At 35.8% G+C, this 72,089-nt stretch overlaps 1 protein-coding gene across 1 annotated transcript; it reads right to left on the minus strand.

Moving 5' to 3' along the window:
• Nucleotides 1-18,750: 18,750 nt before the first annotated feature.
• On the minus strand, nucleotides 18,751-51,603 carry LOC101256011 (pre-mRNA-processing protein 40A). Its single transcript, XM_010325127.4, has 29 exons — nucleotides 51,473-51,603; nucleotides 51,158-51,210; nucleotides 50,318-50,380; nucleotides 49,912-50,229; nucleotides 49,646-49,789; nucleotides 46,093-46,157; nucleotides 45,826-45,895; nucleotides 41,841-41,893; nucleotides 41,687-41,744; nucleotides 41,260-41,603; nucleotides 41,095-41,164; nucleotides 40,546-40,644; nucleotides 40,396-40,464; nucleotides 40,249-40,326; nucleotides 40,016-40,102; nucleotides 39,442-39,476; nucleotides 39,241-39,346; nucleotides 38,864-38,944; nucleotides 38,634-38,726; nucleotides 37,807-37,860; nucleotides 37,542-37,658; nucleotides 37,077-37,175; nucleotides 36,633-36,680; nucleotides 36,457-36,549; nucleotides 27,870-27,977; nucleotides 27,709-27,773; nucleotides 27,498-27,600; nucleotides 19,155-19,553; nucleotides 18,751-19,061 (listed from the first exon to the last, which is right to left on the minus strand). The coding sequence occupies exons 2-29, from the start codon at nucleotides 51,188-51,190 to the stop codon at nucleotides 18,930-18,932; spliced, it is 3,084 nt and encodes a 1,027-aa protein (XP_010323429.1). The 5' UTR covers nucleotides 51,191-51,210; nucleotides 51,473-51,603; the 3' UTR covers nucleotides 18,751-18,929.
• Nucleotides 51,604-72,089: the final 20,486 nt, after the last annotated feature.

The following is a 72,089-nucleotide window of genomic DNA, read 5'->3' on the forward strand; positions in this document are numbered from 1 at the left end:
GCAAACTACCTTCCCTTAATCTTGTCAAGAAAATAAGATCTTGCCTCCACATAGGCCAAAAATCCTCCCTTCTCTAGTACTTCTAGCCTCATAAAGTCATTAGCCGGAATCTGAACCTCTCTAGCCAATGGGCATCTAGAAACTTGTAAGTGGGCTAGACTTCCCATGCTCCCTGTTTTTCTACTTAAAGCATCTGCCACAACATTAGCTTTTCCTGGGTGATACAAGATAGTAATATCATATTCCTTCAATAGTTCCATCCACCTCCTCTGCCTTAAATTCAAATCTTTCTTAGTAAAGACATACTGTAAACTACGATGATCTGTATAGACTTCACACTTCACCCCATATAGATAATGTCTCCATTGCTTTAATGCAAACACAACTGCAACCAACTCCAAATCATGGGTCGGATAGTTACGTTCATGCACCTTTAATTGCCTCGAAGCATAAGCAATTACATTCTTCTCCTGCATTAGCACTGCACCCAAACCAGAATAAGATGCATCACAATAAACAATGAAATTCTTACCTTCCACTGGCAAGGTAAGAATTGGTGCAGTAGTCAACAAGTTCTTGCGGTTCTGGAAGCTTTCTTCACATTCGTCCGACCATACAAATGGAACACTCTGCTTAGTTAAATTTGTCAGTTGGGAAGCAACCGAAGAAAATTCCTTGACAAATTGACGGTAGTAGCTAGCTAAACCAACAAAGCTCCTTACCTCTGTAACATTAGTAGGTCTTACCCAACTCTTCACTGCTTCAATCTTAGAAGGATCCACCATCACTCTATCCTTAGAAACCACGTGCCCTAAGAAGGACACTGAATCTAGCCAAAACTCACACTTGGAGAATTTGGCATAAAGCCTTTTCTCCCTCAACACTTCCAATACAATTCTGAAATGCTCCTCATGTTCTTTCCTGCTCTTTGAGTATATAAGTATATCATCAATGAACACAATGACAAAGAGATCCAGATATGGCTTAAAAATCCCATTCATCAGGCTCATGAAAGCAGCAGGGGCATTCGTAAACCCAAAAGACATTACTAAGAATTCATAATGCCAATACCTGGTTCAAAAAGCAGTCTTTGGCACATCCGTTGCCCGTATTTTCAATTGATGATAACCAGATCTCAAATCGATTTTTGAAAAGGTACAAGCACCTTGTAACTGATCGAACAAACCGTCAATACGAGGAAGAGGATACTTGTTCTTAATAGTTACCTTATTCAGTTGCCTGTAGTCTATGCACATCCGAAAACTTCCATCCTTCTTCTTCACAAATAAAACAGGAGCACCACAAGGGGATGCACTTGGTCTAATAAAGCCTTTACCTAACAACTCTTGAAGTTGGGCCTTTAACACCCTTAACTCAGCTGGAGCCATTCTATAAGGGGGTATGGAAATGGGGCGAGTACCCGGCTCCAGATCAATACAAAAATCAATATCCCTATCCGGTGGCATACCAGGAAGGTCTGCAGGAAACACATCCAGAAACTCACGGACTATCGAGACAGACTCAATCGAAGGTACTTGGGAAGTATCATCCCTGAGATGTGCCAAGAAAGCTAAATAACCCTTACTAACCATTGTCTTAGCACGATGAAAGGAGATGATATGAACTGGAGTGGAAGTATAGTCACCCACCCACACTAGCGGATCTGTCCCAGGCTTGGCCAATGTCATAGTTTTAGCATTACAATCTAAGATTGCAAAATTTGGAGAAAGCCAAGTCATTCCCAGGATTACATTGAAATCCACCATCTCTAGAATAATCAAATCTACATAAGTATTGCTCCCCACAAAAGTCACAAGACAAGACATATACACTATCTCAACTATCACAGATTCACCCACAGGAGTAGAGACACGAATAGGCATGTCAAGCAAATCACAATGTAAATCAAGACCAGTAGCAAATGAGGAAGAAACATATGAAAATGTGGATCCAGGATCAAACAATACAGAAGTCATGCAATCACAAACCAAAAGATTACCTGTGATAACAGCATCAGATGTCTCTGCTTCAGACCTCCCGGGGAAAGCATAACAATGGGCCCTATCACATGTCTTCCCGTTGCCCCTACCATGTTGCGCTGCAGTAGCTCCAGCTTGCCCGCCACCCTGGCTATTTGGTGACCACCATTACCTTGGCCACCACGTCCTTCAGAATGGCGGCCTCTCCCATGACCACCCCTACCTCTAACTATTGGGGGTCTGTAACTCTGTTTTCGACAATACCTCCTAATATGTCCAGTCTCTCCACATCCATAACAGTCTCTGGAGTCAAGCATAGGTCTCTGTGAGAATGACGAAGTCTGAGGATAACCTCCAAACTCAGAGAAATGTTGACTGGTCTGCGATGGACCCCCAGCTACAGCCTGCAGTGAAGACTGAATAGGTCGGGCTGGGTAACCTCATGCACTCTACCTTCTGGAGTAAGAACCACTAAAATCACCTCCTTACGGAACTTCTTAGATGTAGACGCCATGGTGAAGTCGTCTGGCTTCACCCCCTCCACCTCTATCACAAAATCAACCACTTCCTGAAAGGATTTTGCTGCAGCAGCTACCTGTAAGGCTGGGATCTGCAAATCTGACCTCAATCCTTTCACAAAACGGCGAATTCGCTCTTGTGGACTGAAGCAAAGGTGGGTGGCATACCTGGATAGTGCACGAAATTTGGCCTCATAAGCAATTTCAGACATCCTTCCTTGCTCTAGGCTCAGGAACTCATCTCTTTTCCTATCCCTCAAAGTCCGGGGTATATACTTCTCCATAAATAAGCTAGAGAATGATGCCCAAGTCATAGGTGGTGTCTGTGCTGGTTGACACTCAACATACGACCGCCACCACATTTTGGAATTTCCCTGAAACTGATAGGTCACAAACTCAACACTGAATGGTTCTACTATGTCCATCTTGTGTAGCAGCTCATGACAATCAACTAGAAAATCATAGGCATCCTCAGATTCAGCACCCTTGAAGACTGGAGGTTTCAACTTCAAGAATTTAGTGAAAAGTTCATGCTGATCACTCGTCATTATAGGCCCTATAGTCAATCGAGGAAACATGCCTACTTCCAATGAGGCATCCATGCGGGGAGCCACAACAGCAACATGTTGTACTCCCGGAACCTGAGGTGCTGGTGCAGAAAACACTGGAGGTGTCTGGACCTGTTCAGATAACCCGCTAAGATAAGTAAGAACCTGGTTAATCATCTCTGGGGTAGGTTGGGGTGGTAATTCCTCATCTTGCACCTGCTCATTTTCCCCTTCCTCACCCTCTCTTACTACCTCATCAGTCGGTGGAGGAGTCACCGCCCTATTACTAGCTGGACCAGGTGTTTGTCCTCTACCTCTAGAGGACGTCCTCCCACGACCTCTACCACGGCCTCTTGCCACTGCTCCTCCTTGAGCTACAGCCCCAATGGTTGGATCAGACGCACCCTGTCTTGCCGGTGTTGGTGTTGGCACAGTTGTTGCTCTAGTTCTAACCATCTGTGAAATAGAGTGAGGATGTCAGATACCAATTCGTATCACCTAGATACCAATTGGATCCAAGTAATAGCACGAAAGAAAGAAAGAATGGAATTTTCCTAAAGTCATATAGCCTCTCAAAGAAAAGTAAGGGTGTCCCCCTACCGTTCCTCAATACTCTACTAGACTCGTTCTTGTGTGATGAGACCAACGAACCTAATGCTCTAATGCCAAGTTTTTCACGACCCAAAACGAGCCGCGAGTGGCACCCACACTTATCCTACTCTGTGAGCGAACCAAAAAATCTAAACCCCAACATTTACCAATATTTCAACCATAATGAACAAAATATAATGCGGAAGACCTAAAACTCATTAATATAACCAATAAATAAGCTTCTAAAATTTATCAATTATTATCCCCAAAATCTGGAAGTCATCACACCAAGAAGATCTATCCTCAAATTTTCTAAATCTAAGAGTATTTAAGAAGCTAAAATAAGTAAACAGATGGTCCATGTCCGAACTTCAAGGACATCAAGACCTGAATGAGAGAATCCAGTCCGAGCTAGGAACAATAGCTCACCCTGAAATCTGATATGCTGGAGACTGGCTAGAGTTGAGGACGAGTCGAAGTCGATGGCACGTTTGCTGCACTCCACAAATATCAAAGAGAAAAATACAAGTAGGGGTCAGTACAAGGAACACGTACTGAGTTGGTATCATCGGTCAACTCAAAATAGAAAGCAATATATACTGAATAATAATATAAAATCAACCAAAATACTTAACAAGTGACAACAAGAAGTACAAGAACCATTGGCAACAACACCAAGCACACCTATGAGGACTCAAGCCTCCATACCATACTCATTTGGGAAATAGGTTCTTCGAATTTGAGTATATTAACATAATTCAAGATTACTTCTTTTTATTATTATTGTGTCGGAACGTGAAACTCCGATCCTTTAATACTATCATGTCGGAACGTGACACTCCGATCCATTATTACTACCGTGTCAGAACGTGACACTCCCATCCCCTAATACTACGTGTCGGAATGTGACACTCCGATCCCCTAATGCTACGTGTCGGAACGTGACACTCCGATCCCCTAATACTACGTGTCGGAACGTGACACTCCGATCCATTTGTCTCATTGCTTTATTTCATCAAGTCTTCTTTATGACAAAGCGTCATCTTAATAGAGAGAATTTAAGATTTAAGATTCAACAATCTCATCATTCGGATCACCACAATTACACCATCACAACATACAAACACACAATCAAGCATATAAAATACTTTACAATACCACCCAAGACATATCGATCACTATTTAGAGTTTATCTATCACATAGAAATAAACCATAACCTACCTCCACCGAAGAATCGTGATCAAGCAAGCTACTTCCCAATGCCTTTGCTTTCCTCTTCGTTCTCTCTCTCTCGCTCGTTCTCCCCTCTTCCTGTTCTTTTTATTTTTCTTCTGCAGATTCTTTTTCTTTTACCCTAATTATCATATAATCAATTATAAAATATGATAAAAGTAACCCACTATTTATTTCCTTATTATCTTCTTTAACCCCCAACTAAATAAATTATTAAACTTACTCCACTAATTTCATAATTATAATCATGAATAGTCCAAAACACCCCTTTAAAACTTTTAGCAGAAATCCGACCCAGTTGGGGTTACGCAACTCATGACGGCCCGTCGTATTTGTGACGGTCCGTCCTGCAGGTCCGTCACAAAGTTCAAAGAGTTAAATTCAGTAAAAAGGTTTGTGACGGTCCGTCGTATCTACGACGTTCCGTGCTGCAGTTCCATCGTGAAGTTCAGAGAGTCGATCTCAGTACCCAGATTTCAGAGTTGAAGTGTTTTGGCACGAAGACGCTCGACGGACCGTCGTGCCTATGACGGTTCATCCTACCTGTCGTCGAGGGTAATGAGGAGAGCAGCAGAAGAAATTACACAAGTATGGGACGACGGAGTCCATCACGGTCCGTCGTGGCCATGACAGTCTGTTGCGTGATCCGTCGACCCAGTCAGTTTTGATCAAAATAATTCTACTGCTCGAACCGACTAAACAGGTTGTTACAATGTATTACAAAATACAGAAGTACAAATAACTTTTATACATGTGTCATATAAGTATACGAGTTTCATACAATTTTTATGCATACTTTTATACCTATCTCATGTCAAAGTAAACATCGATTCATACTAGATTCATGAAGAAAGACTATGAAATCATACAATTTACAATCTACTCTCACCTTATTTACACGCTCAACTTTCTGTAAAACAAAAGGAACAGAACAAAAAAATATATAAAGTTCACCAAGAACTTGAACGCTCAAACTCAAAAAGCAAAATAAGCTTCAAAACGAAAAGCAAAAACCAAGTTCTCTACGAATTGTGCTTGTGATTTCGGTGGTGAGACGTTGGCTTAGTGGGGGATTTTGGAAGCACGTAAGAACACTTTGAATGACTTCATGTATGGGTTTTCTTCCCTCTTGGTCCCTTTCCCAAGAGAACCCTAGTTCAGACTATTCACAATTAAAAACTAAGGTTGTCCCTGTTGCATGCCCTTGGCATTATATCCTTTGAAAGATTCAGGTATGCGTTGGTATGACTTTTGATAGATGATTTTAGGGATGGTAGTGATTATGTGTTTGAATGTGTATTTGGAATTATGAAGAAATGAAAGATGTGTTTCCGAAAATGTGTGATAAGTTAACTTGTGGGTGCACGTGTGTACTGTGATTTTGGTATCGGCTTGAAGCATGAAATTTGACATGATAAATTGTTGTATTTTATGTGTATGAATGTGTTAAAAACGTGATGTTCATATGAGTTCAAAGTTGCTGAATTAAATGATAATTCTTGATTGAAAGTAACCTTGAGAATGCACCTAAAGATCTCCCTAAAAGCTACTCGAAATATCTTAATGTTTAACATGAAAGAGGGTGAGAAAATAGAATACAAAAAGGTGATTAAACTCCAAAAAGTACCCATGGAAACTCACTTAAAGATGCACTAGATGCTACATGAAAATTTATCATAAATCTAACACTTAAAAGTTGAGAAAATGGACTGCAAAGAGGGAGAACAAATTTCCAGCATTTTGGAAATTTGTTTGTGGCAGTTTACTGTAAAAAGATTCACGTTTAAAAATACTTTTTAAATGCATGAGGTCAGTGGGGATGGAACCCAAGGCCTCACCATAAATATGTTATAAAAAAATTAAATAATAAAATGTGGTAAGGAGGATTCGAAATGGGGTAAAGCTCAAGCTAAAAGTTAATCGAAAAATGAAAGAAAATAAAGTGAGGTGTGTGGGGTTCGAACCCACAACCTCTTGGATGGATGAAGGAGAGAGGAGAAAAATGAAATAAAGAAACAATAAAAATGAGGTATGTTGGATTCGAACCCACAACCTCTTGACAGAATGAGAAGGTAAGGAGAAAATGCAATTAAAATAAGGTGAGGCTGTGGGGGTTCGATCCCACACCCTTTTAATCTAAACGAATGAATAAAGTAAATAAAGGAAAAATAAAAAGAATGTGGGCGTGAGGGTTCGATCTTGGTTCCCCCAGGCCGAAATGTTCAAGGCAAAATCAAAAAAAAAAGTGTAGGCGTGGGGAATTAATCTCGGGTTCCCTAGCCAAGAAGTTTATGACAACAAAAATCATAAAGAAAATTAACTAATTGTTATACAAGGGATTTGAAATAGGGTTCCCTTGCCCAATTTTGTATTGACACATAAATCTTACATGATTAAATAATTAATGAATGTTGCCTATAGGAATCAAATTGAGACTTTGGCATACTTACAACATGCATAAGTTGTCTACCGCATAATCTTGGGCAATATGAATCACTTAAATGAAATATGAATGAATCCTCATGGCTTGTGTATGTGGACTCATAAGTCCAGCATACGTTTATAAAGTAAGTGAACCTAAGATGTTATGTGATGAATGATGAGACCCCAAAAGGGTGAAGTAACAGTGTAAAATACACTAAAAGGCCAAGTGCATTGGCATATGATGAAGTGAACATTCACGTAAAAAGGGGTGAGTAATTATGAAGGGCAAGTGTGCTAAGACAAATGAATGTGATGACAACATGATAAGAGGCTAATGTGAAATATGAGAGAAATCTCAAATAAGCCTAAGTAAATGTTACCAAAACGTACTCACCTATGACAGTGTAAACTTAATGAAGAGACCAGTCTCTATGAACACTCTAATGAAAGTATTAAAGTTAATGCATACTTAATACAATTGATTAGATGAGAAATCATCTATTGAGCAAAAATTTCCTCATGCTAGAAAGTCAGCTTCTATGATGTATGAGACGAATGTAATGGAACTTTATACTGAGCAACGATAGGCTAGCTATGAGTGGCGGTTCCTTCTTTCTGGAAGGCAGAGGTTGGTGTAATTCTCATGAGATAAGACTGTCTGTCCAGACGGAAATGGATCTCCTTATATCTCCTAGTCTTTGAACCTATGCAGCCAATATAGGCATCTAGCAAGGTTCAATCCCCTACATACGCTAGCATGTTTTTGGTTTCACTTTTGCCGGTGATTCCAACTCTTTTTAGTGCGGGGTAGACACAGGATTTCATGGAGCTCACATGATCTATTTCGGTTAAAGTTAAAGTTTCCAAAGAAAGAATGATTCCAGCCTCATGTAATGCACACAATGAAATGAACGATACCAAAGGTGTTTGGTTAGGATAATCAAGAGGTGAACTAGACTTATGTAATGATACTAGGTCATTCTTAGTCATTGCACAATGAACCCAATGAGAGTAATAAACTACATCCTAGGTATAGTTGTTGTTTACACTAACCTATGAATGAAATGAAATGAAGTACGTACGAATGAATGAAGCAGACTCTGTGTTTGCTAAAGAAGGCTCTCTAGTTGAGGTCCCATATCTTGAGCCCTCATTTTGGGAAATCCTAATGTTAAGTCAATGATTATAAGGTCTCATGGCATATGAACGAATGAAATGAAATATGATATGTGCTATATGAAATATGATATGTGTTATATGCAATATGTTATGTGCTATATGCAATATGTGTGCAATATGATAAGTATGATGATGCATGTTACTCTCATGGTATGACTTTCCTAATTTGATTTTGTCAACTCCACTAACTTGACTTTCCATAACTCATATCATTAGGAGAGTGCTTTTATAAATTATGCATGTCCGTGGTGTGTGCTTGCATATACCCATACTTAGTACAAGTGTGTACTAATTCCATACATTTATCTACTTTTAGGTGCAGGTGCAGCTGGACATTAGAGCTTACGAGTCGACACAGAAGTTATCTGGACGTGGAGCTTTCATACGGATTTGGTAGGTCCTCATGCTTTCGAGGATGCTTACTGATTTATTCTAGCATAGACGTAGGCATGAGCTAGAGGAGTATGTTCCACTAGTGTTTCTTTCGTATTTACTTTCAGACGTTGTACTGGTGCCATTTTGGAAACTTTATATTTATGATTATATCTTTCATTTAATTATCTTGATTTAGATGGTTGTTGTGAACGCATATGAATTTACGTAGATAGTATTATGCGAGATCAATGTTTTCCAATATAATGTTTAAGTAAACAAAGTTCAAATTTTCCGCTAAAAGTAACCTAGATGAAGTAACGATGACGTATGTAGGCTTGTCTACAACCTTTGAGAGGTCAACGATGCCGGTCTCGTCTTGGGTGTAGATTCAAGTAGTGACAAAGTTGGTATCAAAGCATTAGGTTAAATTTCAAGGGTAATAAGTTCACATTAACCACATTGAATAGTTTCTAAGTCATGGTAGTGAACTGCACCACTATCCTGAATTAGAGACTGCAACATCATTTTTTTATGAACATATTTTTATGCCTCTTATTAATTGTAATTAACTATTCCAAATTATTTACTATTGATATATCCGATTTATCTTGTTTATTTTTCATACTAGTTAATTTTATTATTCTTTTAAATCATTTTTTGTTTTACTGAAATGTTAAAACTTGAACTTGTTTATTGTTATAATTTGAAAGATAAAGAGTAATTTCATAACTCGTACTATTTATTAGTCCTATATATGTCAATTATAAAATTTTCTGAAAAAAAGAATGACTTGTCCAATTTTCTTCCTACTTGCTTTTGATCGTTCGAAAGCCAAAAGTAGCTACTGAATTATTTTTTACATATTTCCTCTCGATAAATATTTTACCCCAACCACAGTCCTTGTGCTACATAGAGACCATAGTTTAATTTTCACCATTAAAAAATCTAATTTCAAATTTTAAAGTCCCACCAGTCCAGCACTCCGTGCAGTTCACTTATCAAGTTAAAAATTAACTGCAAATAAATGTATTTTATCATTCTATTTCCATATGTATAGAACATATCTTTAGGTAAAATAATGTCTCAGTAATGATACATTTAAAGTAAATTTAAGCTAGGTTGGCTAAATTATTTCAAAATTAATAATTATTACCAAGATAATTTATCTCACCCCTTTGGTGGTATAGTAATTGCAAAATAACTTATTCCGAATAAAATAGATAAAATAACGAAGATATCCCTTTAACCTTTTTTTATACATCACTTTTCATATTCATGTATATTTACATTACTAGTCCTGCACAGGTGCTTTGCACGTGAGTCCTACAAAAATATTATATATTATAGGAGTTATATTAAAATTACATTAACTAAAAATGAATTTTTAATAAAAAAAAACTATTAAAATCACACTTTGAAGAAGTACTAAAATAATTTAATGAAAAAATATAAATGAATTAAATGAACAATCAACCTATATTCTTTATTATAAAAATAATTAGATATTTCGATAATCTGTCAAATTTGGAGAACAAACTTTAATGTGATAGATAATTTACCTTTTTATATTATTAGGTCGAAACTTACATTATATTAGTTTGTTACTTTTCTAAGAAAGATACACACACAAGACACCTTCTCAATTTGTACCAAAGTTTGAATTACCATATGTACTTGTAACAAGTATATATGTTGTCTCCGTATTACATTCAAATGACATAGTGTGTTTATTCTTCATTGTAGCATGACAAAAAATTCCAATTATTTGTTCATGGTTATTTTTCATACTTTTTATCATATTTTAATTTTTTTTATCCTTTTTTCTCTTACTTTATTATTCATATTTGACTTTTAAGTACTCCTTCATATTAAATTAAATTACATCATTTGTTAGAATATGTCTTCTTCAAAGATTTTCTCGATTTCTTCTGCTCTATGTTATTGAGGAAGAAGCATTAGCTATCCTTTTTACCTCGAAAGCTAGGAGATTGAAGAAAAATAAATTTCAATAAGTCATTATTTCAAACTAAAGTTATCAAAGAGGCTCTACTTTGTAAAATACACATGCATTAAGTTATTAAAATCTAATTAAAAATACTATAATGGTATGTATGTCACATTTATTAAAAAGTAATCATGCAAAAAAATGTAAAACTGTTGGAGAGACATATTACATACCTCATTTGTATTGGCGCAATTTCTACTAAAAGTTCTATTCAATAGTCTGCAAAAGAATCACCTCTGATTTATACATGAGAAAAAGATTACATCATAACTTCATAAAACAAAATTTTAGCAGTGTTTTTTCTTATGAGAAATCAAACATTTAGATATCAATTTAAGAACATAATTTGAATGATAGCAAAAAATGAAAAATCTAAATGTAAAGAAAGACTTGAAAAAACATAGTATGATAAGAGATTTATGCTCTCTAAAATAAATTCAAATGTACAATATTGTCATTAGAAGACAAAGTGTACGAGACTTCTTTATAGTGATTTCTTGAAGAGTTTAAAAGTCATTCAACTTTAATGGTGATTTCTTTTAAATTTAAATTTTTTTTTAAATTTAATGGTGATTTCTTGAAGATTTAAAAAATCATTCAATTTTAAGAGTTTCACACTTATAGAATAACAACTAATTATTATTTATAATAATATTATATTGATAATTAAAAAATTGTAGGGTCTTTTCTTAATCCAACTTTAGACAAAGCATATTCACACTTACAATATAAAATATAATAACAATTATATAATATGATATGATGATATAATAATAAAAAATAAAATAATAATAATATAATATATGGATAATATGAATGATGATGGATACAATATTTTTATTTATTATAACTTTTCAAATTCTTCCCTTATGAGAATTATGATTAAGATTAAAAACAATATTAATGTACTCATTTATCAAGAAAAATAAAATTTAATTATTAAAGGGCTAAAGGACATTAATTCTGTCATTGTGTAATTAAAATTTCTGTATTTAATTAAATGATAAATTTAATTTTAATTTAGTAAAAGGACAATATTGTAATTTAACTTTTTACTTTGGTGCTGCCTACTTATAATAATTTGTGATCTTTAATAACATATATAAAAACAATCATAACTTTCACTACTCTATAATTTTACGATAATTCTTCATATTTTTTTATTAAAAAATTACACTGTTTAAATTAAGTTTTGTTTATGAATTAATTTGTTTTATTTTTTTGTTTATTTATATATTGATTCTCATAAATCCTCTTTTACTTAATAAATTTAAAGATGAAAATTTTATATTTAAGCTAAACAAGAAAAAAATGTTTAAACTACATGTAGTACCATCATGAAAATGCACACACACAAAAATTCCACTAAGAAAATATTAGAAAGTTAAATAAAAGATTTTTGTAAACAAACTTGTTCTTAAAATCAATGCAATACAAGTTATTTTGAATATAACAAATCAAACATTCGATAAAAAAAATAATCTCAGTAAAATTTATCTTATATCTTAACAAATTCCAACATAATTTATCGCATCATAGCTAATCTCGTTATAAATTATATTCCCAATCAAACAACGGTAGGGACTACTCCCTCCGTCCACTTTTATTTGTCATGTTGCATTTTACGAAAATTAATTTGACTAATTTTCAAAGTTAAATTAGATTATATTAAACTAGGGAATTTGGCCGCGCTTCGCGCGGTCTTTAAAATATATATTAAATGATTACTTTTTTCCAATCAATTATATAGTTTTCTTTATTTTCAAACGTAATACTATCACTTTATTTTTTTTACTTATATGTTAATTATGAAATCGTTTTGAGATGACGATTGAAATGAAACTTAACAAATTTAACATCTATAATCTATTAAATGAGGGATAGTACATTATTAATTAATATGTCAAATGTCAATATATATTTTTTTAGTAATTTTATGTTTGAACATGTAGTTAATATGTCACTTTCTACATTTTTTTGGAATATCAATGAGTTTGAATCTTTATATTACAACATATACTGCGATATATATTTTTTCTTGAGTATATAAGAATTATATTATAAAGTAACTGAAAAATACTAATGAAATACATCTACATATCTTATTATTCTTTTTCGTATTGATATGATAAAACTCCTTTGAGTATTTCATTTTTCAATCGTTTTTGTTCCTTTTTCAAATATACAATTTAAATTTGTATGATTTTTGCATGAATCACATCTATTGATATTTTAGATTCTTTAGTTGCATTTATATCAAAGATAATTGTTATCATTTGTCAAATTTGCTTTTTCAGAATGTTATCCAAAATGTTACGCTATTATTAAGTTCAATATATTCAACCTCGAATGAGAATGTGTTTTATTTTTAATTATTAACCTTTTTACTATATTTTAATCTATATCTTTTATATGAAATATAAAGATAAATAGATTTATATAAACTACGTAAAAATATTTGATAGATAATAAGCGTCTTCACATATTATATGTATAGAATAATAAAATTCAAAAGTTAATTAAATTAAATATTTTGATAATATGCTTTCATTTCAAATATACTTCTTGCATTCTCAAATCAATGATTGCACCTCTTTCTATATGAAATTAATATATGAACCCCCTAAGATATATACACATTAATTAGTATATTAAAATAATTTAAAATCTTAATCATAATTAATCAATACTCATATGAAAAAAATTTTATGTACAAAATTTTGTGTTTTATTTTTATAATATATTAAAAATCAAATCAATTATTTTTATAATATATTAAAAATCAAATCAACTTATTTAATCATTTGTATTCATCTTTTATTTAAAATTTTCAAAAGATACATATTTAACATAAATAAATTAATTTATCAAATGCATAAATAATTTTTTTTGGCATATATTATTTGTACTATTTTTAAATTTCATAAAATATGTATTAAATATTTATATTCACTATTTTATTTATTTTGATCTATATTAATTATACTTCAAAAGAGTTATACAAAATATGATTTTCATAGTATATGAAATACAAGTATTTAATATTATCAATATTTGCGTGGAGCGCAATTAACGTATAAGTAAACCAAAGCAAAAAGAGAACAATTTTGACTAAAAGATTTACAAAATCTTCAATTATGGGATCAATATTTTCATTTATTAGATTCTGTTTTCAATTACTTCTTCCAATTCATATAAAATAAAACGTGAAATAAGAAAATCGATAAACTAAAGTGGGATAAAAAATAAATAAATAAAATTATAAAAACGTTGTTCATCAAATTATACTATTTTTTGTCAATTGTTATTTTTTATGTTGGCAAATAAATTAAATATCTTCTATCATAGTTCATATATATATATATATATATATATATATATTGTCACGACCCAAATCCGGGCCGCGACTGGCACCCACACTTACCTTCCTATGTGAGCGAACCAACCAATCTAAACCTTAACATTTCAATATAATATAAACAGAAAGTAATGCGGAAGACTTAAACTCATTAATAAAAATCAATTCAATAACTATCAATATTCAACATCTATTATTCCCAAAACCTGGAAGTCATCATCACAAGAACATCTACTTTAAACTACTAATTCTAAGAGTTTCTAAGAAGCTAAAAATACATAAGAAGCTAGTCCATGCCGGAAGTTCAAGGCATCAAGACACGAAGGAGAAGATCCAGTCCAAGCTAGAAGCGTTAGCTCACCCTGAAGATCCGGTGTGACGAAGACTGGCTTGAGTTACTGTTGAGTCGAAGATGACGGCACGTCTGCTGCACTCCACAAATAAACAAGAAGAAACAATAAAAGTAGGGGTCAGTACAAAACACGAGTACTGAGTAGATATCATCGGCCAACTCAAAATAGAAAACAGTATGTATTAAGCAATATCATAAAATCAACTAATATCCTTAGCATGCAGCATTTACAGTTACCATGACCCTTGGTTACCACACCAAGCACATCAATGAGGACTCACACCTCCTCATCATACTCATTTGGGAATTAGGTTCATTAGATTGAATATATTAACATCTTTCAAGATTCATTATCTTTATTCCCCTCGTGTCGGTACGTGACACTCCGCTCCTCAATATACTATCCTGGTGTCGGAACGTGACACTCCGATCCTCATTCTATCCTGGTACCGGAACGTGGCACCCGATCCATATTCTATCCTGGTACCGGAACGTGGCACCCGATCCCCTAATACTATCCTGGTACCGGAACGTGGCACCCGATCCATATTCTATCCTGGTACCGAAACGTGGCACCTGATCCCCTAATCTCACCACTTTCGTTCATCAAGCCTTCTTTTATACCAAGGCATCATCATTAACAACGTAGATTAGGGTTTCTTTTCAAGATTTGGATTCAATAGCTTCATCATGCTTATTTATTCACAATTACATAATCACATCATTCATGCAAGCATACAATTAAGCATATAGAAGGTTTATAATACTACTAACACATATCATTCGCTATTAAGAAATTACTATGAATAGCATGAAAACCATAACCTACCTCCACCGAAGAATTGAATCAAGCAAGAATTTTCCCAAAGCTTGGTGTTTTCCTCTTCTTCTCGATCGTTTCTCTCTCTCCCTTCTTGTTCTTTCTATTTCTTATTCAAACCCTCTTTCTTTTACCCTAATTAGTATATAATTAAGAATAAAAGATGGCAATAATACCCCACTAATTAACTTAGGGTTACCTCTTTTAACCCCCAAGAATTTGAGTTATTAATATAAACCCACGAACTTTATAATTAAGGCAAGAATAGTCAAAAACGTCCCTTAAAACTTAACCAGAAATCCGACCAGACTGGGATTTCGCAGTCTGTGACGGCCCGTCGCGCCTGCTACGGTCCGTCCTGCTGCCCGTCACAGAGTTCAGAGACTTGATTTTGGGTGAATGGCCTGTGACGGTCCGTCACGCCTGTGACGGTCCGTCCTGCCACTCCGTTACAAAGTTCAGAGAGTCGATTTTCAGTACCCAATTTCAAATTTTCTAAGTGTTTTGAAACGAGACCCTGCGACGGTCCGTCGTGCCCATGACGGATCGTCGTTTGGTCCATCGCCTCAGCCTATTTTTCCAGAATTGAAGTTTGTTGCTCAAAACGACTAAACAGGTCGTTACATATATATATATAACATTTTCCATATATAACATTTTCCTCATCATGAGTACATCAAATATGAATTAAAATACATTAACATTTGCCTTAAAAGATTGTCTTACAATACACATTTATATAGATATTTATTAAGAAACACAATAAATTATCATAAGTTTACACATTTAAAATTTGAGAGCTATGAGGAGTTATAAAGATAATGGAAATATAAACTTAGACCCTAAGATTCTGTGGTCAAGAATTGATCTCTTGAACATGAGTAACTAAAAAGCAAGAAAAAATCAATATGCATAATTCATAAGATTTCCCTCTATCATGAGTACATCAAATATGAATTAGAATACAATAACATTTGCTTAAAAAAGTTTTGTCTTACAATACACATTTAAAATTTGAGAGTTATGAGGAGTTATAGAGATTATAGAAATATAAGTTATAAATATAAAGAGATATATATTTCTAGTTATGAGGAGTTATAGAGATTATAGAAATATAAGTTATGAATATAAAGAGATACATATTTCTTAGTTTAAGAAGGAAAATTAATTAGATTAATTTAAGGGAATGCTGAATTCAAAGTTCTAATTATGTTTGTAAGATTAGTTTCTCCCTTATCTATTTAATAGGAGAAAATGAAAAGGAAAGAAACTGAAAATGTTATTAATAGCAAATTACAATAAAAAAAAGTTCTCTATTCGAAATTAATTTTATTAGTCACAATTTTACATATATTCTCATATGGTTTCATTAATAACTTAAAAAATGCAAACTTTATATGTTTAATTAAAACAACAACAATGTAGTATATTCTTACAAAGTGATATCGGGTGTGCTCAATTCGAATATAGCATTAAAAATATTCAATACTAAAAAACATATTTATTTATTTATTTATTTTGTGATTCATACTACTATATAATATACTTTTAGAGACAAAAATATTCAGTAGATATTAAAAAAGTGTACCATAGGTGATATACCTTTAATTCAACCATGGAAAAATCTAAGATATTATTTATTTATATATATATATATATATATATATATATATATATATATATATAAAGTGTACCATAGGTGATATACCTTTAATTCAACCATGGAAAAATCTAAGATATTATTTATTTATATATATATATATATATATATATATATATATATATATATATATATATATATATATATATATAAACAAAAACAAAAATGTGCATCTTTTCATCTTCAACAATAATAATGAATGAAATAATCATTTTTTATTCAAAATGAAGAAATAAAATAAAAGAGAACAATTATATTGAAATCAAAATAATAAAACAATGAATCTTCAAATGTTTGAAAATCAATCAAACTTTTATACTACTACAACTCTCTATGCATGAATCTCCAAGATAATTAAGTTTCTTTCTTCATTGTGTAGAACTTGTACCAAATAATGTGATGAATCTTTCAAGAATTTACCGATGATCTTCATCAAAGTGAAGATCATATCGTGACATCATCTTTTCAATGTCTTCTTTTTTTATTACTTAACTACATGATTGATGAAGAATAAGATGAAGAAAATAAAATTAAAAAATTATACTACTAAAAAGAAAGAATGAGAAAATAGAAATGAACATGCAACATCTCCATAGATAATTGGTATTTATAGATAAAATAAGTAATAAAAATAGTTAAAAGAGAATTGAAAAGACATGTTATTTAAGTAGAGAATGTCAATAGATGGGGGTTTTTTGTAACTCATTTCATATAATTACAATATTAAATATGATTGAATTTTATAATTAATAAAAAAAATATTTTATGAAAATAATAAAAAAAGAAAAAAAGAAGAAAAAGAAACAAATAGAAGCCATAAGAGGTGCCACATCAGCGATTTTGGATTCAGATTTATATATATATATATATATTGATTCGATATTTTAAACAAAAAATTATACATTCAAAAATTATATGAAAAGTACTACAAATTGCAATTTTTTGCATATTAATATGATGAAAATATATATCTTAAAATGTTAGTCAAAGTTCTTAAAATTTGACTCTAGACATAGATACCATAACAATCAATAGTAGATGGAGGTAGTATGACCTAACAAAAACTTTTCAATTGTAAGTGGCTGGAACACCTTTTCCATGTATAATGACTTGGAAATGAAACGTATCCAGCAATGAAGTATAGAAACCTTAATGGAGATTTCACTCTGAACTGTGTAGCAAAGGGTATGTGAAACCTTAATGGGGATTGCACTCTGAACTGTGTAGCAAAGGGTATGTGAAACCTTAGTGGAAATTGTACAGAAACCTTAATGGAGATTTCACTCTGAACTGTGTAGCAAAGGGTATGTGAAACCTTAATGGGGATTGCACTCTCAACTGTGTAGCAAAGGGTATGTGAAACCTTAGTGGAAATTGTACTCTGAACTGTGTAGCAAAGGGTATGTAACATTAATATGAAATATCCCAGCTCACTAGTCTTTTTTACGAGAGATTCAAATGTAAGCTAGCACTGAACTCAAACGCTGATCAAATAACTGCAAACACAACCTCAATCAATGATGGACTCTTAACAGCGCTCTACACAACTCAACACATGAAACTGTCCAGAGGCAAGTACAAGTGCACGGGAAGCTCTTCACAACTTAACACATCAACCTCAAACTAGTAACACCCTTATCTTTAAGTTCCTATTTTTTCAAGATGAAATTAGCAGCTGACAATACAAGTATAGGGGAGATTGCCAAATTTGGAGCACATCAATAGTTTCAGATTCCAATTGCAACTTCTAAGTGCTACAGCAGTTCTAATAAGTCTTTTTAGATACACAGACATTGTCGGTACAATAGTTATCAAAACACTATGAGATGTCAGAATGCAGGAGTCGGCATTCCCCTAATATATGCTAGTAAAACTGTATGAACTACTCAACTCTCTCCATCTTCACCAAGCTCACCATCTTCTAGCTCTTCATGCCCACCATTTCGACGTGATCCATCCCTATCTCTTCTGTATCTTTTATGCCGACTTTCACCATCAGATTCAGGTGAATGTGCATGCTGTCATGAAAGCAGAAAAAGAATATCAATATTTCAGACTGTCAAAGAGTACAATAACAACAGAGGACTAACTTTAAATGGAGATAATAGAACCTTCTTCGACTTTTTACGATCACTGCTATGTCGGTGGGACTTTCTTAAGTCCTCTCTCTCATCCCTGTCGGATGCCACCTCATCATTAGAGCTCTGGTGACGCTTACGGTGCTTCCTTTCTTTGTCTCTTTCAGATTCCTCTTTCTCATCCTTGTCAGAAGTCAGCTCGTCGTTGGAGCTATGGTGTCGCTTCCGATGTTTCCTTTCTCTGTCTTTTTCTCTCTTTCTCTCTTCTTTGTGCTCAAAGCTTTCTGTTACATCCATAATCACGCTATCTGGCTCATCTTTTCTTGATCGTTCTTTTCCCCTTTCTTTCTCCTTTTCACGCTCTTTTTCTTTCTCCCTTCTCTCCTTATCCTTCCTCTTCTCTTTCTCATCTTTTTCTTTCTCTTTTTTGACCTGCAAAGTAGCACAATCTAAATAAGGAACTGATATGACATAGAATCTAATAGCTGTTCCGGAGTATGTTAATTATAGAATCTAGACCAAATGCATAAATAACCCCTTAAGGTTGGCTCCAATTATCATTTTGAAACTTCCACTAAGAAAAGTTTCAATTGAACACTCAAGCCTGACAAAAATTGTGCCTATTAAACACAAAATCAGCAGTCCCAATCCAGTAGATGTGTGTGAGCACACTCTCTTCTGCCGTGACAAATCAAATCAATTATAAAAAACAAAAATATACATGTCAGTAACAGAAGTATAAAAAAGAAAAAGGAGAAAGAGACATCAACGAGACCTCCTTTGGGTGTCTCATGGTAGACGTCCTGCGATCAAACCCTTCATGCCGAAAGGACAAACATCAATCCAATGAAATTGATTATATTATTTGCCACAATATAGAACTAAAGTGGCTGCATATTGAGGGTGGTATTAGGAATTGCAGAAGAATCGGGCAAGTCCACATTTCCCTAACACTTGTTGGAGTATCACCTTCTACAATGAGCACCTCACTGGAACTCTCTTTTCCTCTAATCTTTCTTCAACGAGAAAGAGCTAAAGCTCACAGACTGATGTTGGGGAAGAATTCTGTGGGTTAACATTTCCCTAATGCTTGCCGGAGAATCACCTTCTCCAACAAGCACCTCACTGCAATTTTTCGTTTAGTCTCCTCTTTATTTAACGAAAAACTCCTAGGCTCTCCCTCCAAGGCTCTCTCAACAACTTCTCCAGTTTCTGAAATCAGTTGAAGATACCGAAACAGTGACCATTTCAGCCACAGACATTAAAAGCCCCTTAATTTCATTGTGACTTCCTAATTTGTGTTCACCCCTTATTTGTCTTCTGTTTTCTTCCAATTCACATCTCTTCTCCTTATCATTTTGGGAAATTGTTCTAAGTTGGATTCATAATTTGTTAAGGAATTCAAAGATGTTGCATTCCACTACTTCTTCATGTTCTTTGCTGAAGGAATTGCGGACATGAATATACCCGTGGCATCAGTGTGTATCCACTTTTTCTGGCGACCTCATTCTAGTGGTCCACATTAATGACCGAAATATTTGTGCAGAGGCAGAATAAATGGACAGGAAGAGAGTGGTCATGCCGTCACCAGATTTTAAGGGGGGAAGAAGAAGGTGGTGGCAACTGACTATGAAGAAAGAGGAGGGGAGATCGTGGATGATCGAATCTGAAAAAAATAGTGGAGGAGGTGGTGGTGGTTGCAGCAGATCCATAAGGAGAAAGGAGTTTAAAAAAATGAAAAGAAATTATAGTTAAGCATTGCGCTCATCTTTGGGTGAGAGTCAGCACCTTGTGCCACATCAGTCAAAAACCACCCATTTCAGCCCATTAAGAATTGGGTTGATATGTAGCCCAAATTGACTCGTGAGTCTTGACAAAATATTTTTGAAAAGGCATTTTTTTTAATTTGATATGCTATTTATAGTCATAAGAAAGAAAAATAAGTATTAAGTACTAAAAATTAATAAAAGAACAAACAAAGCAATTAAGACCTTAACAAGAATTGGGTGGGTTGGGTTATAACCCGCATTTCAGCCCAAGCAGCTTTTGGGCAGGTCAATAACTCGCTCATTTATGTACTCAGACCAATTTAATTTTAACCCGCCCAAATTTAGCCCAACCCACCCGTTTGCCACCTCTAGCCACATTAGAGCAAGGTGCTCAATAGGTAGTGCCTTAGTTAAGGTATCAAAATGAAAAACATGAACCAACTGAATTGAGCTCAACCAGCCTTTTAGAAATTTCAAGTAGCAGTCAACCTAGCTTAGCTAAAGTATAATCTCGAGCTCGAAACGATTCGATCCCGAGTCAGCTCTTTGATATTTCGTTTTGCGTATGCTTCACCATTAGAAAAAAAAATAATTTATAACTAAACTAGTTGATTAAGAAAATATAAACTTGTTTGAATTGGTAATTTCATTCAAGTGTGATTGATCTATATAACATTATTAGTCTAAATTAGAACTCAATTTAGATGACGTTAACTTAATATTGAACATTAAATAGAATTTCCAGGCAAAATAAAAAAACAAAAATAAAGCAACAATATATTCAAAAAGAACTGTACAATATTTAAATTTGTTGACTTTTGAATTCTTAAATTTACGACATTTCTTACAACCATAAAGTAGTCTTAAGTAATGATGTCAATAAAAAGTTTAATTACATTATATTGATTAAGAAGTGTAGTCATCAAAAAAGTTAAGAAGTGTAAAATTATAAATTTATTTTAACTTGTAATAATTATTGAAATCAATATTTTGTTAACTTAGTTAAAAGATAAATGATGAATTTTAGTTTCTCAGAGCTAAATCAAATATTATTTCCATTTGGGGAAACACTTAGAGAAATATGAGAAGTTGTCAAACTGGAAAATGATCATATCTCCTTGGGCGGAAGAGTGGTGCTTATCAATAGTGTGTGAAATTCTCAAACCACGTACACTATGGCTTATTCCCTTCCTGCAAAGTTGTCTAAAGAGTTGGACAAACTTCGTAAAAACTTCCTCTGGTAGGGCAACCATAAAGAGAACTTTTAACTTGGTCAAATGGGACTTGGTTATCAAATGCGGGAAACTCGAAGGGGCAGGATATGGAGGTTCAATTGTGAATACAGTTCTCTTTACCGCATCTGGAAACACATTCGGGCATGGTGAGATTTCTTCATGTTGAACTCCTCAATAAAAATGGGGAACAGAAAGGCTAGACTTTGGCATGATAGATGGTACAACAACACTCCTATCAAAGATATCTACCCAGGCCTTATCAGCATTACCTCCAGTAAAAGATGCTCTCATTTCTGAGTTCTGATTTCAAGCAAGATCACAACAGGCTTATCACCTTCAGAAGTAACTAAAATGATTGGAAATTAGAAAGGTACCTAAGTCTATTGAAACTTCTCAGTGGCTCCCCTTCTACTGCATCTTCTACCCTAGAGAGCCTTATTTGGGAAAACCAAAAGCCAGAAGAATGGTGGTCGTGCACAATAATTCCATTGTTTAAGAACAAGGGTGAAATTCAGAACTACAACCACTACAGGGTATCAAGTTATTAAGCCATACTATTGAAGTTTGGAGAGGGTGATAGAGTTGAGAATGAGGAAGGATATGTCTGTCTCCAAGAACCAATTGGATTCATGCCAGGGCGATACGGAGATTGTTGGAGTTGTATAGGGACAAGAAGAGATACTTACACCTGGTGTTCATTGATCTAGAAAAAGCAGATGATAGTCCATAGGGTGGTCCTTTGTTGATGTTTGAAATCTAGAGGTATACCAGTGGCATATATTAGGGCAAATAAGGGCATGTATGATGGAGTTAAAATTCATATTAGAACAATGGGATGTTACGCAGAACACAGTCCTATCGTGATGAAGTTGCACAAAAGGTGTTGCCTTAAGCCTTAATGGTCGACTTATTGACATGACATATTCAAAGAGAGTTGTCGTGGTAAGTAATTCCCAGATGACATACTAACGATTGATGAGATGCATGGTGTAGTTAACGATAAGCTGAAAGTTTAGAGACAGACGCTAGTGTCCAATGATTTTAGGATAAGCAGAATTAAAGAAGTACGTAAAATGCAAGTTCAGTGACTCATGAGGCGGAAAGACAAGTGAGGATCGATACACAAATATACCTAAGAGAGAGTTTCAAATGCCTTGGGTCCATAATCCAAGGAGATGGGGTTATTGATGATGATGTCCCACACTATATCAGTGCAGGGTGGATAAAATAGAGGCACGCCTCTAGGGTACTTTGTGATAAGAATGTGCCATCGAGGTAGCCAAAAAAGAATTGGGGAAAGTTATAAGACAGCCAGTGTCTGAACAATATTTTACAACCAAATAATATCCCACTAAATTAACCTTAAAAATAATTCAACTCTCATAGCATTAATGTGTTAAAATCAAATATTTGGATTAAACTATATCACACAACATGAATTTTCCATCTAAAAGTTTTAGGGGAAACACAATAGACTGTTAATATCCTTCAATAATAGCATTTAGAGGATAGATGTAGTCAACTTGATCCTTATTCCAAAAACGAAATAGTCAGTTTATAAACAAGTTGACATTATTCTATTTTTTTTGGTAAATACAGTTTATGAACATGTTGACATGCTGCCTTAATAGTCTAATTAGTTCACTTCTTATGAGTATTATCTAATTTTGATGTATGGTTCTTTTCTCCAAATTTGTTATGTTATTCCACAAACTAATAAAGGTAGAACTAACTTTCAACTTCTTTCGTACTCATAAATTGCACCATGGAATAGGCCAAGAAAATATGCACAGCTCTATACTAATTAAACTTTTTTAAATAACTACTCCACTTAATTGATACCAGTGTTGTAAAAAGCCCAGAAAAGCGCGCTTCAAGGTGAGGCAATGCTCCTATGCTTCTAGCTTCTGAGGTGAGGCGATTCGGAAAAGGCGCCCGCTTCTAATGTAAAAGCGAGAAGCACCAGAAAGGCAAAAACGCAATAAAGTGCGCTTTTTATAAAAAAGAAAAAAAGTTTTTTTTATTAATTTTGGAAAGATACGACTACACTCATCTTTCACAACTGCGTCTCTTCTTCACGACCAAGAAGTGCGACTGCGTCTCTTCTTCAAACTCTTCTACGTTTTTTTTTCTATTTTTGGTTGGTTGTTGCCAAGCTGCTGCTAGTTTTTTCTTTTTCTCTTCTCTACGAAGCTTCTGTAATCTGCTACTGTTTTTTTTCTCAATTACTGACCTATTCTTTTTGTTTATATTACTGCCTACTCTGTTTTTTTCAATTCTTTTGTTGCTCTTTTTTGTTTTTATTTCTGTACACTGACTGTGATCATACTGCTCTGTTTTTTATTTTTTGACACTTATTTTTGCTTGTAGTATGTAATTATGTTTTTGATTTTTTGCTTTATATGTCATAACTTATGAGTATTACTGACTATCTATTTTCTTTTAATCACGCTTCTCGCTTCCCAAAGCACTGATTAATACCCTGATGGAGAAATTATAGAGTTAAAGCTTAATCCATTATGGTCTTTAAAAGCTATTAAGATTTAAGGGAAGGAATATCTAATCTAAGGAGGCCAAATGCCAAAACATCTTAATACTACATTGTAAAATTACAATATTACATATATGTGGCTTACAATACATAAACAAGTAACTAAATATAAAAACAGTTTCAAATTTCCTCACCATTTAACCAAAAAAAAAAAAGCTTGAAATAGATCTTGTTACGAGCAGTTTTTGTTCAAGGTACTCACTCAAATGCAAATTGAACACCATAGTTGGACTTTGTTAGATAATTAAGGGCGAAGTTACAAACTTAAACGATTTAATATCCTTCAGAGCACACAGTGTCATATGCTAAAATTTCTGTTTCCGAACAATATATTAAGAAAAAAAAAGCCTTCGATAAAATTAGTAAAAGTATGCCTTTATTATTGTTGCCTGAGTTGCAAAATATGTGCTAATACTTTTAGTAAAAGTGAATATTGCTTTGACGCAAACGGAAAAGGAATGGATATTGTACTTAGGATGTATAAGTTTCCAAATCATGCTGTGAATCAAGAGTCTTTCTAAATGTTATTTGGTATTATGAGTTAAAGGGTTTTACAAGGAGACTTTGGGCACATTACACTCTAATATTTGTTATCTTCCCTTTCCTTTTTGTGGGGGATAAGTGAAATGATTTACTAACCATATTGGGAAGTGTACAACACCCAAAAAAGAAATCTCATGCCCAAAGAAGAAAACCCTCCAAAGTATGAAGTCCTACGCCCTCGAGATATTTTCTTGGAAGTCATATTTATTACAATGTACATTGTTCTTCATCATGGATTTTGCTTTATACTTGACACCTTCTGTATCAAGCTCCCACTTTATTGTCTGTTTCTCCTACCAACTAGATTTGCACTCACAATTGATTCAAACAGTTATCCTGCTACTCATGATCTCCAACTTCCTCCTTATTTAATTCTATAGAATGGATTACTCTCTCCAAGGTGACAGTTGCAACACCAATTTCTTCTATTCCACATGCACTCCTAGATTGCAATTTTCCCATGTATATTCACTAATGATGCAGAGAGATTTTAGTTATTTGTATTTCTTCCATCCCGCTGGATGCTCTGTTTCTAATACAACTCTTACTTCATCAAAAAAGAATAAGTTATTAGTATTCTCTTTTTGTTATAATTAATATTGTGAATATGAGCTACATAAACAACAATCATGATTGTGCCAATCTGTCAAGTCCAAAGTGCCCCTCGAGAATATGCACCAACAGTGGAGACGTAGATTGAATGCTAAAACTGACAAAAAAAAGAATATTTTATTTCATATTCATGGATGGAATTATTTTAAAAATGCTTTAATCAACAATGAGATTTGTAATTAATATTACATAATACTTAACCTATATGATACTACCAATCAAATATCTAATAAATTGATTGACGAAACTCACGACGGAGTTAACACTAAACTAGAGAATTGGAGAATGATCGTAGAGTCTAAGGAGTCATTTGATAGAGTATACAAGAAAAAATAATTGATGCATTAGCTTTGTGAATTATCAGTAACTTGTTTAGTACACTTTTTTAGCCTAAGTAAAACTTGCACTAGTTACATTCTCTGTTGTGTATTGAGGTAAGTATCACTAATACCATTGACTTTCATGTATTAGCAATACAGAGGGTTTCAACACATGCATTAGATTGATTAATGACATAATTACCCCTCAAATTCCTCTCAAAACAATTCACATTTTCCAAAGCTAAAAAGTGGAGGATATTTTTGTAAACAAACATCTTTTTATAGAAGTTATGCAACGCTTGCTATTTCTAATATATCAAACCAAACCGTGTATTAGAAATAATGTCATCATAACTAATACAAGCATTACTAATGCAAGCGCTACTACTACCAAATATCCCCCAAGGATTTTAGGTTGAGAATGACTAAGACAAAATACTTGGAGTGCAAGTTTAGTGACGTGCGTGAAGTTGATGTGGAAGTGAGGCTTGACATGGGTCATTCAAAATAGAGAAAATTTCAAGCAACTAGGGTCTATTATCCAAGGAAATGGAGAGATTGACGAGGATGTCAATCAGTGCACTAGAACAAGGTTGGATGAAATAAAGGCTCGCATTTGGAATTTTGTGTGATAAGAAGATGTCACCAAAACTTGAATGCAAGTTCTGCAAAGTGGTGGTTAGACCTACTTTGTTGTATAAAGCGGACTATTGGTCAATATAGAACTCTCACGTTTAGCAAATGAAAGTGGTGATGATGAGGATGTTGATGGTATGCGTGGGCATACTAGAAAAGACAGGATTAAAAATAACAATATCTAATACAAGGTAGGAGTGACTTTGGTGGAAAACCAGATGCAGGAAGCAAGATTGGGACGGTTTTGGCATGCAAGGAGGAGATGCACGGTTACTCAATGCAAAGGTGTGAGAGGTTAGCTATGGATGGATTTAAGGAAGGTAGAGGTAGAGATTAAAGGTGGTTAGAAGATGTGGAAGACACGGATTAGGGTAGGATTGTCTTCATTTTCTGTCCATTCTAGTAATCATAGTATTACACTTGTTTCTTGTTTCTTGGTTTCTATTATTATTTTTTGTTTTGTGTAGTTCGATTGTAGTATTATTTTGTTGTAGTATTGTTTTACTAATATTTGTTGTTTTATTACCGTTTGTTGTTTCCTAATTTCTATTACTTCTTTTTCTAGACTATTTTTATCTTGAACCGAGGGTCAATCAAAAACCACCACTCTACCTCTGAGGTAAAGGTAGGTCCCCGTACACTCTACCATCACTCTACCCTCCCCAGACCCCACCTTCTGAAACTACATTGGGTATGTTGTTGGTGCTTACTTTTTCCTCCTCACGTTTGCGTTCCTTTTCTTTTGCTTTTTCCTGCAACCATGCAACATATTCCTCAAAGACTGCCCTTGAGATTGTCTCTTCACCAATAGCTCTGAAAGTAGTGAAATTAACAGAAGGTATTATGATCCATATGCTGAAATCAAAAGTGGAGTTCCAATAGATAATAATAAAGCAACTAAAACGTGAAAAAAGAAGTCACCTGAACTCTGAACTATCCTCCACAAGTTCTTTGCTCTCCTCCCAACTAGAGGAATCAGTTATTTCCTAGAAGGTCCCAAATCACAAAGTGAGCAACAAATACACAGGTGAAGTAGGAAAATAGGACAACTCAATAAAGTTTTTCCACAATATTTAACATGCCTTAATGGAACTGAGCTTGTCGGTAAAATCTTTTGCAAGCCTTTGACGCTTTTTAGCTTCTTTCTCTTCCTTTTCCTTTGCTCTCTCAACTAGATCCTCAAAAATAAGCTACAATCAAGCAACAAAGACATTTGGCAAACAACATAACAACAGCAAAGTCCTTCACCTCGTAAACATCAGTAGACAAACGCAACAAGAAGTCTCATTTTTTAAGGAAAAATTAAATTATTCAACTGGCAGAAATTCACAGGCAAATGGGCTCCAATAAAATAGTTTGCCTCATATAGAAGTGTTATTGTTTTAAAAGTTGAAGCAATTGTACAAGTAGTTGTATATTCTGGTCCACAAATGAGATATCATACATGTATGCCAGAGCAAAACTATAGATGGGGTAGCATTCAGTTTCCCACAAGTATGTCTAAGTAGATCTACAACTTTAAGACACTAAAAGACGTTTGATAAGCATAATCCCTACATAAAATTTCTAGGAAGCTTTCTACATGTTCAGGATATCCCAAATAAGCAAACAAGGCATTAATCACATGAAATATCCTTGTTTCCCCTTATTTTTCATGTAGTATGCCATGTCACTCCCTCATTTTCCTCTCTTCCTCATTAATCTATCTCCCTTACACCATTTCTGCACGAACAAAGACGTCCAACAGGGTAATGAACTCCATCCACTCCAAGTCCCCTAGTTAAAGCCAGTGTAAAGGACTGTGGATTGCAGTCCTTCTCATTCCCTACTACAAATAATAAAGGACAGTAATATACCACCAAATACCAATTATAAATAAGTGATGCTAGTGAGGCATTGTTGGACCACTTAAACTTTTATCATATGGGCCTCCTTAATTGAACATTCCCCAGTTTACACAATTAAGTAAGGTAATAACTGGCACCTTTTAGGAATGTGAGAAGGCGCTCAGTTGAAAACATAGATGGAAGTGAAGTCGAAGACCCGGAAATGTTGCCTCACTACTACTCATGTGGTCCATGGATAGAAACAAATAGGAGACCTAATGGGACATAGATCGACTGGGTACATTTGACGAACAACCTCGTATTTCAAATTTCTTTTTTGGGCACTTATGAGGTTCCAATGTGTGTAGGAAATATGGTATCGTTCATCGAGTAGAATCAAACTCTGTTATAGCTTCTTTACTTCCTGATATATTGTTTTTATATGGGAGATTTTTTGGTTATTAATTTAACTATTCGCCTATATTAAAAAAGTAAGTAGAATTTTTTAAAATGCTTACAAAATATGATGTCAGGAAACATTATGAATAGAGTTGTGTATGTGCGGGGTGGGGTGGGGTGGGTTAGGGTGGGAAGAATATGACCTATTCCTGGCTTGTGGAAGTGCTAGGAAATTCTACTTTCATTAGATGTGAGAAAACTTGATGAAATGGAGATAAAGGAGAATTTATGTTGGCTACTCAATTAAGAAACCATGGGAACAAGGTGGTGAGGTTTAGGAGGTGCACAAGGATCAATGTAGGAGGGGTCTATCTAATCTGAGTTCTTCAGTAGAAAATGGGAAGGGCTTTGATGGAGTAGGATATCCCATGGGTGATACTTGGCCCACTTTAATATTATAAGGTTTCACGAGAAGAGGTAAGGATGTAAAACTGTGTCTAAGATCATGAAGTAGTTCACGAAGTTTCTTGATAAGCATCTACCCTATTGACCTATCTTTAACATGAGCTAAATTCACTTGCACCAAGGTAGAAGAGTAAACATTGAGATAGAGTAAACATTGAGATCAAACTTGGTAGATTTTTGTTGTCCACCAACTAGGAGATGGTTCTCGAGGTGTTATAAACTATGTTGCTTGGACTCTTCAAAAATAGTAATGGGTGCGTGTCATACTCTCCAAAAGTAGTGCATCTTTTAAGGAATCTGACAACGTTTTGGGAGAGTCTGAGCAACACTTGTTACAAATTCCCTTTTACGGGTTGTGACCTTGGGCCATTCATTAATCATGCTAGATGAAATGGGAGAAGAGACATGAGAGCCCTTAACAAGCTTGAGAATGTGTGGCTGAAAGCAACTGATTTCAAGGATAGAGTGGCAGCTAAAAAGTGACAAACAATTTGTCATTTAACTCGCAAAGAAGTTGAAGATGATTGAATGAGATATACAAGTGCAAAATAGAGAGATTTTTAAGAGGGTACAAATGAAAGTGTAACACCTCGGAACTTGGAGATAAGTGAGAAAATTAATTTTGAGTTGAGGTCTGTGTCTATGGTTCCCATCTACGATTGTAGAAGCTTCTACGGGGCATAGATAGCGATCGCAGGAAGTGAGGAAATAATTATTCTAAAATCAAGTCTCAAAAACCTTTTTACGGTACACCAGGACGTTCTGTCAACCTATGTACAAGTAGGTCTCGTAGGTCACTACTAGACTTGTTAAAATTTTATGAGGTAACACTGGTTTCTTTTCTTTTTATGAAAAGAGAAACCCACAGCCGCTACCCTTTTAGTGCGCACAGGGTAAAACCTCCGCTCCTATGCAATAGCTCGCAAATCACATAGGAGAGGTAACCTGCACTAGGTAAGCCTTGTGCAACGAGCTCGACCCAGAAGGCAAATCCCTTACTTTCGCTGGGGGTTTCAAACTTAAGACCTCCAACATGGAAGTATCAATCTCAAACCACTGAGCCACCCCAACGGTTGACATGTATGGACTTTAGGAAGACCTACGAGCCATACATGGGTTCAGTCAAAGGTTGGTCCAAATAATAATTTCCAAATCTTTCTACGATTGACCAGTACGGTCCGTAGAAATGCCTACAGATTGTAGGTCCAAACCATAGGTCGAATCTGGTAGTTATTTTGAAGGGTTTTTGGTCTTTTCCTAATTGTTTTGATTCAATACTAAGTTGTTTTGACTTCTACCCTAAGCCCTATATAAACGTTTTAAACCCCCAAATTACCCATTCACAACTCATTCTCCTAAATTCCCAAAACTTAACCAAATTCAGCCTCCCAAATTCCCTGAAGTCTAAGGAAGTTAGGTTCCATTTAAGTCTCCAAATGCTCCATTTTTCTTGGGCTTAAAGGATCAAGGTATGTGTGTACTCCCTCATAGCGTCCTTTCCTCCTGGGTCCCCAACTATTTCAATTTCTCAAATCAATTGATCAAAATAGGGTTACAATTTAATGAATGTGGGTTTCATCAAATTATGATTGATTATGCTTAATTAAGACTGCTAATGCATGAATTGATGTTAATACATGATATGACCCACGCCTAAATTATGTTTTCCAACTATGATCCTCTGCTGAACCAATAAATCCATGATTTATGAGAAAAGATGAAGATATGCATGTTTTTGTGAAATGATTATACATGATTTTGGGATGCTTTGAAAGAAAAGTATCAATGCTATTGTAAAAGGATTTCTTAATGATCATGATTGTGAAAGGTTTTCTCATCAATGTTGAATTATGTTTAAGGAGCTATTATATGCTTTGATCTTGAAATGTGTGGATTGGTATTGATGATTGTCTTTCCCTACGTTAAATTGATATTTGACTTTTATAAATTTCGTTAGAATTGACTTAGAACCGAGAGGGCATTGAGGTGGAGATTCAAATAGGGTCTCTAGTAGCAACCTCTAGTCCCAAACTATGTGCTCCCGTAGGATTGTCTTAAATGACCTAGATAGTGGATCCACTTTAGTAAATGATGGTATGTACGAAATCTACCATAACAAGTAGTTTCCCCTTCTTTTGGTATGAGGGATATACAAGATTCCATGATATAGCTCTTATGGTCTTACTGTCGGTTAAGCTAATATCCCACATAATGATTATGTTTTCTATGAAGCTTTTCTTATGTCCTTTATGTTAATGTACTTGACCGTGTTTTCCTCATTCCCATTTTATTTCTCCTTTAAAGCTTTTAAATGTTTCAATATGATCATCCCGACACGTTTTAAGTCATTTATGCTATCACGCCAATGTTTATGCATATTGCCTCATACTTAGTTTCATGTACTAACGCATACTTATACCTACATTATCCGATGAATATATGGTCCAACACTCCAACCTCCCATACTCATGGCTAATTGATTCTACGGACTTTGAAGATTGGTGTGTCCTCATGTTCCAAGGACCTAGACTCTTTTTATTGATTTATGTCATTTTCATTTCAAACTATTCAGAAAAAAACACGAAAGGTGGGACCTATTAAGAAAAAAGAGAAAACAATTGCTTCTTATATATGACCAAGGTTCTCACTTGACTTCTTTTCTTGGTCGTTGTTGTGGATTCTTTTATTTTCTCCTCTGTGTTTCATTGCTTCTGCAACTTCAACTTTATTTTCTGTCTTTTATGTTTTTAGTTTGTTAATAACTTTTATTTGTTTGTTTTTTTCCTTTTTTCCACACAAGTCAAATGGACATATCTAATATTTCAGTTTCAAAATACTTTGTTGATCTTTAATAATTTTTAAAAAAAACAATTCCGCTTATAAATGGACTAATATTGCAACATTTTTCCTTCTTTCTCAGTTTTCAGAAGTTAGCATACCGAAAGAGAAGCCCAAAATAGTTTCAACTTATTCTGCTGATCTTTTATTTAATTATAGAAATAAGCTAATAAATCTTTTGTGCAATGTTGATTTAATATTCTTTTATTTCACTTCAATGAAGCGAGGATTTCACTCTTCTCTGAAAGCAATAGTGTCCCTAGTCACTCTTTCTCGTTGCTCGTAAAAAACATTGATGAGCTCCTTCATTTGGTTGGTAGTAGCACGGGGAGTGATTTTTATTTTATTTTGTTATTTTGAGCAGTAAACATATCTATTATAAACAAAGAACTACAGCAAAGGTGTAATTATTACTAGTAGTCATCATATGACCAAAACCTACCACCTTTTTTTCTTCTTTTGAGAAGGTAAGATTTGTGTATATTCATTGAACTAGTGCATTATTGCACGAAAACCATATTTACAGCTTAACAAAGAAGTAAGAGAACTAAATCTGAATCCTAACAGGAACGAAGGATATCTATATTGAATTCTGCTTGCACCAAAAGCAAAAAAGCCTGATAAAATTCAGTTTGATCTTTTGAAGATCACAATTGCTCTCAAAACATCTCACATTTCTTTCTTTCCAAAAGATTCACCAAATACAGGCTCGGACAATCCTCCATCTATCTCTATCTCCCACCCCTACTTTTCCCCAATTGTAAAAAAGATGTGTAATTCTGAGTACTCATAGCCCAAGCAAAACCCCTGAGCCTGATGAAAATCATCCACAACTGGGATGTTATCATGTACTAAAGACACGGATGATTGACTGTCTGAACCTCTTCCCCGCATAAATAGCATCTAGAACAGATGGGGAACTTCCTTTTCTTGAGATTTTCATGCGTTAAAATGATTCTTGCCAGAAGCAACATGACACCTTGAAAGGGATTTTAGATTTTCAAGTCTACTTCCAAGGCCAAAGAGGTTGTTGTCCACCTTGATTTAGCATCTTATATGCAAAGTTTACCTTGAATTTTCCTTTGATACTTCTGCTCCTCCATAATCTATCATGTTCATCTCTTGTTCCTGTAAAAACTTTCAACCTTCAGAAAAGATCAATCACAGTCTCAGTTCCCTAAGCTGGGACAATCTTCCATTTCTCATGGGATTACAATCTCCATTCCAGCAAGCTAAAACTTCCAATGTCCCTTGGCATGATCGACCTGATTCCCTCAAAGTGATCAAAAGCTGCCAAAGTTAATCTATCACTTTACAGTGTAAGAAGAGATGATTTTATCGTCACTGCTTCAGCTTCACAAGAAAAACATCTAAACCATAGCTTGCAGAACCCTTTTCATTAGCTTATCTTGAGTTAAGATAGCTTGTTCTGCCACTAACCATATAAGGCATGCTACCTTGTATGAAATCTTGAATTTCCATATCATCTTTCAAGGCCAAAACCCTGATTGAGAATGTGTTGTGGAAGCACTTGTATGAAGATTGACAGAGAAACTTCCTTGCTTGTCTTTTAACCAGAATAGATCAGTCATCATTAGTGGAGAAGTCTTTAAATTGTTTACGAGTGTTGTAGAAATCTGTAAACCTCTCCATCTCCCAGTCATTGAGAAGTCTAAGTTATCCCGTGACTCCAGAATTGTAGCCTTTTTCTATTGGTTCAGGTAGTAGATATCAGGAAACAAACATTTCAGAGTGAGTTGGCCAACACATGCATCATCCCAAAATGAGATCTGCCCTCCATTACCTACTTTGATCTTAGAACTAATTAAGAGTTTGGCCACCCATTCCTGATGGATCTCCACAAGCCAACACCATTGGATTTTTCAGTTCCTTGGTAATCCAGTGCTCTTCCATCCCATACCTTGTCAAGATATTTTTGGTCTCACAATTTCCAGAGAAAATCCCTTCTAATTGCATCCAGTTTCCTGATAACATTCACTGGCATAGGGAATAAGGACATCATATAGAAGTTGGCATGACATCTAATACACTGTTAATTGAAGACAATCTACTCTTCCAATTAACAAGTTTCTTTTCACATTTAACCAGTACAACATTCCAAAACTTTGATTTACTCTTAGCACCAAGGGCATACCAAGATTAGTAGCCAGCTCTCCTATTCCGCCACCTTATATGTTGGACAAAATAATGATTCCTGGCACCTCATTTACTGGATAAACAAAACTCTTCCCCCAATTGATGTGAACTCCCATAATGGCTTCAAACAGAATAAAATATCTCTCAATTATTTGAATTGAGATCACTCTCTGCATCACAAAACACTAATGTATCATCTATATATGGAAGGTGAGAAATCGATAGCCCTTGATTGTCTCCAGGATTAACCTTGAATCACCTGAGCATATCATTATACTTGGATGTTCTCAACTTAACACTAAGTCCCTTCATGGCCAGAATGAAGAGAAAAGGGTATAGGGAGCTGCCTTGTCTCAATCCTCTCTTAGAAGAGAAGAAACCAGAGGGTGAGCCATCCAATTTATCATAATCGATTAGTTAACATGGGACTCAACCCATCTTTACATAAGCAATTTCTTGAACAGAAAAATAGATGCTTCATGGACTACTTTGATTTAAGAGATTTGCTTCATCATTAGCTAAAGAAGGGAGACAAGGAGGAACCATTATCAGGACAGAGAACTTTATTGTATTTGTACCAGAACAAAACTTTATCCAATTAGTCTGTCTACAATCCAACTGCAGACTATCACATGTCCTCCATAGGAATCCTCAATTTAAGTTATCATAACCCTTTTTTACATCTAACATGCATAGAATTTCACGGACATTGGAAATCTTCCTCACATCCATGCATTCATTTGCTATTAAATGGCATCCATTAGTCCTCTAGCTTTCATGAATGTCATTTGTTGGGCATCTACCAACTTAGACACAACTTTCTTAAGACTTTCAGCAAGTGGAGTGATTTAACAAAAAAACTAAGGAAGAAGAGAAATTGCATATACCAATTGGTCTTATGGAAGAGTTTGGTGAAGACATGAACCACCTCTTTTTACATTGTCAGTAGTACCTCACGCATGGGAAATCGTTAAATGGTTTATTAGTTTGATCTTCAATAGGTGATGCAACGCACCAGGAAGGCAACACTATTGAACTGAACATCTAGAGGAATGAGGAAAAGACTAAAGAAGTGGGATATTACTCCACTAGCACCCACCATGTGGAGTGCCTTTGAAGGATCAAAAAATGATATTTTACATTTTTTGAGGAAAGACTCTTTGCATGTATCTCTTATGGTGCACCCACAGGCGAAGCTAGGGCAAAGGGTACGGATGAATGCATAAATAATTTCTCTATGCATTTATAATATATGTTGACTTCCTTTTGCTTACCTGTATTTATTTCTTCAAATTTTGAACCCCCTTCACCCTTGGGTGCACAGACGAGATTCCAATTTGTATTCAAGACTGGGTGTCTTTAGTACAGAATCGTATTTATTCGTACATTCTCCACTATTTTATACCACTAGTATAAGTTTTTTCTTCCCAATTAATTACATTATTTTAATGTTATGAAAAATGGTTATACGAATTTCATGCTATGAACCACCGTAGAATGCTGGAATGCATATTCCATGTGATTTGGACACATAAAAGTTTGTGTTAGATTTGCAGATTGAGATGCAAAAATAACAAATATCTGGAAAGAAAATAAGAGACTAATTTGCAGCTATAAACAGGCAGAAATGGTTCCTACGAGTACGAGAACAAAGCTTAGAAAGCTCAGACACACCAGCAAAATATATGATGATCCCACATCATAATCTAAAACTGAAATAAAATACTAGAGAAGCAATCACATTCCAAGTCTAACACCAAGCTCAGTCATTTGAAAAATAGTACTTTCCACAATTAAAAACCTAAGTCCTAAAACCTCCATCTCCAATAAAGACAGCAAATGTACATCCAAACATAACAAGTTTTGAATGGTTAATCTAAAAAAGGGAAATTGCCTTCAGTCATCAAGATACAGAGATAAGATAACCAAAAACAATGAAAGTCCACCTCCTTTCTAGGTTTAGGGGGGGCACACTAATTAATACCTGTAGATTAACATCTTGAATGGATGGGGAACTAATTCCCTCCAAAATTGCAACTTTGAAGTCTTCAAATGTACATGTTGGTGAGATCGTGATCTGAAAATAGTGACAAAACAGACAGAAAATCATACACCAGTAGGTATTTGTGAGAAAAAGTAAATAACAGTACACAAACCTACCTTTTCTGACTTAACTACATCTTTTACATGAATCTTGTCTTCATGATACTGTTAAATAGAGAAAAAAACAAAGTTACTAAAAAAGCACAACTATCACACTTAAAATTATAGCACAAATGGAATATATCGAAGTTACCAATTCTCAAAAAAAAAATTATAGCACAAACAAATCACATATATGCAAGACCCAATTCAGATGGCACAGTGCTGAATGCCACATATGGCATAACAATTTTCTGAGCAATGTGCCATGCATCTACCCAATATCGAGTGACGCATCAAACAGCTAAAACACGTAACCACTTCCATTTTTCCATATGGACGAGGGATCTGACATCTAACGAGTCCAGCAACAAATTTTGAAAAGGTACAGTCATATTACCAGTTACAAATAAAATAGTGTTATATCACCTATCTTAAAAGAAGGCAAAAAATAGTGGGGACCTGTTTTTCCAACTCTTCAGTGACATCTTCAAACAAATCCTTTGGTGTTGAACCAGAAGTATTTGATGCAACAGCCTGATAAGCCACAGACTCCTTAACCTACAAATTCGCACAACCACAGGTAAATCTGCGAGAAAGGTGGAACAAATAAGAAATATAATGAAATGATACAATATTAGAGACTAAAATTTTCATAAAATAAAGAACTCATTATCATTTTTTAAAGGTGTTGAGGAAGACATATTAAATAAATAAATAAAACTGTGTTCCTTCTAAAAGCTTAAGCTTCTCAATAAGATATCAGACTAGATAGAGGTCCTGGCTTCGAGTCTCACCGCCATGCACTATCAAAAAGAATTTGTGTGTTGAAGACATAATTAAACAAATAAAAGTGTGTTCTTTCTCTAAATCTTTAAGCTTTTAAATATATGCCACACTTCAACAAAAGGTATAGAAGTGGAATACCATCTGCCAATAATCACGCCAATATGTTTTTGCAGTAAGCATGCCTGCAGCAATATGCTCCTCTATCATCTTTCGGAATGCATCCCGGTTTTTGCGCTCTGCACGCCGCAGTTGCTCCTTAAAATTAACAAAATAAACCTAGTGAGTTGATCACCCACAATGAGGCATAGAAAAATAGAAAGGAGGGTACCCTCTTCCAACATCCGCTCCCCCCCCCCACACACACACACAAACACACAAACGATAAGTAAGTGTCAGAAAGAACCTTTTGCAATTTTCTCTGTTCTTCGTCCTCCTTCTCCAGGTCACGAATGTATTCCTTCAGAGAAGAAAGATATCAGGGTCATCACTTATTTGTCAAGAAGAAGAAGCTACTAGAAAAGAAATGAAAACCTCAACATAAACTTTAGGGGATCAACTAGTTGTACGTGTACATTTAATTTTCACCTGTGTGAATTCTCCTTTAAGAATTTGATAAAGTTATGCCCCATTTCTCTCTGCATTCCATTCCAGTAACTTCCTGAATTTCCTCTTAGAAAAAAAATTCAGAAGTTGTGCCCTCTTTCTTACTTGAGGGTGGCAAAATGGCGGGTCGAGTCGATATGGGTGGAATGAGTCAGGTAAAAACGGATAAAATATCCGACCAACCCATATTTGATATGGATAAAAAGGGCAACGATAGTATTGATGTCCATATTATCAATTTCTTCTTATTATGTAAGGAAATAAGTACTTCGAGATTACATGTTCATTTTTATTCTTTTTCTCCTTTTAGGGTGTGTTTGATATGAAGGAAAATATTTTCATGTTATCCTAGAAAATATTTTACTGGAAAATGAGTGGTTTTGAGTCGAGATTGGGAGGTCAAAATGTAGGTCTCGAGGTGGAGTGGGAAGTCAGATCCCAGGGCTTGACTTCCTGATTTAAGGGAAGTTTTGAAGAAATTGATTCATGTTTGAACCACTTCTAAGGATGGGATAACCAACCCATTTTGAGTCGAGCAGTTAACCATAAAAATTTTACCCATTTTCTCAACCCTATCTTACTAGACTCGCATTCCATTCAGGTAACTTGCCTGCATAAAAACTTTACCTGGAAAATATCTAAGCGGTCAAGTTTTTCAAGGCGTGAACATCTTTCATCATCTTCCAAAAGATCTTGGACTTTGCGCCACTGTGTATCAACCTGTGGCTCCAAAGAAACAAAGGATGAACTTCAGAGAAAGAAAAGGAACAAAAGGTAAAAGTGATAGAAAGCCCAAACCACCAAATCCACTTCCCTTGGGGAAAGGAGGTGAAGAAAAGCTTAAAAGTAACAAAGACCTTGATAAAGCCACAAGTCTCCAAAAACTGTTTGTACTCCAATCTATTCCGTCGATACTCTTCTTGAGCCTTTGACCTCTCCTGGAATAACAAACCAAATAACGAGAAAAGATATGATTAACAACTTCGCACCATAAAAATTACCAATGTTCAAGGTACAGGATATGTAGGATGCACAGGGTATATTCACATAGAAATTAACCAAACCACGAACTGTTCAAAGAATAAAAAGGTTGCTCTTTCAATTGCTTATCTTTTATTTACATATTCTTTGAGCAAAAATACAGTGGTCACTTCAACAGATTTTATGAATGATTCATGTCTAGATCAAAAATCTGAGCAATGCATTTTCAATAGTGAGAATAGCAAAGGCACACCTTTTTCTGAAGATCCACCAAGTAGTTCCTGAAAAGATCTTCACGATCAGCCTCTCGTTCAACACCCTTGAACCGTTCATCATCCTCAAACATTGTTACTGCCTTACTGGTATCACAAAATCACGAGTCATTAAAAAGGAAAAGTTGTTTCTGTTACTACAGTTAGTAAGTATTAATAAAAGAGAAGCTTTTGTTAACTACCTCCATCTTGTAGATGAAGTGAGTTCCTTGGACTCCTGAAACAGTTAAAGTCAAACCAGGTTAACACTATAATACATAGTTTGCACACCATAAGTGATGTGTGACATGATAGATGCACAAGTGGTAAACAAGTTCTTGACACATTTTCTCTATAGGAAACTTGTCAATTAATCAAGTATCTTTAAAGCAAAGGTATTACAAGGAGTTCTCTCTTTCAAGAAATTGCTGTTAATATGCTTCAATCAATTAATCAATCAACTCTGCCTCAATCCCCCATCAGTTAGGCTTAGCTACATAAGTTCTCTATATCTTTTCATTCTGTTCAGGCCATTATAATCACAAAAGATATGTAGGATAATAAAATGGGACTCTTCTAATGCATAAGAGGAAGGATTATTTTATTGGCAGTTAGGTCAGTGGAAACTTTTTCAATTGTTTTGTGTACACTGTTACTGACAAAAAAGAGTAGAGGTAAGAGCACCAAACCAACATGAAAACTGTACCAGCCTACCAAGAACCACTAAGGAGCACATATTTTTCCTACCAAGAACCACTAAGGAGCACATATTTTTACCTCTAACATCTTTGTGAATTCCTCTTTTGCCTTTCTTTGTCTAAGGCGCCTCTCCTCAGCCTCCTGTTTCTTCCTTTGCATCAAGTACTGTTGGGGAGAAAAGGTACATCAAAACTCAGAAACCAATTGGTGATACTTTAATACTTCCACACTCTAGATTGACAGCATCATGGGAGAGGGAGGGGACGGGGAGGGTGGGGGGTCAATTTAACAATCAAAAACCCAGTGATTACCTCATTAAATGCTTGTTTCCGCTCACCAAGAGTTTTCAGAGCCCCATACCGTTTATCATTGATTATAACTCGCATTGTCTGGTATGATAGTTCACTGTCAGTCACAAGTGCATAGATTTTTAAATTAAGATAGCATGTCCAACTAACCTGCTCCCATGTCCAATCAGATTCAACAGTAGCAGACTCTAATAGAGATTTGAATGCATGTTTAGCCTCCTAAAAAAATATAAAATGAGTCATAGTGGAATATTAAGCATTAAACAAATAAATACTTAGAGGAACATTAAATCACTTTACCTGCTTGGTGGCATATAGAAAAGGTTCTTCATCTGCTGATTTCTCTTCTGCAGGTACCACATTGATCTTCCCAGCAACTGCCATGCCTTTCTTTGCCTCCTGTAAATCACGATTTTAAACAATTAACTTAACAAGACACCAATAATTCATCTCAAAAACTATTACGCACAGGAATCCACAATTTGGCAAAGAGAGGGAGCATTTCCAAGGTATGACAGGGTTCATGTAACTTGTGCTGGAGCCTGGAATTTAGCAGAGGAAATTTGAACAGATATTAGAATGTCAAACTTGGGATCTGTACTTGTGACCTAAAGCAATTCTTGAACCCCTTTTTGCCAACTCCTTGTGTCAAGGGGATTCAATATGACACAAAAGAGGATTTTCGCCTAATAAGCATAGTTCAATTTTCCGACAAAATTCGTTGGCTCTACATATCTCCGACCATACTAGCAGTGGCATGGGGGAAGAAAAGTTAGAAGATTCCTTTTGACGATGCATATGCCAGCACAATCAAATTTCAGATAGAGCTGCTGAAGGAGTTGGCCATACCTCAATATCCTGACTAGAAGCTCCACTTAAAGAACTAGCAACTTGAGGAGATAAATTTTCAATGCCACTCCTAGAGATTGTCAAGATTCATCGTGATATATTAGACTTAAAATTGTGACAGACGATCAAAGCGAAGCCACCATTAGAAAATGATAGGGTCCATACATTTGTGTCTGATAGGCATTAGCTAGAGCAGCAGATCTTGTATTCCCTGAAACAGCAGGTGAAGAGATACCGGCTGAACTTGTCACAGCAAAGCTCACAGTAGGAATGGCTGATGATCCAGATACCACCAAAGGTGGAGTATTAACATCAGAAACAGCAGGCGTAACTGGAACAGGGCTTGAAGGAACTCCAGAAACCGTTGAAGAAGGTGTGGAGCTAACCGGGGTGACAGCAGATGGTTGTTCTGTTGAGGTCACAGCTTCACTGACTTGCACACCAGAATTTGTGCTTGTTCCAGTCTGAACTACTTGACTAGCAACATTTTCAGCGAGTTCACGAGCCAACTGATGATACATACTGATGAATTAGTTCCATAACATATAGAATAAACAGAAATATCCGATAAAGGCAATAATTCTTCATGAACCTTTAGTTCATCAGGCATTGTCCACTTAGACTGCTTGGTTTCTTTGTTGTAGTAATACCTGAAAGATCCAATAACACATAAATCACTAAAACAAAATAAAAAAGCATACTGCAGTAGCCAAGAGAACCAAAATACTTTTACTGGTAAATCTTACTTCCGACCATCGGCAGTTGTGAATTCTTTCCATACAGTCGAAGCATCAGCTCTCTGTTAAAGAACAAAACAAATGCACCACTTAAATGTAAATCTCAAATTAAAAGAGCAGTAATGAACATCTGAACAGCATTGGCAGCCTCCCAAAGTTCCTGCTCCATGCAGTAATGGAGGAATAAACATAAACAAGCCCAGCAACAATGAAAATAAAATTCTATTAGCAATAGGCAAGGCAACATGTTGCATATGCATATAAATTTATACGATAATTAGTGAGGTAAATGTTTTTTATCAAGCATACTTTGTTTATTTTTCCATTTGGATTGAAAAAATAGATGATCATTAGTGAGACAAATGCTACCAGGTGTTATTATTTAAATCTGCCAGCTGCACGCATTTGTTAGATAAAAATAATGATTTGCCACAAATTTTGAGTGATTCCATCAGGAAAGAATCAAACAGACTTAATTAACATCATAAAAGACAGCTAAATATCTCTACAAGGAACACCTCTCTACTGAATATTTTTATCAAGAAAACAAATTAAAGAAACCTTTTATATCTTTTTTAGACATATTTTTACAAGTTGCAGAAAGAGGACATTTAAGCAAAGGAAGAAAAGGCACAAGTTAAAAATTAGGAGGAATTAGCACAAGAAACATACTGTCAATGCAGATTATAAATCCAAAGAAGCCAACTTTGAAACTCAATTGAAGAAAACTGCTGGTGTGCTTAAAGAATAACAGTAGAACATAATGTTAAAAAGAAACACAACATTTGGCCAAACCATATTCTTTTGCTAAAAAGGAAACATCTCAATCCAAGCTTGTCGTTCAGCTACAACTATAGCACTTTATGTTTATCGCACCTTTTTTACATGAATTTAACCATCAATTGTACTTTCCAGTTGTGGCAGTCAATTTAGTATTGATCGTAGCATGAAACTTCTTGTCAAGTCAAAAAGGAAATTTTAACATTAAAATGAATTGAGACACCTGTAAAGATAGTTAAAAGAAACACAAGGAAATTGTTGCAAAATATTCCAAGACAGAGCATGTACACTCCATGTAACATTACATGTGTAGTTGAGGATATGAGAGTAATAGTTGTACCTGTAAAACTAGATAGGTCATAAACATCAAGCAAGTCATGTTCAAGAGAAGACTTGAAATCACAAAGAAACTGAAGTAAACTGGCTTTTGATGGTAATAATCTATGTTGTTCGGACTCCTCGAAAATGTCAATGGATGTGTGTCAGATCCTCCAGAAGTATTAATACAGCATTTTTTAAGGATCCGACACAGGTGTGGCATCATTTAAGTAAAGTCCTAGCAACACGGATGATAATTAGAAATGATCAGATTTTAGATCAAGAAGTAAAGACTAATGAAGCACTTGCGCATTCATACCATTAGACCAAAAAATTCACAGGCAACCTAAACTTTTCCCAGCTTGTAGATTTGACAGACTCTACCTCAGATTCCAATTTGTTAGGTCAGGTAAAGTTTCCACAAATAAAGAGAGGAAAACACATGGAAAAATCTAACTGAACAACTAAATATCTGTCAGCATCATCTCCTCCATATTGGAAAAGACAGTATAAGAGAGAATTTAGTGTCGGATACCAAAAGAAGTTGAGGAAAGGTGACACATGGAGAGACAGCGAAGGCATCCGAAATGAGGCTCACATAGCAGCAACATCTACTTTGCTTGAGTTTGCGAGCAAGGGTGTTCACAAAAAGGCGCAAACTCCACTCATGAAGAAAATGTATGGATGAGGAGAATCAACAACAAAGGCTGACTTGAAGTAAGGGAGTACTTGAAAGAGGAGCTAATTACCTAATTTAAGTACATTAACATAAATAGAGACAACCTAAGATCTCCAAAGAGATCGGGAAAATTAGGCATGTCCAATATGTATTTCTAGATCTGATCAGGAAACTGAAGGAAGTTCATGGCAATCGTCAAAAGATTCGGGAGCCAGGAAAAATAAAAGGGCAAACAACAACCAAATTCAGATAAAGGAGGCAATATTAACTTTGAAACAGACCAACTTCTCCGAAGAGCATCTTCTTTGTGTTTTTCTGACAAAGAGTAAGTGAATCTCAATGTGTTAAGTCCTCTCATAAAATACTGAATTTGATGCAGAATGTCAATAAAACATTTTGCACAATTGATATACAAGCTACTAGACTCCAACTAACAATAAACAAGGTGGTTGCTCCATATAGACTTCTTCCTTGAGATCAACGTGGAGAAAACACTTTTAACGTCCAATTGAGTAAGAGGTCAATGGCGAATGGTAACCATAGATAAAAAAATAAAGGCAGGCATATGCTATATTAGCCATGGGAGAGAACGTATCATCGTAATCTAATCCAAATATCAGAGTACACCCTTTGGCAAAAGTGAACGTAAAACAAATAGAACACAGCTGGAAAACTTGGATCTACCAAAATAGTGTAGCGGTCACGGAGAAATGCTCAAAACTACACAAATCTTATATGAGAAAGTAGTAACAAAAAGATGCACGGTGCTACGCAAATCAATTATGAGAAAGCAGTCACCACCAGAAAGATGGCACGATACTACACAAATCAATTATGAGAAAGTAGTGGAAAGATGGCACAGTGTTATACAAATTAGATATGAGAAAATAGTCACTGAAAAGATGGCACAGTGTTACACAAACACTGACAGATACGGGTTGACACAAAATATACTTAGGGCCTGTTTGGAAAGCCCATCCTCATAATTGGATTTTGTGTAATTGATCAACGTTATTACTAGGTTGTGTAATTACTAGGCTGGTAATTACTACCCTAGTAATTACACCAATTCCAATTATATGGCTGGTTTCTAAACAGACCATAAGAAAGCCGCCAACAATTCACACACGATAACCTATCGGACTGAGTTTTCATCCACTGAATATGGGGTTCATGCATACATCAATTAAACTTCATCCTTGTTACATTAGAAGCGATACCTAAAATTCCTAAAATGTGGCCCTACTTCTGTTTACATAACCATTAGCGAAACGGGTGGCATATATATATGGTCATAGCCGCTGCCCCACCCCCACCCCCCAAAACGGAAGCTCTTTGATTCTCTGCCGGATTCATAGAAGCTTTGATACCATGTGAGAATATTACACAAGAATATTATTAAATTATGTACCTACATTATTACACTGAGATCCTATGTATAGACACTATATTACAATCTTTTTCCAAGTAAGATTGTATGTACTATTCGGCTATTCCTATTCCAAGTGGGTTTCTATATACTATTCCTTTTCCAAGTAGATTTATATATATTCTTCTTGTTCATATTCTTATTCTAACAAAGCTTATGCAATAAAATAAAGAACAATGCTCGGAAGTTCCTCATAAATCAATGAATGTCAACAGGATAAGATAAAAGTAGAATGCTACCTCATCAACAACAAAAATTTAGGATGTTGTGAATTTCCTCCAGAGTGAATACATGGAGGATGTGCAAGTAGTTCGCAACAACACTTCCTACATCTATTAATCTTTCAGTAGTATATTTATGCACTTGCTTAGGATCATGGTTTAAATTGAAATAGGTCAACTTCCAGTTTCGACGGGAAATTTGTAACTACCAACATGTATGACCAATTCCACATAATATCAAGTCACTAAATTGCAACATAAGATGGAATAACAAGTCGTTGCCTGCCTTGAGAAAGTGAAAGCGCCTTCAATTTGAGCACTAATCGCAGTTGTTTATATGTCCATGACTTGCAATGACATCTACAAACCAGTGGAAGAACATGCAAAGAAAAGTAGAATACACATAAAAAGGTTTGAACTATTTAATAACTAGTGCAGTTGTTAACATCCACAAAAAAGGAAACAATATTTGCAGATTTTTGAGGCAAAAGAGAATATGTGCACTCCACCAAACAGTAAGTGAAGACTTCAATTATTAAAACAGCAGCAATTAAGAATATAACTAACCTCTAAAGGTGTCATCAGCTCCAACGGCTTCTCCCAGCTAGATTGCTTTGTATTCTTATTGTAATAATATCTAAAGAAGCAAATTAATTGACTAATCACAGAACTACACTTTAATCCCAAACTAAATGAACAGGGAAAATAGGAAGCATAGCAGAGTTATATCTTAGCACTGCAAGCAGCATAATACGAACTGAGAGATTGTCAAGTAACATGATTTAACTGATAAACGGTAAAGTTCAAAAAAGAATTACCAAAAAAACAACTCACCGTCTCCCATCAGCAGCTTCATACTCTTGCCAGTCAGATGCAGTCTGCTGAGAAGCTGTGCTCGCCTAATTACAGTGCAAATCAGTAAGGTTTACAGATGACAGAATCAAAATCAAGTACTTAGAGAGAGAAAAGTTCAATTTCTAGTTATGGTACTGAAGATCCAGCCTCTATTTGCAATTATAATGAACATGCAGAATACTAAATTCAACATGCATTAGAAAATCTTGCAGTCTTTTTCCATGGCAACTACATTTGAAGTTTGAGACAATTAGTTGAACCGAGACATCCACAATCTCCAAATTGCTAAAATCCATAGAAATGCTCTACATATTTAGTAAGTTATAATCCAGAAAGAGAAATACTGCTTTGAGGTTATGAGGCTACACCCAATAACCTTCAAATTTCTAACATCCAAATAACAGAAATGGTCTACATGTATAGTAAGTTATGATCCAGAAAGAGGATACTGTTTTGAGGATATGAGGCTCTAGAAATATGATTCACTAAATTGATGAAAACATTATGTGAACCTAATGAAAAATGAGCATACCAAAATGATAAGACCTTTCCTACATCAGAGAAAGCAGTAAACGAGAATTCTAAAAGCCTTGCACTCAAGAGTGCGGCTTCGTGGTCAATGAAGTGGGTGGAGAACCTGTTCAAATCACAGTCAAAACAAAAACACTAGGTTTCTTTCCATCTGCTTAAGTCTTGGTTGGAAATTACTCTGTACCTTTATTAATGAGAGATGGCAAGTACCCAATGGAAGATCGACGTGCATGTTAAGTCCAGCCACCACCGTCATCAAAATGATAAGTCAGGGAGGTCATTATTAATGATACCACGTAAGATGGCATCATGAAAGATCTCCTAAAGACCACAAAAACTTCATTGGCACCAATAGAAAGTTAATAGCAGATTGTCATTCAGTTTCCAAAATAATCTTTTCACGTCCTTACTACTCCCTATGTCTCAATGTGTGATACACATCAATTGGAACTCGTGTTTAAGAAAGAACAAAAGACTTTTGAAACTTGTAGACTATAAAAATACACAGATATCTGTATGGCTATATATACTCGTATTATGGATAAAAATTGGAAAGTTTAAAAATTGAATTTATTTCTATATATAAAAAGGTATCATCCTTTTAGGGACAATATAAACGTTCATCAATCAGCTCTCATCTATTTGTATTTCTATGAATTACTTGGGGATAACATAATTTGAAAGCACAAATTCCTAGAGAACCCATTTATCTTTCATCCCCTCATCCCTTCCATCATATTATCATCCTAGGGAGTACAAGAAAGTGCACAATAGAAAATCCTCCCTTGACCATGTGGAATTTACAACAAAGGGTTACTCTTTATCTACTCCCAATAATACAAACTGCTCATCATTTTCTTCCTTAGCCATTGGCCCACCATAGACAGTAAGGCACTAAGGAGATTTGTAACATTAGTTTCTCAATCCCAACTTTCATGGTGGATCAAACTAGGGTTGAGATTAAATTCTTTGAATGAGAATATGCAAGAGAGCTTGACCTTTAATGTGGCGCCTCCTTTTCGTTGTTTCTTTGTTTTTATTAAATAAATTATTATTTACAAACTTTGTGTGGGGAAAAATAGTTTTCGTGCAGGCCACAACCATTTACAGTGTTTATAATCTTTGGTATGTGCTTCCAAAATTGGGAGGGGGGAATGAGCAACTCAGACGCTATAGAGCCTTCACCCTTGTTGCTCTTAGTTTGAGGAAGTGACCATAGATCCACATCAGAGAATGCAGACTAAGAAATTAATACTCAAGGTTCAATTTTGGAAACACATATCAAATTTCAGGCTTGCCACAAAACTCACTGATTCTGTTTAAGAAATCACTAGTAACTTGGTTTACTATTTCTTCATAGTTGTGATTTGACTTCCACGTCTTCAAATGATAATCTTATGCCCAAAATATCAGAACAAGTTGAAATAAGCATTAGTACCAAGCATGTATTATACTTTTTCAAAAATAACAGTGGTATCAAGGTCGGCTTCCAGCACCTTGAGTGGCCCACCTTGTACCAGCCCTCTCACCAGCGTAGGTATCAAGTGACAGTGCCTACCAGAGCTTACAAATGTCGGAATAAGTCATTTAGCATTTTTTTTCATTGCTGGGTGGAGCCCCATCTCCTAGGATTGAACCACTTCATTGACCACTGCCCACCAAGTCAACATGCACTAGACTTGGTAATAGATTTGCACAAAGTAATAGTTCCACTCCTTTTGGCAGGTTTTATCCTATGTTGTTTCACATGTGGTTCATTCCTATTGTTATATACAATGGTTTTCCACCAATGTCTGAGTGTACAAGTCTAATCCAATTAAAGATGAGGACAACACGCATGACGCACCACATACAAATAGATGGTTAGGAAGAAACAACCACTAATAGCATTTGCAATGCTTCATTCCAATTAATAAACATGCAACAGTGCACTAAGCCTTCTTCAAGAAAAAGTTCATTCTTATCAATACAGAGTTTTCTTTCAACATTGTGCTTATCTATCAAAAATCCCATATTATCTTAATATTTTAATTGTCATTAGTACGATACTTCACACCTCGCATACTTGCAGCACCTCTCACCTATCTGAATAACAACTTACTCTTCAAAGCTAATAAGTGTGGAAAATGGAAGAAAAGAACATGTTCTTTACCACTAAAAATGTAACATAAGAAAGACCCTTATTTGCTCATTTATTTTATTAAATATGGTTCTAACAAGATTCATCAAGTTATACGCTTAGGTCAAAATTTTCCAAAGAGTGATTTCCAGTCATAGTGGAATCTCAATTATCCAGCTGTGGTTTTAATTTTGGATGCCAATAATAGCATAGTTGCTTAGATTCCCTTCCTCTAAAGTATTAGGTCTTGGCTTTGAATAGGAAATACTTTGAAGATCTCCTATCAAGTAACAAGTGAAGAAATGCATAAAGATCTCATCTTACTCAGATTCAGCATTTAATACATCACTGAGAAATAATGCTTGATAACAATATGCATCAACATAAAAGGACTTATAAGACAATAGGCTTCCACCAGATTGCAGACAGAGACTCCACCATTGTAAGTTTAAACAAGGGAAAAACATTAGCAAATGTGTTTTTGGATGATTTGGCTACCAGTTAAAGACTGTTCCAGGAAAAAGATGATACAACTATTAATAATCCATGAATATGCTGCATAAACATTTTCCACGTAAATCTATTGATACCCACAAACTGGGAACACCTTCTACGCTGCAAATACAGAAATTGACAACTTATACCAATATGCAGATCATAAAAGAACTTGTTCTGCACAGTGTTAGCAATGGTAAAGAACAGGATAAAGATAAAACGTTCATCAGTACAAACATAGCCAGAATCTTGGGCTGACCTAAAAGAGAAGAAGAACAGATAAACAGCAAAATCTTGCACAAATATGGTAATTCAGAAGTCCACATATTAGGTCTCAATTGAGTAATGTTGAAAGAATTTTCAAATAGGTACAAGAAAGAAGCATACCGGAACTGCTGGAGCTACAGCTAACAATTGGTGACTACTCGGGGGAGTAGGGTCACCCACTGGTGTGGTTTGACTTCCAGATGACAACCAAGGCTGTCCCCCCGCAGGGAAAGTAGGACCATGCATTTGGGAAGAAGATTGAACCTGAGAAGGCAAGTTCAGTCCAGTTCATATCTGGGCAAAGGGAGGTGGTGGGTGCATACTAAAGAAAAAATAACAATAGAAAAAAGAACAAACAATTCAAGGAACCTAGTGCTATTTCTTACTGTATATGATGATGAGAATGGATTTCCAGCACCACTAACACCAGGCATGTGACTATTCAAAGGGGGATTGACTTGTTGGGGCTGTGAAATACTTGATTGGTTATATGACATTTGAATTGCCTGAGATGACGGTGTTCCATGACCTGGCTGGCCAGGTCTTGGGGGAAACTGCTGCATTGTTTGAGAAAACTGGGGTATTTGACCTTGACCAGGAGGCATTCCAGCATTTGGTGTTTGTCCAACAGGGCGATATTGTGGAGAGGCTGAAATTGGTGGAGCAAAATGCTGGCCTTGCTGTGTTGATAGAGCAGGTCGAAACTATGACAACAGACGCATGATGCACTTATGATAAGTTTTCAAAGGTAACAGATAAATAATTTTCATAAAAGCAAGATGCGTAGCTTACTTGCATAGGAAATGAACCAAAACCTTGAGGTGGTGTGGATCCAACTGAAGGAGGCCAAAGAGGCTGTAATAGGAATATCAAGATCAGAAGACTAATAAGAATGAATAACATTTTACATGTCTAGCATGCTAGTCACAAAGGTTAGGATGATGTGCAATTAGTGATATCCGACCATCTGAGAATGTTACAGTAAGCACAGGATACCAGATATTCTTAAAATGGTAATCACTTAAAATTAGCGAGCCACATTTTAGAAGGCCCCTTCGGCCTCAAGCTGACAGTTGAGGAATGCTCAAGTTCATCTGTTTTTACATTGCTCCTTCACCACACAAATCTAGCATCTCATTCAAAATATCACGGGGGTTATCGGGGGCATGCATATGAAAGATCTGGGAAAGGACACTAAAAATATGGAACCAATGTCTGCTGCTATCTGAGGGTGTATTTAGAAGGAAAGAAACTCAAGAATTTGTTTGAGCAAAATGGAATAAATAAGTACAAAGTAGAGATGACTGGTTTTCTATGTCGTTGGCAATAGCTAATGACATAGAAGCCATAATTGACTTTTTCAGTTCATTGTGTAATCTGTAATGAGACTTTTCTCTGTAAATACTTTGCAACAATTATCTGCACCTTAATACAACAACTTTACCAATCAACAAATATTCCAATTCCAATTCTTCTGATTTCTCCATTTTTCTCATTTCTTTTTAAGTGATTCGGTTTGACAGTAAAAATAAATCATAGTTCCCTTCCAGATGATAATCAGCAATCCACACTCTTTTCAACACAACAATTGTCTGTGTGTTTCAAGAAAGGCAATACAGTCAAAGAAATTACCTGTGGACCAGACGGTGGAGGATTACTGGCCATGTCTGCACAAAAACAAGTATCTGCACATTACAAATACATGATTAGCAAATGCAATATCAAATACTCACATTATTCAGAGTATACAGAAACCACATATGCATTATACAAATATTTTTATGTCAAAATAAAATTTGTGCGATGATTAACCGAAAGAAAAACAGCAGCAAACTGAATAAGCAGTAATCTTTAAAAAGGGAAACGAAATTCTAATAAATTCAGCGAATCGGGGGACTGAAAATGCGAAATAGGCTCAGCGATAGAAGATGTTGATAAAGAATTTACCTGGAGAGAAAATTCTCCTTCCGAACAGAGGGGAAAAAATGACGAGAGAACTGCAAAAACCGAATATAAACCCTAGCGAGCGGAATTGGCTCCAACTCAATGCGACAAATGCTAGTCCAACAACTACTACTTTTCTTTTAATTTAATTAACGGGGAATTCGGTCGGTCTTTAAAATAAATATTAAAGAATTATTTATTTAAAATGATTATATAGCTTTTTTTATTTTCAAACGTAATATTATCGCTTTATTTTTTATTTATATATTAATTATGAAAATCGTTTTGAGATGAGGATTGAAATAAAACTTAACAAATTTAACATCTAATATATTATATGAAGGATAGTACATTATTAATCAATACGTCAAATGTCAATATATATTTTCTTAATAATTTTTTTGTTTGGACAGGTAGTTAATATGTCACTTTCTACATTTTATTGGAATATCAATGAGTTTGAATCTTTATATTACATATACTCCGATGTACTTTTTTTCTTGAGTATATAAGAATTATATTATAAAGTAACTGAAAAATACTAATAAAATACATCTACACATCTTATTATTCTTTTTCAAATTGATATGATAAAACTCCTTTAAATATTTCGTTTTTCAATCGTTGTAGCGAAATTCCTTGTCGGGTAAGTTTCGACCCGCACGATGCGTTGAGGTGCAGCAGTTGACTGGACATCTAGGGGCAAAGCACTATTTCGGTGTCATCCTGGACTTGAACCAGAGACCTCGCCCGTGAAGTAAATCATCGCACCTACGGTCCAATCAATTGGGAGAGAATCAATAAATTCCTTTTCGGGAGCGATTCATCCTTCCCGAACACAGCATACAACTCTCTGTTTTGTTCTTTTTTCAAATATACAATTTAAATTTGTATGATTTTTGCATGAATCACATCTATTAGTATTTTAGATTCTTTAGTTGCATTTATATCAAAGATAATTGTTATCATTTGTCAAATTTGTTTTCTAAGAATGTTATCCAAAATGTTACGCTATTATTAAGTTTCAATATATTCAACCTCGAATGAGAAAATATTTTTAAAAAAAAAATTATTAACTCGTTTACTATATTTTAATCTATATATTTTATATGAAATATAAAGAGAAATAGATTCATAGAAACTATGTAAAAATATTTGACAGATAATAAACCTCTTCACATATTATGTGTATAGAATAATAAAATTCAAAAGTTAATTAAATTGAATACTCTAATAATATGTTTTCATTTCAAATATACTTTTTGCGTTCTCTAATCAATAATTGCACCTCTTTCTATATAAAATTAATACATGAACAACCTAAGATATATACTCATTACTTAGTATATTAAAATAATTTAAAACTTTAATCATAATTTTATGTTTATTTAATCATACTCATATGAAAAGTTTTGTATACAAATTTTTGTGTTTATTTTTAAAAAAATATATTAAAAATCAAGTCAACTTATTTAGTCATTTGTATTCATCTTTTATTTAAAATTTTCAAAAGATACATATTTAACAAAAATAAATTAATTTATCAAATGCATGAATAATTTTTTTAGAATATATGTTTGTCCTATTTTTAAATTATAAAATGTATATTAAATATTTATATTCACTATTTTATTTATTTTGATCTATATTTAATTATACTTCAAAAGAGTTACAAAATATGATTTTCATAGTATATAAAATACAAGTATTTAACATTACAAAATATTTGCATGGAGCGCAATTGACATATAAGTAAACCAAAACAAAAAGAGAACAATTTTGAATAAAAAATTTACAAATCTTCAATTATGGGATCAATATTTTCATTTATTAGATTTTGTTTTTCAATTACTTCTAATAAAACATGAAATAAAAAATAGATAAACTAAAGTGGGATTAAAAAACAATAAATAAAATAACAAAAACATGATTCATCAAATTATACTATTTTTTTTTCAATTGTTATTTTTTATTTTGGCAAATAAATTAAATATCTTCTCTCTCTCTATCTATCTCTCTCTCTCTCTCTCTCTCTCTCTCTCTCTCTCTCTATATATATATATATATATATATATATGCCCCGGCTAACTCCGTGCCAGCAGCCGCGGTAAGAACACAAGGAAATGCGGGCAGGGTAGAGCTCGGCAGAGGGTTCGAGAATAGGGTAGGGTCCTGTCCTTAAGATCCTTTTCTCGAATTGGTCCATTTCGAGTTGGCCCATTCCCCTTCGACCGGTTATATATATATATATCTGTAACGACCTGTTTAGTCGTTTTGAGCAGCAGATTTTATTTCTGGAAAAACAGGCTGAGACGACGGAACCCACGACGGAACGTCATGGGCACGACGGACCGTCGAGGGTGTCTCGTCCCAAAACACTTAGAAATTCTGAAATTTGGGTGCTGAAATCGACTCTCTGAACTCTGTGACGGACCTGCAGGACGGACCGTCACAGGCACGACGAACCGTCGTGATCCACCGTTTCAAAACACTTCAACTCTTGAGAATTTGGTACAGGGAACGATTCTCTGAACATCGTGACGGAAGTGCAGGACGGACCATCGTAGGTACGACGGGCCGTCACAGACTCCTTAAGAAAATCGAGTCTCTGACGAACCTGCATGACGGACCGTCGCAGGCGCGACGGGCCGTCACAGGTTGCGTAATCCCAGTCGGAGTCGGATTTCTGGTTAAGTTTTAAAGGGGCGTTTTGGACTATTCCTGCTATAATTATATATTTCGTGGGTCTATATTAATAACTCAATTTCTTCGGGGATAAAAGAGGTAACCTTGAGTTAAATTGTGGGTTATTATTGTCATCTTTTACACTTAATTACATGTTAATTAGGGTAAAAGAAGGAGGGTTTGAATAAGAAAAGAATAGAAAGAACAAGGGAAAGAGAGAGAGGATCGAACAGGGAGAAAAGAAAAACACAAGGCTTTGGGAAATTCTTGCTTGATCACTAATCTTCGGTGGAGGTAGGTTATGGTTTTCATGATATTCGTAGTAAACTCTTAATAGCGAATGATATGTGTTAGTAGTATTGTGAACCTTCTATATGCTTAATTGTATGCTTGCATGAATGATGTGATTATGTAATTATGAATAAATAGGCATGATGAAACTATTGAATCCCAAATCTTGAAAAGAAACTCTAATCTACTTTGTTAATGATGATGCCTTGGTATAAAAGAAGGCTTGATGAATGAAAGTAGTGAGATTAGGGGATCGGGTGCCACGTTCCGGTACCAGGATAGTATATGAGGATCGGAGTGTCACGTTCCGACACCAGGATAGTATATGGATGGGGTGCCACGTTGCGGTACCAGGATAGAATATGGATCGGGTGTCACGTTCCGACACCAGGATAGAATATGGATCGGGTGCCACGTTTCGGTACCAGGATAAAATATGGATCGGGTGTCACGTTCCGACACCAGGATAGAATATGGATCGGGTGCCACGTTCCGGTACCAGGATAGTATATGAGGATCGGAGTGTCACGTTCCGACACCAGGATAGTATATTGAGGAGCGGAGTGTCACGTACCGACACGAGGGGAATAAAGATAATGAATTTTGAAAGATGTTAATATATTCAATCTAATGAACCTAATTCCCAAATGAGTATGATGAGGAGGCGTGAGTCCTCATTGATGTGCTTGGTGTTGTAACCAAGGGTTATGATAACTGTAAATGCTGCATGCTAAGGATATTAGTTGATTTTATGATATTGCTTAATATATACTGTTTTCTATTTTGAGTTGGCCGATGATATCTACCCAGTACCCCTGTTTTGTACTGACCCCTACTTTTATGTTTTCTTCTTTGTTATTTGTGGAGTGCAGCAAACGTGCCGTCGTCTTCAACTCAACAGTAATTCAAGCCAGCCTTTACTACACCGGAAATTCAGGGTGAGCTAATGCTTCTAGCTTGGACTGGATCTTCTTCTTCAAGTCTTGATGCCTTGAACTTCCGGCATGGACTAGCTTTTACTTGTTTTAGCTTTTAGAATACTCTTAGTTTAGTAATTGATCATAGATGTTTTTGTGATGATGACTTCCAGATTTTGGGGAATAATAGATGTTGAATTTTAGAAGTTAATGAATTGGTTTTATTTAATGAGTTTGAGTCTTCCGCATTATTTACTGTTGATATTATATTGAAATGTTAGAGTTTAGATTGGTTGGTTCGCTCACATAGGAGGGTAAGTGTGGGTGCCAGTCACGGTCCGAATTTGGGTCGTGACAAACTTGGTATCAGAGCATTAGGTTCGTTGGTCTCATCACACAAGAACGAGTCTAGTAGAGTCTTAAGGAATGGTAGGGGGACGCCTTTACTTTTCTTTGAGAGGCTATAAAACTTTAGGAAAATTCCATTCTTTCTTTCTTCTTTCGTGCTATTACTTGGGTCCAATTGGTATCTAGGTGATACAAATTGCTATCTGACCATCTTCACTCTATTTCGCAGATGGTTAGAACTAGAGCAACGACTATGCCAACACCAACACCAGCACCAGCGGAACAGGGTGCGTCTGAGCTAGCCACTGGGGCTGTAGCTCGAGGAAGAGCAGCGGCAAGAGGCCGTGGTAGAGGTCGTGGGAGGACGTCCTCTAGGGGAAGAGGACGAGCACCTAGTCCATCTGATACTAGGGCAGTGACTCCTCCACCGACTGAGGAAGTAGTAAGAGAGGGTGAGGAAGGGGAAAATGAACAAGTGCAGAATGAGGGATTGCCACCCCAACCTACCCCAGAGATGATCAATCAGGTTCTCGCCTATCTCAGTGGGTTGTCTGATCAAGGTCAGGCACCTCCAGTGTTTTCTGCACCAACACCTCCGGTTTCAGAGGTACAACATGCAACCACTATGTCTCCTCGTATGAATGCCTCATTGGACATGGGCACGTTTCCACGTCTGACTACTGGGCCTATAATGACAAATGATCACCATGAACTTTTCAGTAAGTTCTTGAAATTGAAACCTCCAGTCTTCAAGGGTGCTGAATCTGAGGATGCTTACGATTTTCTGGTTGACTGTCATGAGCTACTACACAAGATGGGTATAGTAGAACGGTTTGGTGTTGAGTTCGTGACTTATCAGTTCCAAGGAAACGCCAAAATATGGTGGCGGTCACATGTTGAGTGTCAACCAACAGAGGCTCCACCTATGACTTGGGCATCATTCTCTAGCTTGTTTATGGAGAAGTATATCCCCCCGAATTTTGAGGGATAGGAAAAGGGATGAGTTCTTGAGCCTAGAGCAAGGTAGGATGTCGGTCAATGCATATGAGGCTAAGTTTCGTGCACTATCCAGATATGCCACCCAACTATGTTTCAGTCCACAAGAGCGGATTCACCGTTTTGTGAAGGGGTTGAGATCAGAGTTGCGGATTTCAGCTTTACAGGTAGCGGCTACAGCGAAATCTTTTCAAGAAGTGGTAGACTTCGTAATAGAGGTAGAGGGAGTGAAGCCAGATGACTTCGCCATGGCAACTACATCAAAAAGGTTTCGAAAGGGAGGTGAGTTTAATGGTTCTTACTCTAGAGGACAGGGTTCAGGATGTTACTCAGTCCGACCAATTCAGTCTTCACTACAGACTGTAGTTGGGGGTCCATCTCAGACCGGTCAACACTTCTCTGAGAGACCTATGCTTGAACCCAGAGAGTGTTATGGATGTGGGGAGATCGGACACATTAAGAGGTATTGTCCAAAACAGAGTTACAGACCTCCAAATGTTAGAGGTAGAAGTGGTTATGGAAGAGGTCGTCATTCTGGAGGACGCGGTGGTCGAAGTAATGGTGGTCACCAAAACGGTCGGGGTGATGGGCAAACTAGAGCCACTACATCACAACATGGTAGGGTCAACGGACAAACAAACGAAAGGGCCCATTGTTACGCTTTCCTTGGGCGGTCAGAAGCGGAGACATCGGATGCTGTCATCACAGGTAATCTTTCGGTTTGTGATTGCATGGCTTCTGTATTGTTTGATCCTGGATCCACATTTTCTTATGTATCTTCTTCATTTGCTAATGGTCTAAATTTACCTTGTGAATTACTTGACATACCTATTCGTGTTTCTACTCCGGTGGGTGAGTCTGTGATAGTTGAAAAAGTATATAGGTCTTGTTTGGTGAATTTTGTGGGGAGCAACACTTATGTAGATTTGGTTATCTTAGAAATGGTTGATTTTGATGTAATTCTGGGTATGACTTGGCTTTCTCCAAATTTTGCAATCTTGGATTGTAATGCTAAAACGGTGACGTTAGCCAAGCCTGGGACAGATCCGTTAGTGTGGGAGGGTGACTACACTTCCAACCCGGTGCGTATCATCTCCTTTCTTCGTGCTAAGAAAATGGTTAGTAACGGGTGTTTAGCTTCTTGGCACATCTCAAGGATGACACTACCCAAGTACCCTCGATTGAGTCGGTTTCGGTGGTCCGTGAGTTTCTGGATGTGTTCCCTGCAGATCTTCCTGGTATGCCACCAGATAGGGATATTGACTTCTGTATTGATCTTGAACCGGGTACTCGCCCCATTTCTATACCCCCTTATAGAATGGCTCCCGCGGAGTTAAGAGAGTTAAAAGCCCAACTTCAAGAGTTGTTGAGCAAAGGCTTCATTAGACCAAGTGCATCCCCTTGGGGTGCTCCAGTGTTATTTGTGAAGAAGAAGGATGGGAGTTTTCGGATGTGCATAGACTACCGACAGTTGAACAAGGTAACCATAAAGAACAAGTATCCTCTTCCTCGCATTGATGACTTGTTCGATCAGTTACAAGGTGTTTGTATCTTCTCTAAGATTGACTTGAGATCTGGTTATCATCAATTGAAAATACGGGCAACGGATGTGCCAAAGACCGCTTTTAGAACTAGGTATGGGCATTACGAATTTGTGGTGATGTCTTTTGGTCTTACGAATGCCCCTGCTGCGTTCATGAGCTTGATGAACGGGATTTTTAAGCCATATTTGGACCTCTTCGTGATTGTATTTATTGATGATATATTGGTATACTCAAAGAGCAAGAAGGAACATGAAGAGCATTTGAGAATGGTATTGGAAATGTTGAGGGAGAAAAAGCTTTATGCCAAGTTCTCTAAGTGTGAGTTTTGGCTAGATGTAGTGTCCTTCTTGGGGCACGTGGTTTCTAAGGAAGGAGTGATGGTGGATCCTTCTAAGATTGAGACAGTGAAGAATTGGGAAGACCCACTAATGTGTCAGAAATAAGGAGCTTTGTTGGGTTAGCTAGCTACTACCGCCGATTTGTCAAGGGATTCTCTTCTATTGCTTCCCAATTGACGAACTTGACTAAGCAGAATGTTCCATTTGTATGGTCAGACGAATGTGAGGAAAGCTTTCAGAAGCTCAAGACTTTGTTGACTACCGCACCTATCCTTACCTTGCCAGTAGAGGGTAAGAACTTCATTGTTTATTGTGATGCATCCTATTCTGGTTTGGGTGTAGTACTAATGCAAGAGAAGAGTGTGATTGCTTATGCTTCAAGGCAATTAAAGGTGCATGAACGTAACTATCCGACCCACGATTTGGAATTGGCTGCGGTGGTGTTTGCATTAAAGCAATGGAGACACTATTTATATGGGGTTAAGTGTGAGGTCTACACGGATCATCGTAGCCTTCAGTATGTCTTTACTCAAAAAGATTTGAACTTAAGACAGAGGAGATGGATGGAGTTACTAAAGGACTACGATATCACTATCTTGTATCATCCGGGAAAAGCGAATGTTGTGGCAGATGCTTTAAGTAGAAAAGCGGGAAGCATGGGAAGTCTAGCCCACTAGCATGTTTCTAGACGTCCATTGGCTAGAGAGGTTCAGACTCTAGCTAACGACTTCATGAGGTTAGAAGTAAATGAGAAGGGAGGATTGTTGGCTAGTGTGGAGTCAAGATCTTCTTTTCTTGACAAAATTAAGGGAAAACAGTTTGATGATGAGAAACTAAGGCGAATCCAAGATAAAGTATTGCGAGGGGAGGCTAAGGAAGCACAAATCGATGAGGAAGGTGTTTTGAGAATCAAGGGAAGGGTATGTGTACCCCGCGTCGATGATTTGATCAATACTATTCTGACAGAGGCTCATAGTTCAAGGTATTCGATACATCCGGGTGCAACCAAGATGTACTGTGACCTACAACAACACTTTTGGTGGAGTAGAATGAAGCGTGATATTGTTGACTTTATTGCCAAGTGTCCAAACTGTCAACAAGTAAAGTATGAACACCAAAGGCCCGGAGGAACACTTCAGAGAATGCCCATTCCGGAATGGAAGTGGGAAAGAATTGCAATGGACTTTGTGGTTGGTCTTCCAAGGACAATGGGTAAGTATGACTCCATTTGGGTGATTGTTGATAGGTTAACTAAATCTGCTCATTTCATTCCGGTAAAGGTGACTTACAATGCAGAGAAGTTAGCCAAGATCTATATCTCAGAAATCGTTCGATTGCATGGGGTTCCACTATCCATCATATCAGATAGAGGTACGCAGTTTACTTCTAAGTTTTGGAAAACATTGCATGCAGAATTGGGTACTAGGTTGGACCTTAGTACTGCGTTCCATCCTCAGACCGATGGTCAGTCTGAAAGAACGATTCAAGTGTTGGAGGATATGCTTCGTGCATGTGTGATAGAGTTTGGTGGTCATTGGGATAGCTTCCTACCCTTAGCGGAGTTTTCATACAATAATAGCTATCACTCAAGTATTGATATGGCCCCATTTGAAGCATTGTATGGGAGGAGATGTAGGTCTCCCATTGGTTGGTTTGATGCATTTGAGGTTAGACCTTGGGGTACTGACCTTCTGAGAGAATCGTTAGATAAAGTGAAATCTATTCAAGAAAAGCTTCTAGCGGCGCAAAGTAGACAAAAAGAATATGCAGATCGAAAGGTTAGAGACTTAGAGTTCATGGAGGGAGAACAAGTCTTGCTGAAGGTTTCGCCCATGAAAGGGGTGATGCGGTTTGGAAAAAGGGGTAAGCTAAGTCCAAGGTATATTGGACCATTTGAAGTACTCAATCGAGTAGGGGAGGTGGCTTATGAGTTAGCCTTGCCTCCAGGGCTGTCCGGGGTACATCCGATATTCCATGTGTCTATGTTGAAAAGATACCATGGGGATGGAAACTATATTATCCGTTGGGATTCAGTTTTGCTTGATGGGAATTTGTCCTATGAGGAGGAGCCTGTTGCTATTCTAGATAGAGAAATTCGCAAGTTGAGGTCAAAGGAGATTGCATCCATCAAAGTTCAATGGAAGAATCGACCCGTTGAAGAAGCCACTTGGGAGAAGGAGGTTCATATGCGAGAAAGATATCCACACCTGTTCATAGATTCAGGTACTTCTTTTCACCCTTATTCTCCTTCTTGTGATTGTTCGAGGACGAACGATGGGTAAATTGGTATCTAATGTAACGACCTGTTTAGTCGTTTTGAGCAGCAGATTTTATTTCTAGAAAAACAGGCTGAGACGACGGAACCCACGACGGAACGTCATGGGCACGACGGACCGTCGAGGGTGTCTCGTCCCAAAACACTTAGAAATTCTGAAATTTGGGTGCTGAAATCGACTCTCTGAACTCTGTGACGGACCTACAGGACAGACCGTCACAGGCACGATGAACCATCGTGATCCACCGTTTCAAAACACTTCAACTCTTGAGAATTTGGTACAGGAAACAATTCTCTGAACGTCGTGACGGAAGTGCAGGACGGATCGTCGTAGGTACGACGGGCCGTCACAGACTCCTTAAGAAAATCGAGTCTCTGACGAACCTGCATGACGGATCGTCGCAGGCGCGACGGGCCGTCACAGGTTGCGTAATCCCAGTCGGAGTCGGATTTCTGGTTAAGTTTTAAAGGGGTGCTTTGGACTATTCCTGCTATAATTATATATTTCGTGGGTCTATATTAATAACTCAATTTCTTCGGGGATAAAAGAGGTAACCTTGAGTTAAATTGTGGGTTATTATTGTCATCTTTTACACTTAATTACATGTTAATTAGGGTAAAAGATGGAGGGTTTGAATAAGTAAAGAATAGAAAGAACAAGGGAAAGAGAGAGAGGATCGAACAGGGAGAAAAGAAAAACACAAGGCTTTGGGAAATTCTTGCTTGATCACTAATCTTCGGTGGAGGTAGGTTATGGTTTTCATGCTATTCGTAGTAAACTCTTAATAGCGAATGATATGTGTTAGTAGTATTGTGAACCTTCTTTATGCTTAATTGTATGCTTGCATGAATGATGTGATTATGTAATTATGAATAAATAAGCATGATTAAGCTATTGAATCCCAAATCTTGAAAAGAAACCCTAATCTACTTTGTTAATGATGATGCCTTGGTATAAAGAAGGCTTGATGAATGAAAGTAGTGAGATTAGGGGATCGGGTGCCACGTTCCGGTACCAGGATAGTATATGAGGATCGGAGTGTCACATTCCGACACCAGGATAGTATATGGATGGGGTGCCACGTTGCGGTACCAGGATAGAATATGGATCGGGTGTCACGTTCCGACACCAGGATAGAATATGGATCGGGTGCCACGTTTCGGTACCAGGATAGAATATGGATCGGGTGTCACGTTCCGACACCAGGATAGAATATGGATCAGGTGCCACGTTCCGGTACCAGGATAGTATATGAGGATCGGAGTGTCACGTTCCGACACCAGGATAGTATATTGAAGAGCGGAGTGTCACGTACCGACACGAGGTGAATAAAGATAATGAATTTTGAAAGATGTTAATATATTCAATCTAATGAACCTAATTCCCAAATGAGTATGATGAGGAGGCGTGAGTCCTCATTGATGTGCTTGGTGTTGTAACCAAGGGTTATGGTAACTGTAAATGCTGCATGCTAAGGATATTAGTTGATTTTATGATATTGCTTAATATATACTGTTTTCTATTTTGAGTTGGCCGATGATATCTACCCAGTACCCGTGTTTTGTACTGACCCCTACTTTTATGTTTTCTTCTTTGTTATTTGTGGAGTGCAGCAAACGTGCCATCGTCTTCAACTCAACAGTAATTCAAGCCAGTCTTTACTACACCGGAAATTCAGGGTGAGCTAATGCTTCTAGCTTGGACTGGATCTTCTTCTTCAAGTCTTAATGCCTTGAACTTCCGGCATGGACTAGCTTTTACTTGTTTTAGCTTTTAGAATACTCTTAGTTTAGTAATTGATCATAGATGTTCTTGTGATGATGACTTCCAGATTTTGGGGAATAATAGATGTTGAATTTTAGAAGTTAATGAATTGGTTTTATTTAATGAGTTTGAGTCTTCCGCATTATTTACTGTTGATATTATATTGAAATGTTAGAGTTTAGATTAGTTGGTTCGCTCATATAGGAGGGTAAGTGTGGGTGCCAGTCACGGTCCGAATTTGGGCCGTGACAATCTCTTTCTCTCTCTCTATATATATAACATTCTCCTCATCCTGAGTGCATCAAATGTGAATTAAAATGCATTTTCATTTGCCTCAGAAGGGTTGTCTTACAATACACATTTATATATATATTTATTAAGAAACACAATAAACTATCATAAGGTTACACATTTAAAATTTGAGAGTTATGAGGAGTTATAAAGATTATGGAAATATAAATTTAGAGCCTAAGATTCTGTGGTCAAGAATTGATCTCTTGAACATGACTAACTAAAAAGCAAGAAAAAATCAATATACATAATTCATAAGATTTTCCTCTATCATGAGTACATCAAATATGAATTAGAATACAATAACATTTGCTTAAAAAATGATTGTCTTACAATACATATTTATTTAGATATTCATTGAGAAACACAATAAATTATCATAAGTTTACACATTTAAAATTTGAGAGTTACGAGGAGTTATAGAGATTATAGGAATATAAGTTATGAAGATAAAGAAATAAATATTTCTTAGTTTAATAAGGGAAAATTAATGAGATTAATTTTAGGGAATGCTAAATTCAAAGTTCTAATTATGTTTGTAAGATTAGTTTCTTCCTTATTCTATTTAATAGGAGAAAATAAAAAGGTAAGAAACTTAAAATGTTATTAATAACAAATTAAAATAAAAAAAATTCTCTAATCAAAATTAATTTTATTAGTCACAAATTTACATATATTCTCATGCGGTTTCATTACTAACTTAAAAAATACAAACTTTATATGTTTAATTAAAACAACAACAATGTAGTGTATTCTTACAAAGTGATTCCGGGTGTGCTCAATTAGAATATATCATTAAAAATATTCAATACTAAAAAAAATATTTATTCATTTATTTTGTGATTGATTACTATTATAATAGACCACATTATATATTTTTAGGGACAAAAATATTGAGTAGATATTAAAAAAGTGTACCATAGATAATATACCTTTAATTCAACCATGGAAAAATCTAATATATATATATATATATATATATATATATTTATATATAGTGCATCTTTTCATCTTCAACAACAACAACAACGAATGGAATAATCATTTTTCTGTTCAGAATGAAGAAATAAAATAAAAGAGAACAAAATAATATTAGTTGAAATTAAAATAGTACAACAATGAATCTTCAAAATGTTTGAAAATCAATCAAACTTTTATACTACTACAACTCTCTATGCATGAATATCCAAGATAATTAAGTTTCTTTCTTCATTTTGTTGAACTTGTACCAAATAATGTGATGAATCTTTCAAGAATATATCAATGATCTTCATCAAAGTGAAGAACATATCGTGACATCATCTTTTCTATGTTTTTTTTTAATTACTTAACTACATGATTGATGAAGAAAAAGATGAAGAAAATAAAATTAAAAGATTATACTACTAAAAAGAAAGAATGAAAAAATGAAAATGAACATGCAACATCTCCATAGATGATTGATATTTATAGATAAAATAAGTCATAAAAATGGTAAAGGAAATCGAAAAGACATGCTATTTAAGTAGAGAATGTCAATAGATAGAGGGTTTTTGTAACTCATTTCATATGATTACAATATTAAATAGTCACTATTTTATTTATTTGGAGAGTGGTATTGAACCCACAACCTCTTGGATAGGTGAGAAAGTTAAGAGATAAATTAAAAGAAAAATAATGATCTTGTGGGGGATTGAACCCACAACCTCCTTGATTTAAACGAAAAAGGAGAGGAGGAAAGAAAGGAAATATTATGGGATTGATGAGGTTCGAACTAGGGTTTTCCAAATCTGAAAAATGCGATTATCAAGTTTAAAATAAGATTTAAGTGTTGTCCAAGGGATTCAAACTTGGGCTCCCTTGCCCAAATTTTCGTATTAATACATAAATCATACGTGAATTAAATGTTCACTAATAATGCCACATACTTAGATCGAAATCGAGATGTTGGCGTACATACAAGATACTTAAGTCTTGTACTACATAATCTTAGGAAGATATGAGTCACTTAACAAACTATGAATGAAGCCTCATGGCTTGTATGTATAGACCGATATGTCTAGCATATGATTAAAAGTAAGTGAACCTAAGATGTATGAAATGAAATGATGAAACCCTAGAAGGGTTAAGTACGAGTGTAAAATACATTTAATGGCCAAGTGCATTGGCATATGATGAAATGAACAATGAAATGATGCAATGAACAATGAAATGATGAAATGAACAATGAAATGATGAAATGAACAATGAAATGATGAGACCCTAGAAGGGTTAAGTAAGAGTGTGAAACACACCAAATGGCCAAGTGCATTAACATATGATGAATGAACATTCACGTAAAAAAGGGTAAGTAACTATGGAGAGCAAATGTGCGAATGATAATGAATGTGGTGACAACATGATATGAGGCTAATGTAAAAGATGAGAGCAATCTCAAATGAGCCTAAGTAAATGTTACCAAAACGAACTCACCTATGAGAGTGTAAAGTTAATGAATAGACCAATCTCTAGGAACACTCTAATGAAAGTATTGAGATTAACACACTAAATACTAATGATGAGATGAGAAATCATCTATTGAGCTATGATGTCCTCATACTAGAAGCCAACTTCCATGATGTATGAGTTGAATGTAATGGAACTTTATACTGAGCACCGATAGACTAGCTATGAGCAGTGATGCCTTCTTTCGGGAATGGTGGAGGTTCACGTAACTCTCATGAGATGAGACTGTCCGACATGCCGGGTATGGGTATCCTTATATCTCCTAGTCCTCGAACCTACACTGCCAATATAGGGATCTGGCGGGGTTCAATTCCCATGTACGCTAGCATGCTTTGGGTCACTTTGGCCGGTGATTCCACCTCTTTTCAGTGTGGAGTTTCATGACACTAGATTTCATAATGCTCACATGATCTATGTCGGTTAAAGTTAAAGTTCCCAATGAATGAATGAGGCCAGCCTCAAATGATGCACATAATGAAATGAATGATACCAAAGGTGTCAGGATAGGATAATTAAAAGGTGAGTTAGATTCAAGTAATGACATTAGGTCATTCTTGGTCATTGCACAACGAACCCGATGAAAGTCTTAAACTACATCGTAGGTATAACTAGTGTTTACACTGGCCCATGAATGAAATGAAATGAACTACGTATGAATGAATGAAGCAGACTCTGTGTTTGCTATATCAGACTCCCTAATTAAGGTCCCCTATGTTGAGACCTCATTTTTGGGAAGTCTCAATGTCAAGTCCATGATTCCAAGGTCTCTTGGCATACGAATGAATGATATGAACAACATTATGTGCTATGTGTACGCTATTGTGTGCTGTGTGCAAAATGTTAAGTATGATGATGCATGTTACTCTCATGACATAACTTTTCTAATCCAAATATGGAAAGCTCATAAACTTTCCTAATCCAAATTTGGAAAGCTCATAAACTTTCCTAATCTCAATTTGGCAAGTCCACTAACTTGACCTTCTACAATGTTGTTAGGAAAGAGCTATTCTTACTCATGCATGTCCTTGGTGTGTGCTTGCATATACCCATACTTATTACAAGTGTGTACTAACCCTATACAACTCAACAATTTTGGGTGCAGGCACAGGTGGATGCTAGAGCTACATGTTGACTCTAAAACTATCCGGACATGGAGCATTCATCCAGACTTGGTAGGCCCTCATGCTTTCAAGGATGCTTTCCCATTATATTCTAGCTTAGTTATAGGATTGAGCTAGTGGAGTATGTTCCACTAGCGTTTCTTTCCGCTTTTGTTCAGACATTGTATTGGTGCCATTTTGGCAAGTATACATTTAATGCTATATTAAACTATTTCTTTCATTTGATGATCTTGATGTTAGATGGTTGATGGTAAACAATTATGAATCTAATACAATGATTAGTATGTATGTTAAGAAACAAAAAGTTTCAAATTTTCTGCTAAAATTAACCTAGACGAACTAAGAATGATGTAAGTAGGCTTGTCTGCGACCTATGAGATGTCAACAACGCCGATCTTGTCTGGGGTCTAGACTCCGGTCGTGACAGACTATGACTATGTCTTTGTGTATTTACTCTTAGGGTTGATGCATAGTTATTCCTATTTGACTATATGAGTCTGTGATGGTCATATTGATAATGATATGCTAGTGTATATGATGACTTAAAGATGATAATGGTTATTTCTATGTGCTTCTAGAATGACATGTAATATCTTATAAAGTGAAGTATGTTGTGTCTTGTCTTGGTTGACTTGTGTCCCTTACTAGATGCATGTACGAATGTCAATATGAGATGTATTGACTTAGGATGTTAAAGCCTCTTAGTCTTATATGTATGAACGACATGAGATCTTAAATGATGTTAAAAGAGTCCTTTATGTGAAACCTTGAACTTAGTGGTAAGGTTATGAATGTTGAAGTCAAAAGCCGTAATTGTATCCTTCAAGTAAAGGAATGATAGAATTAAGCTTGGTTGGATAGAACGACATCATATCAATCCTTAGGAAAGTCATAATGAGATTCTTGTCGCCAATGTAAGGTAGCCCTAATGGACCTCTTTGGTAGAGTAAATGTGAATGGGTAATGAACTTGATATGAACCCCTTTACATGAACCTTTAATGTGAATTGCTCTATGAGAACAAAGGCTAGCACCGAGTGAGTATGGTAAGGTAAGTAGCTCTAGTTAAAGAATGAGACAAAAGAAAAAAGCACACCCTTCATATTCCTTAACTATGTGCCTACGTGGGATTTATCCAAGTTCTTCCATTAGCAAGTAGAACACCCTCATCGGAGAGGTTAGAACTTTGGATTCCATTCTTTGCTGCCATGGTCTATATCAGTTATTGCCTATTCTCATCATATAAAATATAAACTAGCATTAGAGAAGTTCTATGAAGTTTAGGTTGTGGTGTGTGCTATCTAGACATTGCACAATAGGCTTTGAAGGTGTTAGTGAGAGATCCTAGGTCTTGTCCAGAACCATTACTTGAATGTCCTTCAAGTGATGAATGAGTCTTAAATGAACTAATGAATAAGTACTTACCTAGAGTAGTTAAGGGTTTTGTAGTTAAGGTGTGAAGGGGACATAGGAATTGTCACTTCGTATTACCTAGATAAGTCTTAAGAATAACTCTAGTTAGGGAAGATGTTGATTATGTGGACATGATCTAAGATTTAGGTAGTCATAAAGATTATTTAGGTAGTCTTGAAGAGGTTAATCATGGACATTATCTTCTTGATTTACTTAAGTAAGTCTTTTGATAAACTTTGTAAGGAGAATGTCATATTATCTGTGTTGATGTATTAAATTAGAATGATCTATTAAGTGTGTTGTTAGTGATTGTATGGGCGATCTCTTCACAACTCGCTTAAGTGAGACTTAGAATTACCTTTGGTAGAAGGATTTCATGTTGATGTGTATGATGTCTTGTAAATGTGTGTTGATCTCACTATAGGTGGTCTTAAGGATCATTTAGGTGTGTCTAGACAGGGTGTATGAGCGGTCTCTCTTTGTCATACTTAAGTAAGTCTTAGGATATCTTTTAGTGAGAGAACTACATGCTAGGAAGTGTCTAAATTCAAGGTAAGGCACTTCACTGTACAATGAAGGGACTTCACTGTAATAGTGAAATGGGTTCACTGTAAAGTGACATTAAAAATGGGTCGCTTAAATGTTATCTTATTGTTTCTAAGGTGTTAAATGTTTTTCTTATGATTATGATATGTTTATCTCTAAAAGTGTAGGTAAAAGGTGAGAAAGATCGTGAAGGAAAGGTTAGATTCTAGAGTCATTCAAGCAAAGTGAAGTATGTCCTCAATTGACTCGAGGGCATACATATGTCTTTTATTCAAAATATTCTAATAGACTAAGTATTTCTATATTTTGAAGTATGGGACGTGTCCCAAGTATTCTTGTATCTAAGCTTTGATGAGATTGAGACTTAGTATTTCCTATGATTTCTAATTAAAGACGTTATTAAATATATTCTAATGTTTGTGAAAAGTTTTAATTCTACACCACTTTTCATTATGTAGATGCAATGAATGATACGGAAAGGGATTGTACAAGACCTTTGAGAGGTCAAGTACGCCAGTTTCATTACGATAATCCCATATCTTCTAGGATATGGTTTCGGGATATGACAAGCTTTGTATCAGAGCATAGGTTTATGAAAATAGTCTTAGAAATTAAAAATTCTCATCAAGTCACATCTAGTAGAGTCTTGACCATCGGTGCGATTTGTGACACATCTATGGGCGAGAGGCTATAGGACGATAGAGTTTTCCTTCTTTTCTATCCCTATGTCGAGCCATAGAGTCAAGGTTATGAGTACTCTTTTCTTACGGTTTTCCTTGTGTTTCTAGGAAGATGAATACGAGGAGGACACTGGCTAGTGAGAGTTGAGGATAATGATGTGCATGAGGAGATTCCTCCACTAGTTGAGCAAGTTCCTCAAGGTGCTTAAGGTGATCAAGTCCCTATATTGGAAGGAGGTAATGAGGTTGCGGTGGTTCCCCTGGAGTTGAGTAATAGTGTTATTAGAGAGGCTTTGCTTGCTTTAGCCCGAGCCGTGACTACTCAAGCGAATTTAAGTATCGTGCCTAGGATGAATGTTGTGGAGAGTACTATGACGTCTAGGTTGAGAGACTTTATGAGGATGGATCCTTCTACCTTTCTTGTTTCTAAGGTGGGGGAGCATCCCCAATATTTCCTAGATGGAGTGTATAAGGTGTTGAGTGCTATGGGGGTTACATCTAGGGAGAAGGAGAAGTTAGCTTCGTATCAATTGAGGGATGTTTCTCAAGTGTGGTACACTCAATAGAAGGATAATAGGCCGGTGGAGTCGGGTCCTATTAAGTGGAAAGAATTTAAGGAAGATTTTCTTAGAATGTACTTTCCCCTTGAGAGGAGGGAAGTTAAGGTAGAGGAGTTTATCAATATCAAGAAAGGCAATATGAGTGTTGAGGAGTACTCTTTGAAGTTCTCAATGTTATCTAGATATGCCCCATCCATTGTTACTAATTTGAGGGATAAGATAAGTAGTTTTATGACCGGGGTCGCCGGTCAAGTGAGGGAAGAATGCCGTACAACCATGTTACATGATGATATGACCCTAGCTAGACTCATGGTGTATGCCCAATCAATTGAAGAGTTCAGACTCATGAGGATGTCTAGAAATTTGAAAAGGAGTGGTTCTAGTGACCAAGATCAAACTATGTTAAAAAATATAGGTCTCAAGGTCAAGAAGAACCTAGGAGTGCAAAGGTTAAATTGGAGAAAGGAGGTGGTTCTCAAAATGGAAAACCTACATGTCTTACTTGTGGAAAAAGGCACTACAGGAAGTGTCTAGCTGGTACTAGTGGTTGATATGGTTGTGGTAAAGAAAGACTCAAGGTGAGAGATTGTCCTACTGTTGAGGATAGAGGAAGAGAGGGTAAACCAATTGCTCCTAATGTTCCAAATGATGATGCTCGAATAAGAGGCGTTTCTATGCACTCTAGACTAGAGGATCAAAGCCGGATAATAATGATGATGATGATGGTAAGTCTTGTATATCTTTACTATTATGAGTTCCTTCTAAGTGAGGGAGTATGTTAAGTAAAGGAGTTTTGATTGGTTGTTTCATCTCTTCTATTAAACTCAAGCTTGAGAGTAGGAAGTCATCAAAGTACGTTGCATGTGCATTGTGTTAGGGGTCTTGTTGAAATTGAATTTTATTGATTTTTTTGCATTTTGCATTTTATAAAGTTATGATTATGTTGTAAGATGTGTTTATGTGGTTCTACATTGCATAGTAGTATATTTCTAAAGTGGATTGCCTAAAAAGTTGCTTTTTTGGAAAAAATTGCATAATTCACTGTAAGCATGCCTTCCCACTGTGAAGATTTTTTAAAATTGACTAATTCATTCTTTAGTCTAAAATTGTTGTAATGTGGTTAGAACTGATGTATATGAATATGATATTGAATATAAAATGAGTTTTTGCTATTTGGAGTGAAGCATGTGAGTTTTATGGCATGATGAGTTATAGAATTTATTCTAGTTTCTTGTTGTGTTGCGAGTCTCTAGATTATGTGAAATTGATATTCTCTTAAATGTTTGTATTGTATGAGATGTTATATGGTATGGTCATGTGTGTCTTATTGAATCTCTATTCTTGGAAGTGATCAGAGAGTGGCAAGTGTCATTCGAGGACGAATGTTGTAAAAGTGGAGGAGATTGTGATACCTCGAAAATGGATTAGGTGAAGCTATATCGTAACATGGTTTTCATGATGGTCTAAGGTACTAAAATAGTCTAGAATGTGGTATTGAGGCAGTGTCTAGAGATTTAGATTATTTTGAAGTATAACATCAAGGGGCGACTAAGATGTTTGACGACTAAGTCATCTATTTGCCTCATATATGATTTTATGGGCTTATGTGTGATTTATGAGGTAATAAGGTATTAATATGAGTTATATAGTGTATATAGGAAGTGTGTCAAGTTTCATGATGTTTGGAGGTCAAATGTCTTTCGAACGTCCATGACGTTCGAAAGGTTTGCCTTGAAATGATCTTGTGTGGCTATGCGTGTTTCATCGAGTTGTACGTGTTCCATTTGAATTATATTCATGTGAGAGGTCCTAAATTCGTATACGAACATATTTTTATTGGATACGTCCGGGCAAAACTTCCCCAAGGACCACCCAAGGGTCCTTGAGAAAGGCAGTCCCACCTCCGGATGGCAAACGACGACCAGTGGCCTGGTCAACGCCCTGTAGGTGGTGGAATCAATGGTTACTTAGCCTAGGGAGATTAAGCTCCCATTTTCAAGGTTCAGTCCCAAACAACGATGAAGAGCACAGGCGGTCGATTAGGCGATGCCGAATAGTTGCTGTTCGTCGATGGGTGTGCATTACTGCGTGCAGTCACTGTAATTTTAAGGGGTAAAGTTTTAAATTCACCCCACGTACAAATAAGAGAAAGGGAGGTTCCTAAAGGGTCTTTTGTGTATTTTAAACATGTTTATAAGTCTAACAAACTCAGAAGATTTCATTCTTCAATATCAAAACCCAAATTCCCTTGGAAATTCTCTAGAACCTCATTGGAGCCAAAACTCAAGGAAGGCCTTGGATTGGAGAATTGAGTGAAGACTCTTCATAAAATTGGATTATTAGCTTTATTGAGATATGGATTTTGAT

This window comes from Solanum lycopersicum, chromosome 7 (genome assembly GCF_036512215.1).
Source record: "Solanum lycopersicum chromosome 7, SLM_r2.1".
In the NCBI taxonomy this organism is placed as follows: Eukaryota; Viridiplantae; Streptophyta; class Magnoliopsida; order Solanales; family Solanaceae; genus Solanum; species Solanum lycopersicum.

What these genes read in the sequence shown, in the direction of transcription:
- LOC101256011 (XM_010325127.4), bottom strand. Translation starts at nt 51,190, where the DNA reads ATGGCCAGTAATCCTCCACCGTCTGGTCCACAG. An exon ending in CTGTAGCTCCAGCAGTTCCG is followed by an intron (nt 46,158 to 49,645) that starts GTATGCTTCTTT and finishes CACTGTAATTAG; the next exon opens with GCGAGCACAGCTTCTCAGCA. An exon ending in AACAGAGAAAATTGCAAAAG is followed by an intron (nt 37,659 to 37,806) that starts GTTCTTTCTGAC and finishes GTTAATTTTAAG; the next exon opens with GAGCAACTGCGGCGTGCAGA.